Source organism: Cynocephalus volans, chromosome 9 (assembly GCF_027409185.1).
Source record: "Cynocephalus volans isolate mCynVol1 chromosome 9, mCynVol1.pri, whole genome shotgun sequence".
NCBI lineage: Eukaryota > Metazoa > Chordata > Mammalia > Dermoptera > Cynocephalidae > Cynocephalus > Cynocephalus volans.
Genome location: NC_084468.1, coordinates 45,422,997 through 45,487,642, shown reverse-complemented (window position 1 = coordinate 45,487,642; position 64,646 = coordinate 45,422,997). Strand labels below are relative to the sequence as shown.

Genomic DNA, 64,646 nt, shown 5'->3' with positions numbered 1-64,646 from the left:
TGAGTAAGTCATTTAACTTCAGTTTCCCCTGAAGTTTATAGAATGGGAATAATATGCCTCTGTTTGCTTAACCTGTGTGGTGTGAGGGCCAGATGTAATATTGCAAATGAACATGTTTTGTAAAATGTTAAGCACTATGAAAACACTGATATAAATATTATTTCTATTTCCTTCTTTGCCTCATTTTCCCCTTGTTTTTCTGAATAAAGACACTGAATTTCCTTACATGTTCATATCCAAATGTCTTCCAAATGGTGCAGTTAACTACAACAACAAAAGAGATAATAGCAAGATTTCTGATGAAGTTCACTTAGAACTATTTTGTTTCTCTAAGTCTAAGTTATTCTCACAGTAAGTAAGGTGTATTTAATTTTCTGAACTTCCTATTACCTCATAGTTCATTATAGCTTCAAAGGGCACATAAGTATTCTTCAATATATCAAATGCAGATTGATTAGATCTCCAAAGCCTAAAATCATTCATATGCTTAACATCCCTAGGAGCAATGTAATACCTTAGATATTGAAGCCCTAAAGTTAACTGACTTGAGAGAATTCGTTTTCAAAAATTTTAGTTCTACATAACAAATACACAGGTTGTAAGAAGAGGTTGAAACATACAAGCCAATGGAAGTAGAAAAGAAGGAAATTTGAAAAGTATGAATGTGAAAAGTAGACATATTCAGAAAGAAAGTGATATGAGAACATATATGAAAAAAATTAGATATAGGAGAGAAACACCATAGCAAGTTCAGGTGTGTGTCTTGTGGGTAGGGGTAGGCAGTGGGAGAACATAGGAGAAAGTTCTTTCTAAGTTCCCTAGTGAAGCTGGGTAGTGCCTAAACTCAATCAAGTGAGAATGCTTGCATGATTATAACTTAAATCCAACTCTTCCCTGTACCATGTGTGAAGAACTACAGAAAAATCTTAACACTGGTGAGTAGGAAGGCCATTGGCTCCTGGCGAGAACTCCAAAAGGGAAGAGAGTAAATTTTCATTAAAATTGCTCATGGTTCTTAGGCCTTAAGATGAAACCCCAAATCTTAAAAGTTACGTATTGAGTATCTATGTAAGTTAAGTATGGCACTATGGCAATGCTATAGAGGCGTAAAACAAAACAACTTAATTAAAAATATACCTTAAGAAACTTTCACAGACATACACACACACAAAATACCCTAAAACTTTAAAAATTAGAAGGTTGGTCAATCTATTCAGTCTATTTTTCTTTGCTTTTCTACTGTTTCTTGTGATATTAAGGGTCAAGAAGGAAGGGACAGTTCCTTTTTCTTCTGGTCTTGCTGTAATAGTCATCATAACCAATTATCTGAAAATTTAGTGGCTTAAAACAACAATAAACATTTGTTATTTCCAACAGTTTCTGTAGGCTAGGAACTGGCAAGTGGCTTAGCTGGGTGGTTTGTCACAGGGTCTATTGTGAGGTTGCTGACAAGATGTTAGTTGGGGCTGTGGTCATCTGAAGGCTTGACTGGGGCTGAAGGATCTGATTTTAGGATGACTCACACTCACATGCGTAGCAGGAGGCATCAGTTTCTCTTCATGTGAGTCTCTTGATTGGGCTATTTGAATGTCCTCATGACATGGTGGCTGGTTTCCTCCAGTGTGAGTGATTTACGAGAATAAGGTGGAAGCTGTTATGTCTTTTATAACCTAGCCTCAGAAGTCACATATTGTCACTTTCATGAATCCTGCTTGTCACACAGGTCATCTCTACTCAGTAGGGGGGGGACTACAGAAAGGTGTGACTACCAGATGATGGGTCTCATCAGGGACCATCATGGAGGCAGGCTATAACACTACTCAAATCATACGATGTCTGGTTCTGAGCCCCAAATGTTGAGAAGGCCATTGACCAAACAAAGGCTGATAGGAGTCAGAGACAGCTTCCGCAAAGAGGCAGGAACTTGAAACTACCTTCTTAGAAGAAATTTGGTTGAATTAAGTGGGCATGTTTAGCTCAAATAAAGAAATTTATGGGGTGGGGGGCATCTTCACGTATTTGAGGAGCTGTCACATAAAAGAGGTAGACTAGTTTTGTGTCTCCTTAGAGATTGGAATGAGAACTAACAGAAGAAGATGTATTGAACGACTCTTGGATGCCAGATAATTTTCAAGGGCTTGGGATACAAGAATAGCCAAGACATAGTCCTAGACTTTGAAGAATCCAGTCTTTTAAATGGAAGAACATAATAAAGTATTTTTGTATATGCTCAGTGTGCTATAGATATTTAATGTAATTATTGGAGGTGTCCAATTAGAGAAGGAAGAACCACATGACTTAGACTGACACATGGTTTTGAAGGCTAGAATGGACCAGATGACTTCTGGGCTCCATTCTAGTTTTACGAGCCTATGATTTTAGGAGTAGACTCCAGACCTTTGTGAACTTAAAAGATGGCAGTGAGGAAAACCCAGTACAACTCGTATTTTATATTTACAGTGTTGATTTAAATCAGGTATTATTTATATATTATTTAGATATTATTTAAGTTTAGATATTATTCTAGGAGAATCTAAGAGAATCCACATGGATTTTATAGATTTATTATAAAAATATTTTGAGGACAGACTTTGAAATGATCTGGAAAAAAATGAAAGCAAGATGATTTCATATATGTAGCTATCTATTTAATATTTATTAAGCACTGATTATATACCAGGCACTGTTGTAGGTATTGGGAACATAGAGGAAAGTAACCCAAATATTTCTCTACTGGTTTAGACCATGCAGCATAGTGGTAAGATCACGGGGTGAGGAAACATACTGCTTAGGTTCAAGTCCTGGTTCTACCACTTCCTAGTTGTTTGGCCTTTGGCCAAGTTACCTAACTTCCTTGTGCCTCAGTTTGCAGAATGTGTAAGTCAGATGAAAATGGTACCTCTGTTTAAAGGATATTTGTAAGGCTAAGGGTGTTGATATGCATAAAGTGCTTAGAAAAATGCCTGGAATACTGTATGTGCTATATAAGCACTTGGTTTTTTCTCCCCAACCAAATAGGTTCTGCACTCAGGAAGCTCCCAGTCTAGTTAGATCACCTTCCTTCCCGCTCCCTTAGTTGCCACAGCTCTATGGAAGCCGAAGAGGATCTCTGTTGCTCCCCAAAGGCCTTTCCTGTAGTTGTATTGCACACACCTTTTCTTAATCCTAGGGCACTGGAGCAACAGTGCTGTTTTCCATCACTTATACTCCAGGCACCAAAAATTCTAAGGTTGGGACACATCCTACAAGTTTTAGGTTACATGCCCTCTCTTGGAACTGGGGATATGGTCAGCTTAAACCGATCTCATGTACTGAGGATGGGAGAGATATGATTTACCAAAAATCCTGGTGGTGGTGGTACAAAGTGTGTGCTGTTTGCAGAAGAATGGAGGTGGGGGGATAGTGTGCATGCAGGGTAGGCTGGACTACTGGTCTACCATTTGGGGATTTAAAAATGCACATCTGATAGTGTCACAGCCTGGCTTCACATCCTATCTCTTTTACTTTTAGGATGAATTTCAGACTTTTTACAAAGGCCATCAAGTTTCCACCAGCCTTTTTGATCCCATCTGAAATGTGACTCTGCCTTCCTTGCTATGATTCAGCCACACTGGCTTTGATTTGTACCTTGTCTGGGCCATGCTCTTTTCTGCCTCAGGGTCTTTAAACAAGCTATTCCTGCTGTCTGGGATTTTCTTCATTCTTCTTCCCCACCCCTATACCATTAAGCTCATTAGCTTAAATGTCATTTCCCCAGAGAAGAAATCCTGATTTCTGAGTGAATTAGATCTTTTCAGTACTCTCAAGATCCTCTATAGTTCTACACAGGACTGACCACAATTCTAACAGTTATTTATTTTTATAATTATCTGTCAGTCCTCCCCAATAAACTTTGCACTCCGTGAAGGTAGGGATTGTGTTTTATTTACTGCTTTACTGCTAAATCCTTGGTTTCCAGCACAGTGTGAGGCACAGGAGAATCATTCCGTGCTTATTTGTTTAATGAATGAATGAGTGAACAAATGAGTGTTTATAGACTATCTTGGTCAGCTTAGGCTGCTGTAACAATACACCATAGTTTGTGTCTAAGTCTGTTGAAGCTGCTGTGACAAAATATAAACTGGGTGGCCTATAAACAACAAATATTTATTCTTTACTGTTCTGGAGGCTAGTAAGTCTAAGATCAAAGCGCTGGCAGATTTGGTGTCCAGTGAGAGCTTACTTCTTCAGCAAAAGGCCCCATCTCCTCATACCATCACCTTGGGGGTTAGGATTTCAACATACACATTTTGTGGGGACATAAACATTCAGTCCACTGTAGATTGAAAGGCTTAAACAACAGAAATTAATTTCTCAGTTCTGGAGACTAGGACATGCAAGATCAAGGTGCTGGCTGATTTGGTTCCTGGTGAGGGCTCTCTTCCTGGCTTGCAGACTGCTATCTCCTTGCTGTGTCCTCATATGGCAGAGAGAGAGAGAACAAGCTCTCTGTTGTCCCTTCTTAGAAGGGCACTAATTGCATCATGAAGACCCCATCCTCATGATCTCATGTAAACTTAGGAAGACTCCATCACCAAATACATCACATTGAGGGTTAGTGCTTCAATATATGAATTTGGGGGAAGAGGACACAATTCAGTACATAGCACATGCATCATCTTATCTGATCCTTGATAACCCCTTGATAATGCACAAGTTCCATTTTAGGATGAAGAAAAGGAAGGTTAGAAAGTTGAATCTTCCCAAGGCCACTCAGCTAGGTAGTGACAGAACTTGGAGGTTTTCAAATATAGGAATATTTGCCTTACAAGCAAGGGAAGACTTGCTGCCTATAGGCCCCTGAGGCATTACCCTGTTTGGTTTTAATCTGTTTGGTCTGAAAGTAAATGTGAAAGCATGTGACACAGGAATGTAAACGGGAACCCAAATGGAGAGGAGTCTATACACAAGGATGAGTACTTAGTAGGGTGCAGGAGAAAACCCTCCCCAGGAACAAATTGGGGGAAGGAGTTTGACAGGAAAGTGGACCCTGGAAGGTTACAGGTGGAGTTTGGAATTATGATGTCAACTATCATCAGGGAAATGTTTGACATATTTTTCCCTCACTCTCTTGGCCTTGTTCCCATTCCCACACCCTTTTGCTGGTTCTGATAGGTTTTTCATAGCAAGAAAAAGGAGAGAGAGAGAGAGAGAGAGAGAGAGAGAGGCCCCCACCTTATACCTAGATAGTGGGAGTTACAAAGATCTCTCTATTGAATAGATTGTAGAACAAGAATACTTCTCCCACATAGAACCAGTGTTAAGATAAGAGTGAGGTTCTCACAGTCCTCTGAAGCCTAATTAACTCATGGTGTTCCGGAAATAGCACTAGTAACAATTTATCTTAATCCAGATAATATTTATTGAGCTCCTTCTCTGAAGTAGGAACTGAGGAAGGTGCTGGAGATTTAAGGAGCCATGCCTGGTTTCCTCTGCCCTTGGAAAGTTATCAGCAATGTGATGATTTAGATACTTTGGGGCACAAGCCCCTTATCTTGGCCACTGTTTCTACAGAAAGGTGAATTCTGTAGAAAGGTGAATTCTCAGCCACAGCACACACATGCCGGGCCATGCCTGGGCATGCTGACCTTCCTCCCTCTGGTTCCTGTTCTTATTCTCTTGTTTGCAGCCGCTCCTTCACCTGAGTGCTGTCACTGGCCTTCTCATTCCTGCCACGAAGGAAATTCAGGAACTTGGGCTACCCAGTGTGCTGTATTTGAAGTCCTGAGTTAGCCATTAAATAGCCACGTGGCTGTGAGAAAGTCACATAGCATTTCTGAAACTAAAGAATAAATTACACCCTCCTTGCTTACCTCACAGGGTTCTTGGGAGAATATCAATGGCATATTATGTATAGGCTTCATAAATGGTAAAATGTTGCATAATACAAAAAATTCTGGTGATGTTCATAGAGTCAATGACTTGGATGAGGCCTTAAAGATCACCTGTCATCACCCTATATTTACTGTGTGCCAGGCCCTCTTTTATGCACTTCATATATTTAGCAATTTAATCTGCTGAGCAGCCCAGTTGGGTAGGTAGTATAATTATCCTCCTTTTACCCATGAGAAATAGGGAGGTTAAATGTCTTGTTCAGGGTCACATAGTAAGTGGCAGAGCTCAGATTCAAAGCCAGGCAGTCAGGTTCCAGAACCCATTGTTAATCACCAGTCCAAGCTGCCTCATGTGTGCTCCATTAGCACTCAACAGAATTACAAATGCTTGCCTTAATGATAGTTAAGCTACCGGAAGGCAAGGACTGTACCTCATTCACACACACACACACACACACACACACACACACACACACACACACACACACGCACACACACACACATGCACACACGCATAGTGCCTGCCACATAGTTGGAGTTCAGTAAATATTTGTTGAATGAATAAATATTCTTTGGGGAGGTATACAACAAGTCTGATATACCTACTGTATTTTTCCTTCATCTTGGTTAACCATCCTCATTTCCTTCAACCATTTACAATAGGAGACTGTGTGGCATTTTTCACTGTCCTCATTGACCTCCTTTGCAATTTCTGCACTTTACTAATGACCCATCTAAATTCTAAAGTGAACTGCTAGGACATGAACACTGTACTTGGAGAATAGTCTGAGCAGTGCTGGGTCCAGTAGGACTATCTTTTCCTCTCCCTACAGTATATCTTCTTCATCCAGGACTCTCTCCTCAGGAGCCCACTCTTGCTCCTGTGCTGTTTGCATGCCTGGGCAGGTTCTTGACTATGAAACCAAATACATCCAAGGTGACCCCTTAGGCCTTTTACTAGGCAGATAAGCAGAATCCACTCAACCTTTTCCTTCCTCCCTACCTCTCTTCCCTGCCTTTCTCCCTTCCTTCCTCCTTCGCTTCCTTTCTTTTCGTTTTCTGTGGGAGAAACTTGTAAGAAAGGAAAAAGGATTTTCTTTGGTTTTAAGGAAAGAAAACAGCTTATGTTTGGTGAGGGAGTTGGGGCGAGAAACTGCATCCAGAGTATTTATCAATTTTGTTTTATAACTACGGTGAGATTTCTTGTTTGGAATCATGATATCAACCATTATAGTAATCATAGTATCACAGTAAAAAAAAATCATCATTGTTGGCTTCACATATTGGACTATAATTAAGAAGATAAAGGGACAAGATGTTTGAATTTGGAGATGTTTTGGAAAATCCTGCAGTAAAGTGGCCAAAATTGTTTGCAGTTTGTCTGTTGGGCTCCTCAAATTGGGAAGGTACAGGCTCTGGTTCTCATCATAGACTAAAAAAAGGACGAAAAGGGAGATTCGATTATTAGATAAACTGGCAATCACAAGCACGATACATTCTTGATTACAACCAAGGCTTTTATTTTCAGTTTGTTTTGGTTAGCGGTTACTTTGGGGAACTGTATGTCCCACTGGACACTCGGAGCTCCGTTCTCCGAGTTGGGGTCATTGGCTCCAGCCGCAGGGCAACCGCCTTCTCGCTCCGCGACCCAGAAGCTGGAGGGCGGGGCCGTACCAGCGGGAGCGCGCGCCCCCTGCAACGCAGGCGGGTCGAAGTAGAGGAAGGACCATGGTCTGGGAGCGCGGGGGACCGCACGTGCGCGCGCCCGCCAGTGCCTGCCAGCCAGCCTGCCCGCGCGCCCACGCACGCGCCCGCCCGTACTCCCGGGAAGTCTCGCGATGCCGTAGCTGGCTGCTCCCGCTGCGGGTGGCTCGGGCTGTTGCTGTGGTTCCCTGAGTTGCTGCTGCGGCGGCGGCTACCGCGGCGGTGCTAGTGGAGGTGTCGGCCCCTGGGCGGATGTTGACATTGTGTTGTAATTGCTGATGGTAATGGCGGCGGTGGCTGTGGCGGCGGTCCGGACCCCATCTTCTCAGTAATCAGAGCCGCGACAGCCAAGAGAGAACTCCGCGGCCTCGGAGCCGGCGGCAGCGACTCACCTCAGCCTCCGCCGCCTCGCCAGCCCGTACCCCAGCGCCAGCCCCTGGAGTCAGGCCCCTTCGGGCTGGGGGGCTCGGAGGCTCAGGATGGCGGATTTCGACGAGATCTATGAGGAGGAGGAGGACGAGGAGCGGGCCCTGGAGGAGCAGCTGCTCAAGTACTCGCCGGACCCGGTGGTGGTCCGCGGCTCCGGTCACGTCACCGTGTAAGGCCCGGAGGAGGGCGAGGGCGAGGATGGGGGGGTGCAAGGCTGGGCCCCGCTTACTCCTCGGGAGCCCCTTTTCCCTGGTGTCCGTCTGGGGTCGGAGGCCTTCGGGAAGAGTAGGCGACCAGGAAGTGAGAACTTGCTTTATTTTCATTTATTTAGGTCTTCGCAGTGGGGACAGGCACTGCCCTTTCTGCCCCACACACCCCTTTTAGCAGGCCCTGCAGGCCTGGGCGATGTGACGGATCCCAGTGGGGAAGGTCTTCTTTCCTTTAGGGTCTGCCGTTGGGGCCAGCCCTTCAGCTTCTTGGTGGAAATTCATGCATTTGTGAGGTGCCTCCTTGTTTTCTCGCCCAGTTACCTTGTGGTTCTCTGGGCCTTTGAGACTAGTGACATATGGCTCAGAGGCCAGATCTGGCCGTGTAAGACCCCAGTGACAATCGGTAATGAGGTTCACTGTCTTGTGTCTGTATTTCACACATACCCACAGGTACTCCCAGTTCCTTAACAGAGTTAATTTCTGCGGAACTAATGCAAGTTCCTGTAATTGTTTGTGATAAAAACGTATAGATGAACATAAATTTAAGATATGCAGAAAGATAAATGTCTACAAGGAATTAAAAAAACAGAAAAACAAAAAAACTACGTGAGGGACACATTGCTCAGATTGCTGAGAGTTACTTGTAACCTAAGTCCTCCTTGGGACATGAACTCCAGGATGCCTTCTTCATTTGATTAGGGTTCCTGTAAGTACAACTAACAGCATTAAAAGTCCAATATTATTCAAACAATGAGCAATGAAAGCTTTCTGAAAGGTCATGACTAATAAAGGAATGTGAAGACTTGAACCAAATAATGAGCTGTCCGGAAGCAGGAAGTTTTGTAATGTTTCTCTGAGGAGTCCAAAGTTTTGTACAACTTGAGGTATTGATACCCTTTTTCATTTTAGATCTCTTGTTCAAATCATAGATTAAATTTATGTACTTGTCAGATATCTCTCCATATACTTCACCTTTTCAGTAAAATGAAAGAGCCAGCAAGTCTGAGAATATCTGGAATAGTTTTCGTTATATTTTTTATAGAGTGAGTGGGATGTGCTGTGAATAACTTAGTTAAACAGTAAGTCTTCTCATATAAGGTTGTCAGCAAGATCCTTGCATTTCTCAATACATGATATGACCAGCCATATTGTTGTTTGGATATGCTTATGTAATGCTTTGATTTCCTTAGCACCTGTTAGCTTATATTCAGATGACTTAACAGGGTAAAAACACTGCATAATTGCTGTCACAGCACCATGACAAGACAATGGAATTTATCCTCAATAAATTACTAAGTGTTTTATCTGTCATCACCAGCTTAATTAAAGAATATGACCAAATATCATAAATATTACATTTTTAACGTATATTACAAAAGTCTCATTAACCTGCTGTTTATTTTTTACTTTGACTCTTAGGACCTTTTTGCATTGTTTTAAACTTAAGGAGTATACGGATGGTTAAAGAAGGGATTTCCAAACTTTTTCATGCTGTCTACCCTACCACCTACATTCCTCATGTCAAAGAAAAGGCAAAATTTTGTTATGTGTAGCCAGGATTAAAAACCACTATTCCAGGATGTAAGGAGGAACTGTCTGCCACCAGTAAATAGTGTGCCTTTCTACATTGGGAGTTAATATTTCTGTGGTCTTCCTCAACCTCTTCTCTCTCCTCCCATTTAGCTTGGTTCTAGGCTCTGGGTTCAAATCTACCTCTACCACTTCTTGGGTAAATTATTTATCTATGCCTCTTCAGATGGGGACAGTTATAGTCCCTATCTTTTAAGATTATTAAGAATTAAATGAGACAGTACATGCAAAGAATTCATCACAGTGTGTGTTACTGTGCTCAGTAAATACTAGCCTTTATTAATTAATGTCCTCCTTAGATATGGTTTTACACTTTGAGGAACATAGGTACTAAGTAAACATAGTACTAAGAAATCAGAACTTCCCTTTTCAAACCTAACAGTGATTCACTGTTTATTAATCTTATTTTTTCCATTTCTAAGCAATTTGTATGTGTTTAAATTACTGTGTGAAGTATTTTGATGAGAATAAGGATATTTTTGCATTGAAAATTTAAGTCTGCTTTGTGGTGACATAAATAGGTATAATAATACAAAACCTTTTTTCCATGACCCTGTTATGCATAATTCTCAGGCATTGTCTTAGTCCTTTTTGTGTTGCTGTAACAAAATACATGGAACTGGGTAATTTATAAGAAAACAAAATTTATTGCTTACAGTTTCTGAGACTGGGAAGTCCAAAGTTCATCTGGTGGCGGCAGCAGTGACCCAGGGGTCTCACACTGCAAGATGGTGGAAGCAGAGAGAGAAAAAGACAGACTCTACTCTTTTTTTAAAGCCCTCAGAACCATGCTCTTGACCACCATTTTTAATCCATCCACTACTGCATCGTCCTACAATCCAATCTCTTTAAGGCTCCACCTTTCAATTACCATAATAGGATTTTCCACCCTCGTAACTGTCACAGTGGGGTCTAAGTTTCTAATACATAAATCTTGGGGGACACAATTCAAGCTTCAGGGAATTTGGGGGGACATAATTCAATCCACTACAGGCATACTTTGCCAATGGATGGCCCAATTAGCACATATAAAGGTTTTTGAAAATGATTCTTATGTGTTACTATAACTGTTGAGCACGTTCAGTTTTTCTTGCCTTTAAATGTAAGTGGGGGGCCGGCCCATGGCTCACTCGGGAGAGTGTGGTGCTGATAACACCAAGGCCCCGGGTTCGGATCCCATATACGGATGGCTGGTTCGCTCACTGGCTGAGTGTGGTGCTGACAACACCAAGTCAAGGGTTAAGATCCCCTTACCGGTCATCTTTAAAAATAAAAAAAAAATAAAATAAATAAATAAATAAATGTAAGTGGGAAGAGCTATTAAAACAGTTGTAGTAAGATTGCCTAAGCTTATCATTGCCTCTGCCTCCTCCACCACCCATTTCCTCCCCTTTGTTTTTTGTCTTTTTTTTTTTTTTTTTTTTTTTACTGAGGAGCTGATCACAGTAGTCTTCCCATACCAATTTGAAAGTAAATGATGGTGTAAACTGAATTGTCTGTAATCCATATCAGTATGGAAGGTATAGGTCTAACCATATATTTTTCACAGATTTAACTTCTGAGTATGCCTTTGCAGTTGCATATTTCTACTCTTGTCTTTCTACTTTACTATGATTCAATATTACTGTTATTTTATTTTAGAAATCATTGTAGTCTCATATGACATGATTGGCATGTCTATTGTGGCGATGTGAAAAAGTAAGTTACTTTCCATTTTTTTACTTCACAGGGAATTCTAAGTTAGTTTTGGGCACAACTACATTCCTGTGTGGGTCATAGGATGCAAAACGTCTAATTTGCCTAAACAAAGCCTGCTTTAAAGTGGTTTTTAATGTCTTATTGACCCCAAATCAGACTTTACTTTGTATTTCTATCATGATCAGTATTCTTTCTTGACATTCTTCTGGATGAGTATAATATTTTCCTTCATTGTTAGATATATGCAGCAATATGGTAAGTCTTGTGCAGAAGCATATTTTGAGGAAATGTGGTATTGGAATGAAGGGAGAGATGAGAAATTCTGTTATTGCGTAATATTTGTGTACATGTAATTTAAAAGGCTTGAGCTCACAATTCAATTAAAAGTAGATTTTCTTTTTTTTTTTTTTTGTGGTGACTTCTCATATAATGAAGATGAGGAAAAAAGTGATTAATTTATTAGGTAGTGTTGGCCAGATCATTTTTCACAATAGTGATACCTCTAAGGGATGTGTTAATCTAACAGTTAGAATTTAAAAGTAGTTTTAGGCCAATATTTCCTAGTTAATCTATCCTTATAATTGACATTATTTGCTTCCATTTCACCTTATACCCCTCCTAAATCAGAATCTAACTTGGGGCTTTCCTAGAGCCCCACCATTATGTATAATCTTTGACTTCTAATTTAAGCCCTATGGTAGAGCCAAGTTATTTTTTTAACGTTTATTTCTAATGTTATTCTCTTTTAGTTTCACTAAATTACCATGTCTTCATGTACTCTCTTAGGTATAATCTTACTAGCTCCACAAATAATTCCTCATCCTCAGCATCTGTTTTTATCAATGACTGTGAGACATCACTCTTTGCTTGTCTTCATCTAAGGTATACTGTGGAAAATAGAAGATTTAGAAATATGACTTGAAATGAAAAAGTTTAGAAACTACTTTGGGATACAGTATAATCTACATAGGAGACATCCCAAGAATACTTTAGTGTGTATTGACTTTTCAAATGGTAGAGTTAATAAAAAATTGTCTGTCTTAAAATGTATCCATATTTCAAAGACTGCTGTCAGATGCTGTGGTTAACAATAAGAGACCTGAGCATGAGTTGCTCAAATTACAGAATCACTTCAATTAAACAATTTTGTTTAAACTTCATAATTCCTCCCTCTTTCCCCCATCCAGCATAATATTAAGGTATATTTCATTTTTAAAGATTAAACTTTTTGTTTTGAGATTTTTTAAACACCTTATTGAGATTTCTCCACAGGCTGTAAAGTTTTTTGAGGGCAGGGATTGTGCTTATTGGTTTTTATTTCTCCACTATTTAATATAGTGTCTGGAATATCATAGTTCTGAAATATCCTCTAAATGAATGAAGTAATTACATACATCTTTGTACTTTGTCAGAATTGCCAAAGAAATCACTGTTTTCTTCCCTTTCTGTGCCTCCTAATGAAGGCAAACAGTATTTTACTGTAGACTTCTTACCACATGGAAGAGATAAATGGTTCTCTCTTTTTTAAAAATGAAATTTAGTAATTGTGGGGAAATTGTCAAATTAAGGTAGATTTTTTTTCCCCAGAGTTTTTTTTATTCCTTATAATTTGAGAGGAAATTAATTGGTTTAGAATATGGCTTTAAACATATCTTTGGTAATATGAAGGAAAGATGCTAAGTATTTTAATTAGACCAACTACTAAAACTTCTTTATGGGTAGCCTTTCTTGAAGAAATGAGAAATATGGCAGTGAACTGAGGTTTCAAAGTTTTACTATATTTGAATTTGAAAATTTACATGGTGTTTCAGTCCAAAGAGTTCAGTGTCTGATTTCTGCCTACCAAGAGATGTGAAATTGACTAGTACTTAAAATTTTACATGACTAGCTAAGTGGAAGACAGAGACTAAATGGTGAAAAGTAAATTATGTATAATGATTTATGATGGTAAATAATTAAGAACTATTATTCTACATAATAACATTACTTTAAATAATATTACTCTGAAGAGTAATACTTTTAATTTTATAGCTACTCTTGAATTCCAACTAGAGTTTATACTGTTAACAAGTTAAAGGCCCTGGACATTAGACCAACTATATATTCAGAAAGGAATCTTTTAAATCTATAATTTCTGTGTCTGCCTTAGGTTGCTAATGTGTGAAGTTATTTAAGACTTCATTCTCAATAAAATTAAGCTTTCAATGCAACAAATGCTCTTTTGTGTCCTTATTCTAGTATCTTCTGTGTAAGATTTTTTTGGTGATTTTTCCCCCATCTGGGATCTTTAGGGGAAGAGTCTAGGAATTTTTTTTTTTAATAAGAGCTCGAGTGCTTTCATATCAACCACAGTTGGAAATTAATGGATAGTATTGTGGAAAGAGTGTGGTCTTTGATGTCGAGTAGATTGGTTTCAATACTTAAACACTTCTTAATTGTAAACATAGGTAAATTAACCTTTGTGAACATCAGTTTTCTTATCTGCAAAAGAGAATAATATCTACCTTAGAGGTTAGGTGGGAGAGTCAGAAATAATTTATCTAATGACCTGGACTTCATAATAGGCATTCACAAATTATTATGACATATTTTGAAGTTTATCCCTGCATGTGCAGTTTTTGGTTAATTTTTACCATTTGGTTGGAAATCAATTTAAAATGTTACATATGCTTTCCTGCTTTAAAACAAAGTCCTGAGCGTAAATCAGAACTATCTAATTAAATAGAGGAATTATTTATTCAAAAGCAGGATATTATCAGGTTGGTACATAGTGATGTCTTAGAGGCCTGAGGTATGTTGGAGTTTGAGAACCTTCTCTAAATGGCATTTTCTTTTTGAATTTCACATATGTGGACTGTTACTTTTTTTTTTTTTTTCATCTAATTCATCAGCTATACTTGGAAATGAAACAACCAATCATTTTAAAACTATGAAGTAAGAGAAGTTCTGAGTACTGAATGTAGGTGCTTTAATTTTAGTATTTGGATTTTGCAGTATTTATTTTGTTTGCTCAGTATTTATTTACTTTGCTGAATCCTTGATCATCACCTGTCTTTTTTAGGTTTTCTAATAAGTAATTGAACAAGTCTTTATTAATTTTCATTTTATGCCAGATATGTGAGGCTCTGGGTATACAGTTGTGAATGAAACACACATAGTTCCTGCCTTCATGGAGTTTGCAGCTAATAGACAAATTATATCTGAGAAAATTGCTGTGAAGAAGACCCAAGGGTGCTATGATTGAAAGTAATATGTTAGAGAGAACTTCTCTGAGGAAGGTAACATTTAGGAAGGATGAAAGAGTCCTAGAAGGGCGCCCCAAGTCTGGAGGACAGTGGGTGCCAAAATTCTAAGCCAGAAAAGCTTGGCTTGCCTGAGAAACTGAAAGGACACTTCTGTGTTATGGCTAGAATGTAGTGAACAAAGGGGACAGTGCCTTGAAATGAAATTGGAGAGCTCAGCAGGGGCCAGAAAGGATTGATTGTAAAGGGATTAGAATGAGATTTAGGAGGCTATTGCTGCAGTCTAGACGAGACATGATAATGGGTTGGGCTAGGGTGGTGGTCTTTAGATAAAGGAGGTATTACAGTTATGGGTATAACCCGTCAAATTATACAACTTTCCTATGATATGGAAAAACGGCAATGGCTGGCTGCTTTTGCCATCTGATTCCCCAGTTGTGTGTTTGTGTGTATGGTTTGTTTTTTGTTTTGGCTTGCGGAGGGTGAGGTCAGAGAACTATGGCTTGCCTTTACTGTTGACTAGGGACTGTCTTGATGGCATAACTTCACTTCCTGTTCTGCTGCCATGGGGCAGCTAATATGCTAAGAGTGAGTAGCATGTGCCAGAAGTGGAGAGGAGTTTTCTCACAAGATCATAGATTTTGAAATGAAGACCTTCGTAAAGTGATAGCCTTTAGTTACAACATTTGTGGTGTTTGACAACCATCTGTTCATTAGATTTGAGGAAAAGATTGTGCTTTTTACATCTTACACTTGATTTTTTGTTTGCTTTTTGTTTTTGCTGGCTGGCCGGTACAAGATCTGAACCCTTGACCTTGGTGTTAAAACACCACGCTTTAACCAACTGAGTTAACCTGCCAACCCTACATCTTACATTTGAAACTGAATTGGATGCACTAGAGCGAAAATATTCTTACAGTGGCCTTGAAAAATAATTTTGTTTTCTTAACCTCTTTTCCACCCACCGTCTAGTAAATGAAGTTTAGTTAGGGTAGAGTTGGTTGGACTTTGGGATAACCTACCTTTGTTTTTTTGATTGGTAAAAAGTGAGTGTATTTATAATGAGCTCCTTGTTTTATTCTCTTTGATTTTGCATGGTAGTTATAATGGAGTCCTTGGTTAGTTCAGTGACAGAGTTCCTATGAACCTAGCCACTTTTCTCCGTCTTTTCTAAACTATTCAGTTATAAATGTTACTTGAAATTTATATTTTTGGTAATCTTTATTATAAACCAATTTAACCATATTTTTCTTAAATGAACATAATTTAGAATCATTGATTTGCTCATGAGATTTATACAAGTATGAATAATATTCTAAAATATGTATTAATTACATGTAGAAAAATCTTTTTTCCTTAGTCTGGTACAGATAAAGTACAATAGTTGAGTTAGATCAGTTGAATCCCTGTATCATCAGAAGTTAGTTAGTACCATGAATTTTATAGTCAGTATACATGTATGTAACTTTCACTGTATAACAACATATGTAGTCGTCTGTTAATAATTGAAAATATAATCTTAATAATTGAAAATTAGTAAAATGCTAATGTTAGACTATTGTAAGATTGTGCATAGTGATGAGATTTATAATAGAGTGAATTTAATACATGATTCAAATAATTAAGTCTTTGATTTCACTAGTTTATGAATGATATTGTATTTTTACAGAGCTGGATGAACCCAAACATTGTTCACAATGTGGTCACAGAGTTAACATTTTTAGACTTATTCTGAGACCCGCTTATATGTCTCTAGCTTCAGAGGTTCTGTATCCTCTGGGTACACAGAGTAACTTTCAGTTCTATCCCTTCTTCCTTGAGTTACGTTGATATTCAGACATATATTGAGGCACCCAGATAAATTTAAAGCATGATTTATATGCTTCAAAATTTATTAATTTCTTCCATAGTTACAACTTTATCTTCAAAACTAGCTGAAAAATCTGATTCCATTGAGCTCAGAGTTTAGCATTAGGAAATAAGTGCGGTCTTTATTTGATATCTGTATAAATCCATTTTTTCAGTTTCAGTCTGAAATTTCTAGTTGATATTCATAGGTCTTGTCATATCTACAGGAAGATAAAATTCCATGAATTTATAGATTTGTACAGGTTGAGTGTCTCAGAATCCAAACTAACCAAAACTGAATTTATCATCTTTCCCCCACAGCTTCAGCTACAGCCTTCCCATTCTCAGTTGATGGCAAATCCATCATCCTATTGGTTTAGACCAGAAATTTTTGATACATCCTTGATGGCCCTCTTTCTCTTTCACTGCATCCATTATGTCAAGAAATCCATGGGCTCTGTCTTCTAAACCTGACATTTTGCCACCTCTACTGCTGGCAAGAATTGCCATTGTGTCTATTCTGCCTTAGGCTTACTACTTTTCTTTTTCCTCTTTCCACTTGCCTCTCCCCTTTTATAGTCTTGGTAAATCTGCCATAGTGATCATTTTAAAACATAAATCAGACCATGTCTTTTTTCTGTATCAAGCCCTCTCCCCACACCCCCCCCCCAAGGCTCCCCATCTCCTTCAGAGTACTTTTAATGGCCTACAAAGCCCTTCCTGATCTAGCCCATCATTACTTCTCTGACTTCTTTTCTGCTACTCTTCCATTTGTTTACCACACTGTAATCACACTGGCTACTTTTCTGTTCCCTCAATCACTCCAGGCACACTCCTAGCTTAGGGCCTTTGCACCAGCTGGTTTGTCTTTCTGGAATACTCACTACAGATATCCAGATGGCTAGGTCTTTCATTTTCTTCAAATATTTCTCAATTGTCTTCCTTTTTTTAAATTTTATTGGTTATGTATATTCATTGGGTACAAGGCATATTGTCACCACTCATGCCTAAGATGTGGTGGCCAGATCCATACTGGCAGCACTGTTATCTTCTTAATGAGTCTTATCCACCTTCCCCTTAGTCTGTGCTACCTTTTTCTTTTTTCATAGTGCTTCCTCTGTCAGAACTTGAAATGAGCCAGACTTGAGTACAAATTTTGACAACCTTCTCTTGTAAATAGACAAACTATCAATAACCTTTTTTTTTTTAAAAGAATGAAGTTTTAAAACTTTTTCCATTTTATAGCAGCTGTCCAGTCTGTAAAATGAACTCAGAAAACCTTGATTTTTTTTTTTTTTTTTTTTTAAACTTTGGTCCAGCATTTGACCTTAGGGCCATATATTATTCTGAGAGAGGTCAGCTGCCCTACTTGAGGCAGATAAAACCAGAAAAGAGATTTGCTGTCCCAAGATAATATACCTAGTTGATATTTGAACCAGGATTACAATTCAGGCATTCTGTCTCTCCATTGTGTTGCTCTTCCAAATTCACCTCAATTACTTTTTTGTGCTGTCCAATTTTTGATTTACTTGCTGGATTTCTGGACAAATGCTTGCCTATATTAGTTGTAGCCCTTTAGTATTGCCTGGTTTTTTTGAACCCGGTACCTCTCTTGTGTGCCCTGTTGCCTCCATGCCACTCCCTGACTGTGGTTGGCAAAAAGTTGGGAAATCTTTGAAGTTAACGATAGCCAGTTTGATCATTCGCTATTTTATCTACTAAGCTGTTTGATGAAGATATTTATGAAATCACTGAAGTGTGAACATTCTCTAGTTTATCAGGTTATCCATAGTGGATATTAAATGATAATATTGCCCACTTTACTAGAAGGATGATAACCATAATACAAAACAGCAGACATTTACATTGCTTTATAATCATAAAAGCAGCTAAGATTTTTGTAGGATTTATGCCATGCATTGTTGGTGCTTTGTGCATGTGAACTAATTTAATGAGTTAGGCACTATTTTTCTTTCTTTCTTTCTTTTTTTAAAAAAAAATTCTTCACAAGTGTCTCAGAAGAGGTGGATAGGTACTATTATTATCCCTGGAGTGTAAGTAGGAAAACTGAGGCTCAGAAAAGGTAACTAACTTGCTCAAAGTGACACTTTTAGTACATGGCACTGTCAAGATTTCAGTCCAGGGAGTCTGGCTGCATGCAGAGTCTGTTTGTTTAATTACTTCTTTTATTGAACCAAAGCAACAATGTTATGTGTTCTCTGGTATTTATTGACACAAATATAACAAACTCCTATATATTTGGGGATTTTAGGTACAAATGTGAAAAGCTATGAGAACTTTAACATTGGTTATATATCAGTCTTAATTTTAAAATTTCGTTGATAGAAAAAGAAGTCTCCCCACCAATTTTCAAATATTTTCTTAATTTAAAAGAGTCTAGTTCAAGGGATAAACATTTTTTATTCTTATAGAAAAAACTATTAGGTTCAAGAGAGTAAGTCTCTTTCCTAGATTCTACATATTAATTAGCCATGAGACTCTTAAATTATTACCTCTTATGCATCAATTTATCCCTTTAATTTGTATGTTCTTGATAATATACTTAATATATACTTAAAAATACTTTGAAATATCCTTAAAAATGTACTCTAATATATACTTTAAATCTAGTAGAAGTATTTCTAAATCTAAACAAGTCAATTGCACATATATTTCCTTAGTCTGACTTAAAAATTAAAGCAAAATCTCTTTAATCATCTATTTTTTCTTTAGGTTTTAATCCTTTTTCTAATTATTAAGAAAAACCTAAAAATTATTTAAAAATTTGGAAGTTGTATTTCCCAGAGAAGCAGAAAATAAAATATCTCTAATCACTAAGAGGCAAAGGTCATTTAATATTTTGGTGTATTTATTCTAGTCTTTTTATTTTAATTTTTTCTAGAAATCTTTGTTTAGATTTAAATAGTAATATATGTTACTATAGAAATTGTGGAAAACATGAAAGTATGAAAAATGTTACCCATAACCTCCTTACCTAGGATTAACCACTATTAATATTTTGATGCATTAACTTTTTGTGTTTCTCTGTGTGTATGTAAATATTTTTATTAAAAAATTGAGACTATACTAATAAAGTATTGTCTTTTCTGCATTTTTCACCTAACATTATGTTGGGAATATTTGCCAATATCATTATGGATCCTTAAAAAGTATGAATTATTAGGCTCTATTAGATTTCAAAGAACAGAACCACCCACGTGGCCTTAAGCAGTGTAAGTTTATTGTAAAAAGGCACGAAGACTAAAGACATGAAGCTTTGCCATTGTATAGCCAGGCTTCAGCAGACTGGAATATTGTTTCAGGTGTAGTGCTGCTCTGGTGGTAAAGTTATTGTCATTTTTCTCAGCAGCTTGTGTACTCTGCTCCCTAGTCTTGTGCTCTGTCACAGTGATTCACCTACTTTCAGTTCCAGCTTCTGCTGTTGCAATGTGAACTGGCAGACTACTTTTCCCCTTTACCTTATATTTTCTGCTTACTGTTGGCTTCAGTTTATTCTTGACTTCCAGTCTTCATGGCTTTATTGTACCTTGGTTTCAATTTTAGCCTATCTCTGTCTTTCAGCTCTTGGCCATGTTACCAGCTATTTGTCTTATATTCAGATACCTCAAGAGAGAAGACTGGTTGAGTTAGTTAACATTGTCTAACTTGGGCAGGGTCATTGGGCCCTGCCATCCCATGTGCTGCTAGCCAATCTAGGGATTAACTGTTCTTAAAGCAGATGCCCGTTTGTGATCTAATTAGCCAAAGCGTAGCCAGCTTAGGAGCAGAGTTACAGACAATTCTCTGTAGTATACATGGTTTTCAGCTGTTTAGTATCTTTTCAGATTGATGTATTATAATTAATATAATTGTAAGATATTTCTGTTATTTTAAAACTTTCACTGTTACAAATAGCACTGCAATTCAGAAGGAAGGAAAATAAACATTGAACAAATATTTTTGGCCAAGGGTAAAACAAGTTGAAGCAGTCAGATTCTTGCAGTTCTGTATTTAAAAGGCAAAGTTCACCATGAGTTCAAAACATATCTTAACTCTAAATGACAATGCAATAGTGAATTCTATGACATGTTAATATGAGGAGAAACAAGGAACATAGAAGAGTTAAAAGCTGAAGTAAAAAGGACTGATGATTATATGGACTTGAACAATGAAAAAGATTGAAAAGCATTCTAGAAAACTTGATTAGTGAACCTAAACCTCCCTGTTTATGTATGAAAATACCTAGTTAATACCAAATAAAAGTTTCAACTAGAATAAAAAAATTATGGTATCGTATATTATAAAATGCTTTTAAAGTATTTATGTAGGAACCACTATACGTTACTGAAAAATAGCCCCTGTTTTTAAAAAACAACAAATGGAACAAAATGTCTTTAATACCCCTGCCCTAAAATAATACTGCAGAATCCTTGATTATGCATTAACATACTGTGCCACTGTGATACATTTCTAGAAGTAGAATTACTTGATTAAAGGATAGGAATATTTTTAAGATCCTTTTTATATACTATCAGATTATACTCTTGAAGATTCTATCTATTTGTAAGGTTTTTGTTTTGTTCTACAATTGAGATCATGATATAAGTACAGCTTTGAATTTTCTTTTTCACTTAATGTATAATATGTTCTTTCCATTTTATTTGTAAATTTCATTTTTAATGGTGGTCTAATCTATTATATTAAGAATTCTATTATATTGAGATACCATAATTTACTTAACCATTCCTGTAATGTTATGAATATTTATCTTTCTGAATAAAGCTTTAGTGAACTTGCTTACACATGAATTCTTATCTACATTTCAGGTTGTTTTTTAGGTTACGTTTGTAAAAGAGAAATCACTGTGACAAAGGTATAAATATTTTTAATGCCAAATTGATTTCTGGAAAATAGTGTAACAGTTTATCATTCTGCTGACAGTGCATGATATTTTCCATCTTAAGACCTTCTTGCCAACAGAAAATATTTTTTAAATTTTATTTTCTTAGTCTTTGTAGATAACTGAATTAACATGCCCCCCACCTTGAATCATATCTTTTTAAAGTATTAAATGCTACTTCAGCTTTTTGGATTAATAGAATGTTAGGTTATTAGAGTCTGAGGGGAGTTCAGCTTCCTATCCAATGTAGGAATCATTGCTCTTCTTTCAAGCACATCAAAATTACCATTTTATGGGTTGAAATTTGGCCTTTCCAGTATTGTCCTGGGCAAATTGTACTTTATCTTAGAATAAAGTAAATTATTTTTACCATATTTAAAAACTTTAATATAAACTTGTAGGTGCATAACAGATAAATGGAGTAATTTATGATGCTATCAGTTTAAACTGAAACATATTTCCTATTTGCATTCTAACAACCCCTGCCTCCTGCCAAATTGGGGGGTGGGGGGTGGGGGAAGAACTAACGCAGTATCAAAATTAAGCAATTTATGTCAAATGAAAACCATTGAAGGTGATATTTTGCAGTTATATTAACAAACATGAAATGTGGTTTTTCTTATCCATTTAATAAAATAAGATGGTCTTGCTAAAATTTTATCTGATAGTATTGCTTTGGTTGGCCTAGATTAAAAAAAAAAAAAAGAAAGGCCTTAAAAGTTTTTGGCAGGGATGAAACACATAGCAAAGAGGGTATTTGCGGGCCAGCCCATGGCTCACTAGGGAGAGTGTGGTGCTAACACCAAGGCCGCAGCTTCGGTTTAAAAAAAAAAAAAAAAAAAAAAGAGGGTATTTGCTATGACCTATGCCAAATAAGACGTTCTGATGCTCAAGCTGTTTTTTAGGAGGAAGCATACTACATGAAAGAGGACTTGTCCAAGAGTTGTTTTCAACTACTTTGATGAGAGCAGTCTCATTGGTAAAGAAGTGTGGATGAAAGCCTAAGTTGTAGTATTTTGAATAATGAATGGGAAATGAGGTAAAGAGTGAATGTGAAGGACTCTCTCAAGACATTGGTTGAGGAAGGAAAAGATGGTGCCATCTATACTGAGGGAGACAAAAATAGTGGTTCAGGTTCTCAGGCTGGGTGGACTCATGCAGATTTGTGAGTAAGGAGACAGAAGGGAAGAAAAAAAACAGTGGATTGCAGAAGAGGCTGGAGGAGGTGCAACCAGGATCAAAGGGTTAGCTTTGGGAACCTTTTCTCATTTGAGAAGGATGGTAAAGATAGTGAAGACAAACAGGTAAATCTAAAAATTAGAGGGAAGGTAAAGCAGTTTATGGTCAATGATTTTTTTTTTTTCTCCTTGGAGTTAATGACTATGGTTATTTGCAAAATGTGTGAGTTGTGAGGAAAAAGTTGAGCACATAAATAGGGGAGCAACAACTATGGAACATGGAAAAGTGGACTGATTAGGAATGAGTAAATATTGCTATAATCGCTTAAGTTAGAAATAATATATTTTTAATAGTTATGTGGTTTTTCTCTAGTAGCTTCAGGCAATGGGAATTGAAGAAAGTAAACAGTTTAATTGAATCTGGGCTGTCAAGGGACACTCTAGTGATGATAAAGGATATTGGTTGGAGTATGGCCAAAATGACTGACCATGTAGTTCTGGCAGAGAAGGAAGGAAGTGGAGTCAGAGAGAGCTGCTGAGAAGTGGAAGGTATACATTACAACCATATACCAAAAGCCAAATTTGGTAAGGATGGGAGAAATGAAATGATTGATGATAGTGGTAAGAGGAGAATTTTACAGTTCAGAATTTCAGAAGTAATACAGTCCCAAGTGATGACAGTATCCAGAGTTTATCACAGTGAGTGGGCTGCTGAATTAGATGGAGGTGAATTTCCTCAGAAGAGATAAGACTAACATCATCCCAGCCCTTTGGTCTCTCTTCTCTCACTCTTCCTTCCACCCTAGCTTAGTTCTCCACACCCTGCCTGTCTTGCCACTCCCAGGACTGGTTTGGTCTGTTGTCTTTTCATCTGTTCAAGAGGAGATTGAAACTGAAAACAAAACAAAATATTTTGTAAGGCAGTTTTTACTTTTTATCACTTGTTTTTAACTTCACAAATTAAGGGTAACAAAACCTCAAAAAACAAAAATAGGTAAGGTTAGGAATGAGCTATAGTTGAAGTAGGAAAAGTGACATTTCGGCAGGGTCTTTGGTTAAAGTGAATATATATAGTTAATTTTTTTTTTTTTTTTTTTAAAGAGAAGGTACAAAGAGGTATCCTGGTAGCAGCAGATCAGCAGATTAGTGGTTCCAAAGGAAATTGTTAAAAGGAGTTTGGAAGGGGAAAGATCTATAAGGAAAGGGAAAGTCTGACTAGGATGAAGATTAGAAAGCAGGGTAACAGACAGGAGTGATTTACACCTGTAGTTATGGCTATGAATTGTGAGAATGAGGAAGCAGTGAAATGGAAGTATGTGGAGTATGAGTAAAACAAACATATTTCAAGATCCCATTTAGGTTTAAATGTAAAGTTGCAGTCCCTCTTCAAAGCTTTAACAGGTATATTATATGAACTTTCAAAATTATCTCAAATTATTTAAAAGTAAAATTGGCCATGTATATGATATCTTAAGAAAAAAGAAGTAACTATGAAAGCCTCCTATTTTAGAACTACCCAAAGTGTTTGACATAGAAAGTGTTCAATATTTGTGATTTGAATGAATTCTTTTTTCCAAGTACTAGTAGACTTCTTATAGTAAAAGCAAAATAGGGTAAATTTATTATGTCTTTTATGTTCTTGTCATATTTGCCATTTTTGAGAATAGTTTTAGTCTTTTATCAATTCTTAAGCCATAGAGTTTTTTAACCATGATTTAAAGGGTCTTTTAGGGAATAGGAATAGATGTAGCAGATGTGTACATTTTTTCATACTATCTAATGCACTGACAAATAAGTATTGAATGAAACCTAAGATAGTTCTTGGTAGCACTTTGTCAATCCCCACTTTGCTTATTTTTTCTACTTCCCCTTCCCCACTCTTTCTCCTTTGGGAGGGGGGCTGGAACAGGGATTCAAACCCATGACCTTGGTATTAAGAGGCTGTGATCTAACCAAGTGAGCTAACTGGCTGGCCCCTTCTTCCCCACTCTTTCCCTACATTTTTCCTTCTCCTTGTCTTATTGTATATATATGAAGGACATCTGCTAAAATTCATAGCCATTGCTTATCTCCACCAGTAACATTCAAAGCTACAAAAAATTGCTAACCCGTATTATTAAAATAATACACTGTGAACTTGGTTTTTAAGGTAAAGGTGGTAGCTTAAATTAAATGAACCATTCTTTTATTTATATACTACTAATTAGTTAACATTTAGCCTCTTAGTATTATACAAAAGTTTTGATTCAACTGCTAAAATAATTGCTTGTTGCATTTTGTAAATGGCTTATTACAATGATTTTGTCTTGAACTTTCATCATATGTCTCAAATTTCCCTCTGTATGTGCACCTGCATTCTATTTACTTTACCTTTTGATTTAGTTAAATGTTCTAAATCTTTTGCCACAACGACATATAATAACATATTCTTTTTTTTAAAAAAATAGATTTGGACTGAGCAACAAATTTGAATCAGAATTCCCTTCTTCATTAACTGGAAAAGTGAGTGTCTCCATTATTTATGTACTGTTTTTATGCCTCAAAACTGAAGTGTTTTCCTAGCAAATTAGAAAAAGATGTATGCTAATGAGACATGTTTATTGATATTAATATTGCAATTTTATTATTTCTTAAAACTTTTCTTTAGGTTGCTCCTGAAGAATTTAAAGCCAGCATCAACAGAGTTAACAGCTGTCTTAAGAAGAACCTTCCTGTTAATGTACGTTGGCTACTTTGTGGCTGCCTTTGTTGCTGCTGCACATTAGGTTGCAGTATGTGGCCAGTTATTTGCCTCAGTAAAAGAGTAAGTTTCCTAACCTTTTTAAACCTGGTTGACACAACTGTAAAATATTCACCTACTACTTGAATAGGATTGTTGTTAAGTGTAAAACGAAATAGTGTTTGTAACGCTCTTTGCTGAATATAGCTGAAAGGAAGTGGTTTGTAAGTATTGATTAATAGTGTTATTACTGATAAATAATATGGTACCCATAGAAGAAATAAGATGGTTACAATGATTATTTCTAATTATTTCTAATTAATGAGATTATGGGGAATTCTTTTTTCTTTCTTCTTTTTGTATTTTAGAAGTTTTTTAAAGACTACTCATAATTTTGACTGCTTATAATAAAAAATTCCTAAGATCTTGGTAGAGATATGTCAAATTAGTATAGATTGAATGCATTACATTTTTTGTTAGAGTTTTTAAAAAATGTTATTCATACATATAAAAATGATATACTATTAAGTTGAAATTGAATGAATGATTTAGTATGGCTACATTTTATTTTGTCACCAAATAATGGTAGGAAATACAGAAAAGCAATTTCTATTTGTTCCTTGATTTCTGTTATAAAAAAAGAGGTAAATTCCTACTAAAAATTTTTTTAACTAGTACATTTTATTGATAGGAAGGAGGTGTAATGCCTTTGTAATAGAATTACTTTTGTAATATTTACTCTAATATTTGTAATATTTACTTTTCTCTAAGAATATTTCTTCTTTTTCATAGTTTTCACCAGATCATCTTTATACCACAGAAAAATTTTTTTTATCTCTGGTGATCTCTGGACCCACAGTTGAATTTGCTGCTTTTGTAGTTTAGATCCATTCACTACTTTCTACTACAGTTATGTGTTGCTTAATGATGGGGACCTGTTCTGAGAACTGCGGGTCCTTCGATGATTTCCTTGTTGTGCACACATCATAGAGTGTACTTACACAAATCTAGATGGTATAGCCTACTACATACCTAGGCTATATGGGATTGCCATTATAATCTTAAGGGACCACTGTTGTGTATGCGGTTCTTTGTTGACCGAAATGTCCTTGTGTGATACATAACTCTATTTAGGTGTTTCCATTGTTTCAATGACTGCTATATTTCAGCTGGTTGGTAATTGCTATCATTTAACCCAAGGAATTTTAACCCAAGGAATTATAGTTTTATTACTGTAGAAACCTTTGAGATCTAGCTTTTTTGTTTTTGTTTTTGAGATCCTCGGTTCGTTTAGGTAACGTAAGATGTTGCAGTGTGTGTACAGTGTATATTTAGAAAACACAGGTAAACATTTTATACTTCTTTATTCATTCGTATCAACTTAAAATCCTTTTTTAATGCCTTCATTAAGTTTCTTTTTATTTGAGACATAAAATAGATTGATTTTTTTTTTTAAGGCTAGTTCCATCTGTAGTTTCAGAAAGTACATTTCATTTAACACTGTAGTATCCATTGTAAGGTCCCTCTTTGTATGGATATGACTATGGGACATTTATTTGGTACATTAATTTTATATGGATTCTATTATTTAGTTAGCATAAACAAATATAACTATTGCTTAAAAAAAAGCTGTGCATTTCTCTGTCTTGGGTGTAAACTTATATAACCATGGGGAGAGTGATACTCCATGCTTGTATGAAGGGTATTAGAGGCCCTGGAGAAAAAGGTGCTTTTAAGATGAGTGCAGAATTATCTAGAGCAGGGATTTTTAACTTTTTGTCATGATCCCACTGGTAGTCTAGAAAAGCCTATGAACACTTTATTAGAATAATGTTTTATGTGTATTTTAAAACATTTAATGTATTTTAAATATGTAAAATACATAGGATTATGAAGAAAACCAATTATGTAAAATACAGTTATCAAAATACTAAAAACTTCAAATATATGATTTGTTGATATGTTTATTAATGTATATAAAGTAAAATAGCAGTGGTACTATGATATGAAAGGAAGAATCTGTGATTTTTATAAGTTTTAAAGGCATAAGTCCTGTTTAGTCTATTGCAGTTAGTTGCATATGTTCATAACCTGAGTAAATATAATACATTTCAGTTAGAGATTAAAAATGAAGATGAATTTTTGTTCTACTGACTTTCATGGACTCCTGGAGTTTTATCTAGGTATTCCATACTAAGAACCTTTCATTTAGAGTTACTAGTATAGAAAAAGGCTAAAACTCTGCCTGATTGCTAGCTTGTAAACCTCTCTTTTCTCCACATTTTTATATGGGATCCTCTTATATGATTAGAACTTTGTGTCAGACTCTAAGACAAATCAGGATCAAAAGCATACTTTATATGCAGCTCAGCGTTTTTGCCTTCCTGATATTATTCACTGATTTGGATAACTAGATTTCTGGCTTGCCTTTAAAACATCCCCAACTTAGTGCCCCCTTTTATGACCTGACCTTGTTCCAGATGTCTTGTTTTTAATCTATTCTGTTGTTATTATTTTTAGATCTTCCAAATTGCTTTTTTCTTTTTTAAAAACTGCCTTTGCCTATTTTTGAAAATTATTTTTTAATATGCAGTAAAATTTAATTTTGGTGTACAGTTCTGTGATTTTTGGTAAATGCACAGAGTTGTGTAACCACCACCATAATCAAGACACATGAAAGTTCTTTCCAAAAAACTTCCTTGTGCTATCTCTTTGTAGTCAACCTGTCTTCACTTAAACCCTGGCAACCACTGATCTGTTGTCTATCTCTACAGTTTTGTGTTTTCTAGAATATTATATAAATGGCATTATACAGTGTATGTAGCCTTTTGAGTCTGACTTCTTTTATTTAGCATAGTGCATTTTATTTAGCATAGAGAGTCATATATTTTGTTCATGTGTTAATAGATTATTCCTTTTTATTGCTGATTAGTATTCCATTGTGTGTGTATCACAGTTTGTTTATCCATTCACCAGCTGAAGAACATTGGGTTGTTTCCAGTTTTTGGTTATTTTGAATGAAACTTGCTGTAACATTCACGTACATGTTTTTGTACGAACGTTAAGTTTTCATTCTTAGGAGTGTGATTGCTGTGTTATATGATAAGTATATGCTTAATTTATAAGATACTTCCAAACTGTTTTCCAAAGTGGGTGAATTTTGCCTTCCAACCAGCAATATATGAGAGTTCCAGTTGATCAGCATCCTTGCCAGTATTTTGTATTGTTAGTTTTAGAAATCTTAGTCATTCTAATAAGTATGTAGTGACGTCTCACTGTGGTTTTAATTTGCACTACCCTCATGACTAATGATATTGCACACCTTTTTGTGTGCTTATTTGCCATTTGTACATCTTCTTTGTTAAAGTGTTTGAAATATTTTGCCCTTTTAAAAATTATTTCTTGTTGAGTTTTGAGAGTTTTTAATATAATTTTGAATATAAGTCCATTGTCGAATAATATACAGATATACTTTTCCAGTCTGTAGCTTGTCTTTTCATTCTCCTAACAGTGTCTTTGGCAGAGCAAACAATTTTGATTTTGATGAAGTTCAATTTATCACTTTTGTAAAAATGGGTTGTATATCTAAGAATATGCCTAAATCAAGGTCGTGAAGATTTTCTTCTGTGACCTCTTCTGTGTTTTACATTTAGGTCTATGATCCATTTTAGTCAGTTTTTGTGTAGGTGTAAGGTCAACATTCATTTTTTTGGCACCTGACACTCCAAGTTTTCTAGCACCATTTATTGAAAAGACTGTCCTTTCTCCATTGAATTTCCATTGTAGATTGCCAAAAACTAATTGACCATATTTGTGTGGGTCTATTTCTGGACTCTGCTCTACTAATTTATATGTCTTTTTTGATCTTTTTTCTTGGCTGTTGGCCAGTATGGGAATCTGAACCCTTGACCTTGGTGTTATCAGACCGTGCTCTAAGCAGTTGAGCTAACTGGCCAGTAATGGGCTATTTAGTTTACTATAGTTTTATAGTAAAAGCTATGTCAGGTGGGATGAGTCTTCCAAATTTGTTCTTTTTCAAAGTTGTTTTAGCTATTCTAATTTCTTTGCTTTCCATATAAATTTTAGAATCAGCTTATCAGCATCTACAGAAAAAAGAAAAGCTGGGATTTTGATTGGTATTGCATTCAATTTATAGGACAATTTGAGAAGAATGGACATCTTAACAATTTCAAGTCTTTCAAACCATGAACATGACACACCTCTCCATTTATTTAGGTCTTTTTTTCATTTGTGTTTTGTAGTTTTTCATAGCATATAGATCATGTGCATATTTTGTTAGCTTTATATGTAAGGACTTCTTTGTGGTCATGCTGTTATAAATGATATTTTTAAAAATTTTGATTTCCAATTGTTTATTGCTAATACATAAAAATATGGTTGATTTTTGTATTTTGACACTGAGTCCTTCAACCTTGCCAAACTTATTAAATTCCAGGAGCTTTTTTGTAGATTCCATGGGATTTTCTACATAGATAACTATGTTGTGTGAGAATAATGAATTTTATTTCTGGGTTTCCAATCTGCATGCTTTTAATTTCTTTTTCTTCTCTTTTTTCACTGGGTAGGTAAAATGTTGAATAGGAGTGATGAGAATGGACTCCTTTATTTTTATTTTCTCTGTTGTTACTCTTTTTTCACTTTCATTGATTTTTGCTCTTTTATTATTTCTTCTCCTTGCTTCGGATTTAATTTACTCTTCTTTTTTTAGTTTCTTAAGGTAGAAGTCATTGACTTGACCTCTTTTTCTTTTGATACAAGTATTTAATACTAACCATTTTCCTCTAGAGCTTTGCTTTGACTGCATCCTACAAATTTTTGTATATTGTGTTTTTATTTTTATTCAGTGCAAAAGATTTATAATTTTCCATGATACTTCATCTTTGACTTATGGGTTATTAAGAAGTGTTTGTTTAATCTCCAGATATTTGGATATTTCCCAGAAATCTTTCTGTTATTGATTTCTAGTTTAATTCTATTATTGTCATAGAACATTGTGTGATTCCAGTTCTTTTAAATGTGTTAAGTTTTATTTTGTGGCCTTGAATATAGTGTAACTTGGTAGTAACATTTAAAAATTTGTTATTTGTATTTCAGCAACTTTATTGAGGTGTAAGTGACGTACAATAAACAGCACATATTTAAGGTGTGTCATTTGATGAGTTATGTCACATGCATACACCCATATACACATGCATACATCAAGATAGTAAACATATTCATCACCCCCCCAGTTTCCTTTTGCCTCTTTATAATGCCCTCACCCCTTCTAGGCAAACTGCTCATCTGCTTTCTAGCACTGTAGATTAGTTTGTATTTTTCAGGGTTTTATGTAAATAGAATCATGTAATATGCATTGTTTTTTATCTTCTTTTACTCATTATTATTTTGAGATTCAACCATGTTATTAGTTCATTCCCTTTTATTGCCAAGTAATTGTATTAGTCTGTTTTGTGTTGCTTATAACAAAGTACACTGAACTGGGTGATAAAGAAAAATGACATTATTGCTTACAGTTTCTGAGGCTGGGAAGTCCAAAGTCCGTCTGGTGGTGGTGACGGTGACCCACGGGTCTCACATTGCAAGATGGTGGAAGCAGAGAGAGCAGAGAGAGAGAGACAGATTTTCCTTTTAAAGCCCTCAGAACCATACCCCTTACCACCGTTTTTAATCCATTCACTGCTGCATGGTCCTACAATCCAATCACTTCTTCAAGGCTCCACCTTTTGATTACCATAATAGGATTTCCCACTCCCTTAACAGTCACAATGGGGGCTAAGTTTCTAATACACAAAACGTGGAGGATGCAATTCAAGCTTCAGTGAATTTTGGGGGGACATAATTCAGTCCACTACAGTAATGTTCTGTTGTATGGATATATCACATTTATTTATCCATTTGCTGGTTGATGGATATTTGTGTTCTTTCTAGTTTTGGTCTTTATAAATAAAGGTGCGATGAATATTCTTGTTCATGTCTTTTTATGGACATATACTTTTTTTCTCTTGAGTAAAAATTTTTAAGAGTGCAATGGTTTGGTCATGTGATATATTTATATTTAACTTTTTAAGGAACTGAGAAATTATTTGCCAAAGTAGAAGTACTATTATTTTACAGTTCCATAAGCTGTGTATGATAGGCTGTTCAACTACATCCTTGTCAGCACCACCCTTGTGGTGGCAGTGGTTGTGCTTGTGGCTTTGGTGGGCTGCCCACATGTCAGCAGTGGCTCCAGCAATGATGGGCTGCTTACACAACAGTGGTGGCTGCATGGCGGTGCTGGTGGTGGCAGCAACTGCAGAAGTGGCAGTTTTATTAACCACCCGCTTGGCTGTGGTGTCCACAGCGGCAGCTCGCACAGCTACAGTGTCTACAATAGTGGTGGGGTTAATTCCCCATAGCGGCAGCAGCCTCGGTGGCTGCAAGTGCCTCCCTGATGTCTGTGGTGTTCTTGGTGGCAGTGGGGTTACCTCGTAGGTGTGGCAGCAGTGCTGGTGGCTAAAACTACCTCCCTCGCACTTGTGGTGTCTACAGGGGCAGTGAAGTTAGCTTGTGAGTGTGGCATCAGTACCAACAGCTGCAACTGCCTCCCTTGCATCTGTGGTGTCATGTAGTTGTGACTGTGATCCTGGGTGCAGGGCGCAGCACTAGCTCAACTCTGGGGGAGAAGGAGTGCTCTGAAAGTTTGAACCTGGTATGCAAAGTACAGCTGCAATTTAGGTAGTAGAGCTAATGGGGCTTAGTTGTCATGTAGTTTCCAGGGAAGCGAGGCATTATATAGTGGTAACTGTAGCCCCTGAGTTGGTAAAACTGGACAATATTTCAGTCTCTGTAAGGTCAGGTGCAGTGACAGGAAGGACCCAGAATGACAGAGCATAGCTCTTGTTTGGGCCTTGGGGGCAGGGAGCAGCACAGCACTGACTCTACTTCCCAGGGAAAGGGTTATTTCAGCAGCTCAGTTTCTAGGGAAATAGTCCAGGCTCAGGGAAGCAGGGTACTAGAGTTGTTTGGCCAGCAGGGTAGGGTGTCTCACTCAGTCACTGCTCTGTTTCCCTGTGACAGAGTACTGTGTCAGCTCAGCCCTGGGATGCACAGCTGCTCAGCTTGACCAAGCAGCTTCTTGGCCAAGATATCACATCTCCAGGGTGTGAGGCACCCCTTTAGCTCAGTTTCAGAAGGGTGGGTCATAGCCACAGCTGGCAAGGTAGGTAAAGCTTCCTTCAGAGGGAGTGTGCAGCTTCATCTCCGACCTGATGGGGATATGGGACACAGCTGCAACTGGGAGGAATGGGTGGAGCAGCTGGCTTTAACACAGCTTAGCCCCACAGGGTAGGGTGTAACAGCTGGTGGCAGCTCAGCTTGGTGAAGTGGGATCACAGAATGGGGGCAGCTCAGTGGCAGCTTAGCATCTAGGATTAAAGGGTGTCACCCTGGTGTAAGACACCCTCCAGCAGCAATTCCAATTCCAGGAGGTATAGGGTAGTACCCAGCAGCAATAGCCATTGAAAGGTGGGGCACAGTATGAGCTTCTCTGGCAGGAGCACAAGTGTGTGTTCTCTAGGCAACTCCCTCAGCTGGGCTTAGTGCCTGTGAAGACTGCCAGGGTCCTCGGTGGTGAGGACTCTAGGTATCCAGGGTATTGATGGACACTGCTGGGGTCCTCTAGCTTACCTTTTTTTCCCCAGGGAAAAGTTCTTCCTGGTTCCCAGTTGATCCTGGGTGATGGAGGCTGGGTGTTTCTTTACATTCTCTGTGTGGCTTTTCTGAGTTTCTGTGCTCGCTAGTTAGCCATCTTCTTTTTTGGTTGAGCTTTATAGTTTCTTTTTCAAGGAATTTGTCCACTTTATCCACGATGTGTCGGCATAAAGTTTATAATATTTATTAATTATGCTTTTACTATCTGTAAATGTCTTACGTTACCTCTCTTATTCCTGAAATTGTTAATTTATTCCTTGTTTCTTTTATTCCTCTGACCAGTCTGTCTAGAAGTTTATCAATTTTATTTATCTTCTCAAAGACTAGCTTTTGGTGTCATTGGCTGTTTCTGTTTCTGTTTTTATATTTCATTGAGTCTGACCTTTGTTATTTCTTTTCTTCTTACTTTGGGTTTAATATGCTCTTCTTTTTTCGGTTTCTTAATGTGGAAACAAAGATCATTGATTTGAGATGTTTCTTCTTTTCTAGTATAGTTTTTTAGTGCTATAAGTTTCCTTCTTGAGTACTGGTTTAGCAGTGTCACACAAAATTTGATTTTCATTCAATTCATTCTACATTTTAATTTCCTTTTAGATTTCTTCTTTAACTAATAAGTTATTTAAAAGTATTTTATTTCACTTCCAAATATTTGGGGGATTTTCTAGAGATATTTCTCTTATTGATTTTAATTGTTTCATTGTGGTCAGATAACCTACTTTGTGTGTTTTGAATCTTTTAAATTTATTGAGACTTATTACTCAGAATATGAACTGTCTTGATAAATGATTTGTATGAACTTGAAAAGAATGTGTATTCATCTATTATTGGTTAGAGTGTTTTATAAATGTCAATTAGGTCAAGTTGTTTGACATTTTTACTGGTTTTCTGTCTACTAATTCTATCAGTTATCAGAAGAGAACTGTTAAACTTTCTGACTACAATTGTGGGTTTGTCTATTTATTCTTGGAATTTATGCTTCTTGTATTTTGACACTGTAATTAGGTACGTAAACTTTCAGGGTTTTTGTGTTTGCTTCATGGATTGACCTTTTCATCATTATGAAACTGATCTTCTCTTCTCTGAAATCTACTTTGTCTAATAGTAATACAGTCAGTCTTGTGATTAATGTTAGTATGGTGAATCTTTTTCCATCCCTTTACTTTTAGCTTATTTGTAACTTTTGTTTAAGTTTCATTTCTTATAGGCAGTGTTGAGTCCTCCTTTTCTGTTCAATTTGACAGTCTCTGCCTTTTAATTAGGGATTTTGGGCCATTTACATTTCTTGTGATTGTTGATATAGTTAGGTTTAAGTCTTTCATTTTGCTATTTTCCTCCTCTCCCATGAGTTCATTATTTTCATTTTCCTAATTTTCTGCCTTATTTTTAAAAATAATTATTTATTGTGGTGAAATTTATATAGTGTAACCGTTTAAATGTGAACAATTTAGTGACATTTAGAACATTTATAGTATTGTGCAACTACCACCTCTATCTACTTCCAGAACATTTTCATTGTTCCAGAGTAAAATCCTTACTCATTTTAAGTAGTTTCTCCCCATTGCCCTCTCCCTGCAGTCCCTGGCAGCCACCAATCTGTGTTCTTTCTCTATGGGTTTATTTATTCTGGATAATTTATATAAATGGGGTTATGTAATATATGACCTTTTGTGTCTGGCATCTTTCAAACTTAGCATAATGCATTGGAGGTTCATCTACATTGTAGCGTGTATCAGTACTTCTTTTTTGTTGTTGTTGGTGGTGTATTTCTGGCCAGTATGGGGATCTGCATCCTTGACTTTGGTGTTATAACATCATGCTCTAACCAACTGAACCAAATGGCCAGCCCTATTTCATTTTTATGGCTGAATAATTTTCCATTGTATGTATATGCCACAATCTGTTTATCCATTCTGTGCATATATTTGTTTGAGTACCTGTTTTCAATTTTTTTGTGTATGTACCTAGGAGTGTGGTGTTATGTGGTAATTTTATGTTTCACCTCTTGAGGAATCAGAGCAGTGTTGTTTTGTCTAGAGCTAGTTATTCTCTCTTTTAGTGAGGCAAGACCCTCCTGGGTAGTCTACCCAATGGCCTGTGAATTGTGATGTTTTCTAGTCTGGTTGGTGGAAAGAGGCCTTATGCTGGATCTTTATGAGCCCTGGACACTATTACTTCTGATCCTTTCTAGTTAGTTTTTTGCCTCACCTCTGGTAGTTTCCTTACTTGGATGCACTGCTAAGTACTCACCTTGATATTCAGTAGAGATTATTGCAAATCTCTGGAGTTTCTTCTCTGTGTAGCACTCTCCTCTGATACTCTGTTCTGTGACTGCAAGCTGCCTTGGTCTCCCCAGACTTTTCAGTTCTGCTATCTCTAATTCAGAGAGTCCCAGCCTTTGCCTGATCTCTCCATTCACTGTGACCTGGAAGCTCTCTTAAGTCAGTAAGCTTGGGAAATTGCCTGTCTCATTTGTTTCTGGTTTCTCAGGGATCACTTTCTTTCATTGTCTGTTGTCAATTGTCTTGAGAACTTTTGCATATGTTTTATCTTTTTTTTTTTTTTTTTTTTTTTTTTTTTTTTTGATTGTTTCGGGCTAGGGCATAAATCTTGTGTCTATTGCTGCATGTTGGATGAAAATTGAAGTCTTAACATCCTTTTTTTATAGAATCATTCTTGGCGTGTAAGTACCACGCTAGATGCTGAGGATAGAAAGATTTATACTAATGCTCTCCTCAAAGAGTATATAATCTATTTGGCAAATTGCCTAGGTGAGTGCAGAGATAGTATAAATTTGTAAGTACTTTTCCTATTTTTCATGAAGCAATTCTAAAAACAAAAGACAATAAATATGAGGGATCTTCAAAAATTTTATGGAAAGATTCATATTATCTTTTTTCTTCTTTTTTTTTTCTTTCGGTGGCTGGCTGGTACGAGGATCTGAGATTCATATTATCTTTTAATTCCATTTTTCTATGAACTATTTGAAGTACTCTTATATGTGTCTTTAGGGTCTAGAAATATGAAGTGGCCACCTTCAATCACAAAATGTATTTGAAGTCTTGTGTTATATCTCAAGAATTGTTGTAAATAGTGTATATTTCTATTCCCTTTGCACTTTTACTTGTATTTAGTCCTATTTCAGGGAATCATTCATCAAGGAAAAGGGAAGTAGCCTGTAATATGTGGTGGTAGGACTGGCACTTTGGTGCTAGAACTAACTGGTTTGGAATGTGACACTTATCAAGCCCTTTCTCTAAACTTCAGTTTTTACCTCTCTAAAATGGTGTAATGTCCCTTCCTTTCAGTGTTGTTTTAGGAATTATAGCAACTGCATGTAGAGTACTTAGTATAGTATTTTGCCTATAGTAGGTACTTAGTTAATGGCAGTTGCTCTTATAACTTTATTATTATTATTATTCCCAGTGTCTGTCTTGTTAACTACTGTATTCCCAGTGCCTCTCACAATGTCTGGCATCTACTTGGTGTTCAACAAATATTAGTTGAATGAATCTACTCTTCTGACCTTTAAAGTCCTTGAGTTAGTAAGATCATAACATTTCAGAAGATATGGTCCTTACTAGTCAAAACAAGGCTCCTAGGGGCTGGCTGGTTAGCTCAGTTGGTTGAAGTGTGGTGCTGATAATACCAAGGTCCAGGGTTCAATCCCGGTACTGGCCAGCTGCCAAAACCAAAACCAAACCAAGATTCCTTGGTAAATAAAAGCATCTTGCCTTTTAGAATAAATAACACTTTTCTGTAGGCAGTTTGATAAAAGTATAAAGGATAGTTAACCAGTGTCTGAAGCTGGATGATCTTCAGAGATTTCACTCAAAACCTCTGAGCCTGATGGGTTTTTCCCTCTTCTCATTTTCTTTTAATCTGAGAAAAGGACAGACTATCTGATCTCTCAGGTACTTTTCACCTCTAAAAATCTATAATCCTTTGAAAATTGAGCTATGTGGGTCTATAAACCGTTTCTATTTCCAAGCTTAAAAAATAAGTTCTCAATGTTGATTTTATTTTCAAATTTAAAGAATTAACATTTTACTAAATACTTTTATACAGATTTCTTAGGTTTGTTTTCTTTGAATTTTTTTTAGGCAATTGTTATTTAGCTTTTGAAACTTTGGCTAAAGGACCTATATTTTTCCTCTTTTAAAGTGTTTTGTATGCATGCAAATAAATAGTAATTCATTTTAACTATATTTCTTTTTCTTGAAGTTCTAATTAGATTTACTTATGAATATCTTTCCTCTCAAGTTTAGTTACCCAATAATTGTGAGTTACTCTGGTTAGGATGTAGTAGGGGTTGAGAGTCTAAATGGGAGAGGTGAGGAGTAGGGTTTTCTTTTCTTCTTTTCTTTAGTGAGACACGTAGCCTTGAAAGACTTAAAGAAACGCAAGAGAAGGTGAACCTGGGGGAATCATAAGCAGAAAACTAAGAGTGTCTCTATTTGGGGGAAATATACTTACTCAGTTATACTGATGGTACTAAAAATTACCCAGAATTTTCAAAACTGATTTACTTTGTTTGGGATTTGAGCATTTATAGTCAGTAATTCTGAATAATTAAATGATAAAGGCATTGAACATTTGGGTAAAGAATTAAAGAAAAATGCTTCTAACATATTGTAGATAATGAATCAAAGCAAAACAAATTTGAAAGCATATTATTGAAATTTTAGTGAAGGGGAAATCCTAAAAACTTTCTAGTCAACAAGGGATGATGAATGAAATATATTCTTATAACTGCTATTGATTGAAGATGTAGAAAATCAATGCTAACTTTTTTTTAGAATACTATTCCATTTGCTTTATTTTGGTAAACAGAAAAATATTTATAAGGACTTTCATATGTTCAGTAATGATCTTAATCTTTATTACCCTCTTTTTCTTGATTTTCATGTGCTCTTACAGATGTTTTTCAGGATCCTGATCTTTGTTATGTGGTGAAGGTTTACACTGTTTTAATGTATACTGATAGACTTAGCAATATAAAATGCAATTTACAGAAATTTCTATCAAGTAAACCATAGAGAAACTTGAATTATATGTTTGTGCACTTAAATTAGAAACATCTTCATTTTCTATTTAAGAAAACTTTTCACATTATATCAGATGTTTGACCTTAATACCTACTTTAATGTAATTTAAGACAATAGTTGGTTTATACCAGTTACTCCAACTTGCTAAATTCCTGATTTTTACATAACTTAAAATATTTTGCTATAAAATGTAAAATCTGTATTTATATGCAGTGGAATTAATAGACTCCTAGAAGCAAATGAAGAGAATAATAATTATTGTATATCTGCTAATAACAAGGCATATTATTTACATTCTCTTTTAATTTAATCTTCACAACAATCCTATGTGATAAATACCATGGTAATAGCTAATAATTATTGAGCGCTTACTATATACCAGGGATTGAGTTAACTAATTTGCTTATACTGAGTACTTCCCAAAATTCCAAGATGAGTAGACATTCATCTTATTCCTATTTTAAGGATGAGAATACTGAGGCCCAGAAGTCAAGTACCCTGTTTGAGCTCTCTCAGTTTACAAAGCTAAGCCATGACTAAAATTCCAGCCTTACAGCTCCAAATCTCGTGCTTATTTCACTATTCTATAGAGATACAAAATTGAACTTTTTAAAAAAATATATATTATGATTTGATTTTATACCTAGAATATACCTAGAAGCAGGGGGATTTTAGAGCTTTGGAAAGAACTTAAAAGATTTCCCAAGTTAGGAAATTCAGACCCAAAGGTGGTATAATTTACCTAAGTTTATCCAGTTGATTGATAAATAGTAACAACATCTAAGCATTATTGTATCAACTTTTGCAAGCTTTATTTAGATTTTCAGCAGATTTATCTTTATAAGTTTTTTTCTTTCTAGTATTTAAATTTGTATTTCCTGGGGACACAAACTCGCAGTAAAGGGAAGAGGCCGTAAAGAAGGTAAAGTGGGTACAGGAAAAAAGTACATTTTAATTAGATTTTACACAAAATTATAGTTGGACAACTAAGAGTTGTTATATTGCTTTTGCTTCTGTTTTACTTTTATAAAAACAAATGAGACTCAACATACCTGTCTGAAAAATTATTAAGTTCCCACTCGCTAGCAAATAAGTGCACATGATTTCTAGTAAAGTTTTTTTTTTTCTAATACTACATCCTTCCTTGAAACTTGTGTATTTACTCATTGAGAGATTGAGAATGCCATGTAATGAGTTAGTGCAGTGTAGGAGGGACAGGAACTCTAACTGAAAGAAGAGTTGGTTTTTCAGTACCTAACCCTAGGTGTTCAGTTTTTGCCCCTTCCTCACTATTTTTCCTATTCTAAAATGCAGGTTAGGGCTGGCCCCGTGGCTCACTTGGGAGAGTGCGGCGCTGGTAGCACCGAGGCCATGGGTTCAGATCCTGCGTAGGGATGGCTGGTGGACAGCACCATGCCGAGGGTTGCAATCCCTTTACCAGTCAAAAAAAAAAAAAAAAAGAAAAGAAATGCAGGTTAAAGAAATAGGTTTAATCATTTTGAAATCTTATTTTGATCACTTTGCAATAGTGATCTATAAAACATTTCTCATAATTAGAGGAATACATTTACTGGTTTCATTTTAAGGAATGCTTTGTCCTTGGAACATAGAAAACTGATTCTTTATATAAATTACGGCCATTAATGTGAACAGCACTAATTAGAATAAAAACATGTTACTAAATTCTCATTATAAGAGAAAATTCTCATAAAAGTGTAAACTTTGAGCCTTCAGCATGCAGAGGTGGCACTGGAAATTTAAAGATGTGTTAGAATTCTTAGGAAGTGTGTTTTGCCAAGAGCTGGCTGACAGTCAGTTCTTTCAATGTTTAGAACCTAATATTATTGATGTGGTAGTTTGTAGAAGGATTTACTTATCTTTTTCTGTGACAAGTCTGCTGTTAACCCATCTAGTGAGTTTTTAATATCAGATATTATATTTTTCAGTTCTAGATGTCCATTTGATGTTTTTATAGTTCCAGTTCTCTTTTGAAATTCTCTATCTTTTCATCTTTTCCCCTCTATTTTTTTTGAACGTATTAATCATAGTTTCAGAGTAAGTTGGTTGTGAGTGGCTTAGATAACTTGAATGGCACATATACATTATTTGTCTCAGGATAATATATGTAAAGATGTTACAAATTTTTCTTTACAAATTTGTAGCTCTGTACTATGAGGGAAAGAGCATCAGGTTGAAGACCATATAATTCTGATTTCAAATTTTAGCTCCACCACTTCCCAGTGTAGCTTTAAGTTTCTTGACCTCTGTAAGCCTTAGTTTTCATATGTAAAATGAAAGTAATGCAAACTGCCTTATAGTTTTGTGCAGATTAAATAAGGTAACAAAAAGAGGACAACTACGTAGCATGGGGTCAGACTCAAAATGAGGATCAACAAATGTTGGTTCCTTATCCCTTCTTGTTTCTCTAATTGTCTATTATAATCAGTTAAGGTGATTTGTTAACCCCTTTCTACCTGTCGGTCCTAAGCACTGATTCTTCCTTTTGTAATTTTATAGTTTTTAAAAAATCCCTGATAGTACTTTTTATTAGCTTAGTGAAATTCATTTGTCTTATGAACAGTTTTTCTAAATTTCTGCTCTCAACTAAAATTCAATTTTTGTTTTTTGAAATGTTAACAGTATTTTCTGAAATGTTATGCCAGGTTAGTGGATAACTCCTTTAAAATTGTGTGCAACATTTCAGATGTTTGTGCATTTGTGCCCCTTTTTTTGGAGAGAGAGAGTCAACAGCTTTCATCATTCACAAGGTAACCTAAAAAAGTTAAGAACCATTCTTTAGCTTAGGTCATAAACTCTTGATCAATTCTCTTTAAGCATGAGTTGTTGAAGATTAGCACCTGCAAGTCACTGCTCAGTACTAAATTAAGAGGATATTGTTGATACATAGAATATTAGTAGTTGTTTAGCTTATCTCCATCTAAAAATATTGCTTTTAACAAACAGTACTAAAAGGTTGTTCTAGTGATACTTCATGGGTGTTTTAATATATAGATTATTTAAAAGTTAAAATTTATATAAAAATTTTAAAAGGAGCATTTACATGCAGGAAGGGAATTTGTTTAAAAATCCTTTTAAGAATTCTAGTTTATCTTTTTGGTTAATCCAGGTTTTACATGTATCATACTATTGAGATATGCCATTTATTTTTTTGTACATCTCTGGAGGGTAAGATTTAATATTAATCCAGAATAAACAGAAGTGAATCAAGTAATTTTCTCTTAAGTTTCTCCTAAATTAAAATAATTCATTTAAAATTATATATAGTTTTCTTCTAATAACATAACTAAAGACATCATTGTTTCACTTATTTTAACCATTTCAAATGGCACAGATGTCTAAAAACACATACCATTCTTATTTGAAAAATATTTTAAAATAAGATTATGAATACATTCTAAGCATTATTCCAGTTAAAGCTTAATTAATGCATTATAAATTTAGGAGTTTAAAATTAAAATTTGTCTTAAATAAGAAATTGAGCGTTTGAAATTTTACTTTGATATTCTGTGATGTTATGTATAAATCCAATTCAAAAACATTTTAATTGTAGGTTTAAATAATTGAACTTTTATAAATAGTTATTGGTGAAATATTTGTATATTTTGTTAGCACATCTTAGCATTTTTGTGTTCTAAAGACTGATAATACTATTTCTTTGGGAAAAATTCGGAGAAATTTTGTTACAGTTTTCACATTTAATATTTTTTTCTTTGGCTATAAGTACTCTAAATTCATGAGATTTCCATTGGTTTTATTAGTAATGTCTAGAAAACCACTTCTTTGAAAAACCACTTTTTTGAACAATTGTGAATAAAGGAATCAATGGTAATAAGTATAAGTGATAGTGGTAACAAAGAAGAGTAATACATTCAGGGTTCTCTGAATGGTTCATTACTGCCCTGAAAGACTTATTTATGTCTAATGGCACATAGTTTGTTTATAGGGAATAATAACTTCTTCCTTAGAAAGTCATGTTATTTTAGGAAAAATTACAAAAATACTTCAAAGTAAGTCAAATTTGAGTTCAGAAAATCCTAATTTTCTATTGTAGTAACTTAGTTTTTTCAGGTGTTTCATGTGTTTTACTATCGTAAGCTTACTTTAGATCCTTCTTTGGAAGTTATAGAGGTATGTCATTTAATATTGTCAATTAATCATTATCTAGCCATCTTATAAATTATTCAGACCCTTTTACATCTCTTGCAGTTTTCATGTTTTGGCTTATTTATACAATTCTACCAAAAATTTAACAGGGACCAAAGGCAATAAAAATAGAAGCCAACATTTCTATCATGTTACTACTACTTCATTAAAATGATGTTTTGAATCTCTGTTGTTATTTTTTACTTTAACATAGCTGTAACAGCTAAATGGCCATGTTAGAACTAGTTCACCAGTGAGAAAAATATAACTACCAAAGTATTGAAATTAATAAATATATTTTTTTAAAAAGTCATTTAAAGTGAACTCTTTGATAAGGGAGATGGATGGGAGTTCGGATGCTTGAAGCTGTCCATTTCCAGACCAGGTTAGTGACATGACGTCATTCTCTCAAAAATTGTTTTGTTTGCATGGTGTGAGTTGGTGGTCTTAGTCTTTTTAATTAAAGATAAGAATCCATGATAAAATTAGATTTTGTGTAGATCATCTTACACAGAATGACTGAGGAATTATTGGTAAAGAGCCACTAACCTGTCCTCTCACCCCTACGGTGTGAGCACTGAAAAGGATTAAGGCCCACTGTAGAGAAGCTTGCACTGAAGCCTGCACTGCCCTTTCCCCTGTTCTTTCAGCTAAATAGAAGATTTTTAGTTCCCATGACTATCAGTCTGGTGCTTTTCACAAGCACTAAATTCTTTTAAGGAAATTAAGATGACTTATTTTTAGAAACTGGCCTAGAATACCGAAAGATAATGTTTTGTTAGTATTTCATGTTGACCAATCTTATACATATTTTTTCTTGATGTTTATTAATTTACTTATTTTGAATGTGGGGGTTGATATAAATGTTTTAAAAAATCAAGGACAGGTTTTTTTATGATTCAATTTGCATCCCCAGTTAGTGACTATACAGTTTGGCAGTGTTGAATCTTACATTTCATTAGAAATAGCTATCTGGCAGTCCTGTGGACATAAACTCTTAACTTTTATTTCTAGGTGACTGCAGCATTATAAGGTACTTTTTTTTCATGTTTAAAAGCTTTTAAATAGCTTTTATAAATGCTGATATGTCGTATTTTTTCAGTATCTGCCAAATTGGTATTGTGTTTAATCTCGAAAATATATTTTGATTTTGTTAACCAAAAATAATTGCAGAGTATTAAACATTCTCAGTAGTTAAAGCTTTTTTTCTTTCCATTTAATTTGAGCTTTTGTTGTTACTAACAAATAATTTGTGATAGTTTCTTTTCTTTTCTTTTTTTTTTTTTAAATGACTGCTAGAATCTATATACTTGTCACCTTAGTGTGCTAGAAATGTTCCACTCAAATCGAGGGTTCCTTTCTGGTTTTGTGTGTTCTCACCTGCTCCTCACTGTAAATCATTGAGATGTCAAGTGCAATGATTAATTAAGCTGCACGTGCAAGTGCTTTTTTTTTTTCACCTGTCAAACAGGAAAGAAGTCTTATAGCAAGATTAGATGGTACTAATTCACAGCTTTTACTTCAGACTGTCAAGTGTGTAGAATATTTTATGTTTATATGCTTATTCAGAATATGGCAGACCAGGGTTTGTTTGGTTTAGAATTCTAAACATTGTAATATGCAATTATTATACCAAACCCTATCATTAAACTTCTAATTAGAGACAAAGAGTGAATTCAGAATTCTTACATAAATATGAATTCCTACGTAAATATTTTGGAATTTAAGGTTCATACTTTGTAATTATTTTTGTTTTTAAATTGATTGTATGTGTGTGTGTCATGGTGGTAACTACATTTTTTTCTTTGAGTGATAAATATTTGCCAAATATAGTCTTAAGCTTTTGGGTACTTTTTTCTACATTAATATAAAACAACAAATTTGGAAAGCTTGTTCTCCCTACCCGAGTTCTTTCATTCCCCCCCCCCCACCATTTTAAACCTTCAGTAAAACCTCAAATTGTATAGAAATCTTAATCTATTATTAAAAGGTCCTAGAAAGGAAGATTACAAGGTAGATTCAGGTTTTGAATCAGTTTTGCCATTGGTTTAGCAGCGGGTGGGCAGGCAGATGCCTGCTCAGAGTAGAACCTATTGCCATTTTTCACCATTGATAGAGTAGCCTTTCAGAGTCAATGAGCTCTGTCAATGTGAGCTTGTCAAGGCTACAACTTCATAGACCTGAGAGGCGGTTTGAGAGGTCAGCCCTTTTCAGGTTCGCTGTGATGCAAATGAACTTTAATGCTTAAACAACTATTGGAATTTTTATGTCTGCTCCTTGTTCTTTTTTCTTCACAAAGTCATTGACGAGACATTCAGTGCTTTTTAAATTGGAAGTTGCATTGTGCTAAAGACCTAGTACAGATTTACGGAGGGCTGAAAGCAGTTAGATCATGTTCTTTTCATGGTGCGATTAGAATCAAATCGATTTCCCTACAGCCTTCAGCATTCAGATGGCAATTTTAACAAAGCTTGGGGGCTAGACAAGGGACAAAACGACTGAACTGAATGTTAATTACACTCTGCAGCCTTATTTTCTTTTGATTTGGGGCTGACTGGCAACTAAATTAACAAAAAGTGTGACCATAACTGCTGCCCTATTTTCATTTAAAAGGAGAGCTGCCTCTAAAAGGCTATCTTTACAAAGAAACAACTGAGGTCTGCTGATCATTGTTAACAAGGGCACTTTTTTTTCTTTAAAATTCTTGCCAAAAAGAAGCACTTGTTCAAAAAAAGTAGTGTAATAAATTAGTCATTGGCATATTATTACCCAGAAAGGTAGTTGATTTTCTGATTTTTATGACATAAGCTTGGAAAATGTAAGGCAATAGTGGTTGGTAGTTATGAATTATAATTGGCTCCTAAGTGACTTTGGTGTGTCTTTAGCAGGTAATATGGTAACTAGATTACAGTACATAATTCAAACAAATATTAATGTTTATTTTATAACATTACATTGTTCAAAACCAGCTTGACTCTAACAGTTTTTCACCTAGCTTATCCTTGCTTGACATGCACATTTTCATATTTGATTAGCACGCACTTACAGTTGTGCCACATTAATAGTAGTAGATGCTTTTTTTCCCCTTCTCTTGCAAAAAAGGTGCAGCTGCACCAAGTTGCAGTTGGTCCTTGTACAACACTGTCATTTTTGCACCTGCAGCTGTGTCAGTCTCATCCTAACACCTGGCACCATGAATTATCCTCTCCTTTATTCATACTCCCAAGCAAGAAACATTTCATGCTTCGTAGTGAATGTTTCAAGTCAAGTGAAATACATTTCTCAGTTGATTCCTGAAACAGTAGTATTGAATTAAACGTTTGATTTTACTATCAGACAGCATTTTTATGTTGGTTTAAATAAAATATTTTTTCTGAAAAATCTGTGCAATAATCAATAACCTGGCTTTTTAAGTATGGACATTATTTTTAAGTATGATGTGAAAATTAGTTTGATTTTATAATTCGTTAGTTTTTTTTTTTTTTTTTCATTTATTAACTTTAAAGTATTTCATTTTGGAATTTACTCCAAAGGCCATTTGCTTTTTGTTAATTAATATTTAAATTACTTTTGTTTTAAAATATATATCAAGGAACTTTCATTACTATTTAAGTGTTGCAAAAATATTTTTGAAAGAAGTGGGGATCTAAATTTATATCATTTGGTAGATGACATTAGCTTTTTAGACTTTGGTTGTTTTAAATCAAAGGCTAATAAGTTTGTAGCAGTTAAAAAAAAGATACCTATGCTAAAAAACAAAGCCATATCTTTATTAAAAAAGAGTACTGTTTCTGTTCAGGGTACTAGTTAGTGTTTAGAACATTGATAGTGATACAGACCACCCTATACTCAGTCACTATCCTATACCTCTCCCCTTTTAATACAAAAAGCAGCTGCAAAAAAAAGTTTTTCTAAAACCAGTCAAGACTAAACTTTTTTCTCATTTGTCTTCCAGACACGAAGATCGATTGAGAAGTTATTAGAATGGGAAAACAATAGATTATACCACAAGGTGAGTACCACAGGGAGCAGCTTCGTACTGTTGGGGTCTGAATTGCACAGTATGGAAACAGATGCTTTTGTTGAACTAAAAATATGAAAGGTGGACAAATGGGTTAGTCTGTGTGCTGCAATAAAATAGAGCTCATTTTTCTTCTTTTACTCTCCTTCTTGTCTAGCTGTGCTTGCACTGGAGACTGAGCAAAAGGAAATGTGAAACGAATAACATGATGGAATATGTAAGTTAAAGGGCTGTTTTGTGAGTTTCTCTATTAAATGATCATTTATTTTACTTCTGATCTTATTCTTTTCATGATTATTAATCAGCAAAAGTGTCAGGAGCTTAATCTCCTGAGTGCAAGGATTTTCTACGGTTCACAGATGCATGGTTTCACGTGCAATACTGATTTATAAAGTTATGAATGACTTGAAAACAAGTCTTCACTGTGTTCTGAAAAATAATAAATTAATTGCCAAGATAAAATAGCCTGAACATGTGTTGATGGAGTGTGAAATTTTAGATGCTGTATAAAGAATAACCACAACTTTGGTTACGCAGCAAGTCAGATATGGCTTTTTTATATAATGCTAATCAAGTATCCAAGTATGGAAGAAAACCTTTCAGCCAAGCCATTGGAGCTTAAGAAATCTTTAGCCTTTATAAATTTTAACTGTCCATACCTCAGTGGCCTTTAAAGAATCTTTCAAAGTGTTATTAAAATATTGCTTTGTAAAAATTATCTTAAATTTAAGCAGGAGATGTTGATCATCCTGTGTTTATTCTTTAAAAAATACCTAATTTAACACGTATATACAATGAATTTTAGAACTTATTCAATATGAGATTTAATTTACTGACTCCCTGATTTACTTGAACAATTTTTGTCTTTTTGAAAAGTTCAAAATACTATAGAAAATTATGAATTTTTATTTATTTTTGAGCTTGGGTGTTTTATTTTAAATATGGAATGGTTATTACATTGAAAGAAAAATATCTAAGGAAGACTTAATTGTTGAAAATTAAAGTCAGAGCCTTTGTGAAGTACCTGATACAACATTTCTGATGAATTTTGTCTATTCTTTGAAACAATATAGCCTTCATAGATATTTTGTGTGTGTGTGTGTATGTGTGTGTGTGTATAAAGGATTGATTAAAACAGTGTTTAAATAGTTGGAAATTATCATAAAATCATTTTTCCCTTTTAGCATTTTCTCGTTCTTTCATTACCATTCAGTCAAATCCCATTTCTAGCCTTGAAGATAAAAGATGTCTCTTTTTTATGGACTAGCTCTTTCAGTGAACTGAATAATGTAGATTTTATCTTTATTATATAAAACATGTTAATTTATGATGATGAGAAAGACACTAGATACTTCTTTATAATCATAAAAGAAGCACATTCAAGCACCTTGTTTTGAGGTTGACCTATGAAAATGCTAGTCTTGTATTTTCATCATACGTACTAAGTGGATTTATGTATGTGGGGAAGGATGGATACTTAGGAGATTTATAGCATTTTGTGAACAAATATTTTCTATATTTATAAACCTAAACCCTAAGCTTAAAACTGAAGTTTTAATTTTTGCGTGTACCTTTATTTCTAAATTTACTTTGGAAAGGAAAATATAAAAGTTATTCCCAATGCTATAATTTCTACATAGAGCTATATGAATGTCATTCATTCATAAACTATACTTGTTATATTCATTTTTATGACATTCTTTTATTAACTAAAAATAAAATAATTTAGTAACTGTCCAGAGCATTCTGAACTATATGCTTTCTTTGTAAAATTGTTTCCTTTAATTTACCATGAAGTTTTAGATCATTAAGCACTTCTACTAAAGCCATTATATTATTTTTCACACCATTGTAGAAAATATCCAGAAGAATAATAAAAATAAAAAATATTTTTAAATTGCTTTAAAAGAATGTATATTTTTTGGTTTTTTATTTGTTTCTTTGGCAGCGGGACTGTACGGGGTTCTGAGTCCGAGAATGGGTATTTGTAATAGTTGAAAGTGGTAATAACATAGCTTCAAAAACTCCCTAGAAATAATTTTTAAAAGTTTAAATAGCAATAGTAAGAAGATAATGCCTTCTTAGCTAATGAATTTGGACTTTTTCACTTTGTATACCTCTTTGCCTTCAACTTTTCTATAACTTGCAGAAATTTCATTAGTTAGTTAGAAGAAAATAATTCTACTTGATTATATTTTGAATATTGGAAATAATCTAGAAAAAAATACCAACTTGACACTTGACACTAACTTTTTTTTTTCAAGTATGGTACAGAGGTATGATTTAGAAGAAATGAGACAAGGCCAATTTTTATGTGTGGCTTCCGAAGGAAAAGAGTTTGTAGAGTATGATCTTTAAAAACTAATAATAATTCAAATATAGTCAATGATAGCCTTTATTTTCTGCTATGTAGTATATACTGTGAAATTGTTATCCACACCTAGGGACCGAAATTGTAAAGACTGCTTGATTGAAGACATGTTTGAAATATGGAGGTATTTATTGAATGTTAACTCATAAATAGTTTATACATTTAATCATCAAATTTTAGAGCTATAAAAAATCATATCATCTAGTCCAATCCCTTTATTTTATAGATGAGGAACCAGAAAAACAGAGAAATCTAGCTTAAATGAAGAAGCTAGATGGGAGAAAGTATTTTAATATGGAGCAAGTGAATATTTTAAGGGCAAATAACAAGTCAGGAAGGTGGCAAAGGTGTCACCTAAGACGTACTGCAGAATTAACTGGAGTGGGACAGGAATGTTTTTGATCCAGATATAGAAGTACCTTATTTATTGAGGCAGATCTAAAGCCAGGAGAACTGAAGAGTGAAAATGAAGCTTCCTGGCCCAGATGGCTAACTTGTCGAAGTCCTCAAATCTGGAGGTCATATCAAGATGCAGTTTCTGGAAAAGAATGAGGAGTCGGTCAAACTTGGAAACTGTACAAATCAAATAATTTTTTGATCATCATCTATTCTGTACAGAGTTGTAGCAAGGGGAGGAGTTGATTATAATTTAAAACAGTTCAAGTTTGGAATAAAAATTAGCTCTGGTCAACCTGTGTATTTCTGTGTTTACTGTATTATGTTTTTGTAGGTTTTCCTAAAGTTTCTGTGTTTACTGTATTATGTTTTTGTAGGTTTTCCTAAAGTTTCCTATTAAAAGTTTCTTTGGAACAAATTTTAACTTTTAATTTTGCTAACCTTAGAAGAAAATGGCTTTTAAAGAAATTGAGATAAAGGACCAAATACCCTTTATCTAGAGATTACATATTCTGGTACAGTAAAATGAGAGCAACCCTAGAATTTAGAGAAGATTCATGGAATTGGGTTGATAAAAGGGAGGAATCCTGATGAAAAATACTGGGTCAGCTGCAATCACATAGTACAGTAGAAAGGACAAGGATTTGGAGTTAAGACAATCTTTTGTTCAAATACTGATTCCACAACTCGTGGTATTACAACTTCTTTGATCATCAGTTTCCTCATCTATAAAGTAGTAATGATAATACTCACCTCATAGAAAAGCTGATGGGATTAAATAGATCTATATAGTGTGAAACAACTAGTATGCAGTCAGTTTTCAGGAAATGCTAGCCCCTTTTTTTCATCATGCATGCATGCATGTGTACGTGTGTGTTCGCTCCTCCAACATGTCAGGGGCACTGTCTCTTTCACCTACCTTCACTTACCTTCTCAGACTTTGATTATTTTACTTACTTATTGTCTTCCTCTTTATTAAGCTGAGGTATTTTGCACAGCTGGTAAAGGTCCAGAAATAAAAATTCTTAATGGTGGAACTTTGGGTTATTAGATAAGTGTCTGGTTTAATAATGCAAAATTGCAGTTTTGAAATGTGAATGGATTTTCGAAAAATTTTTAAGTGATAAACTATACCTGAAGTTTTAAGTTAAAAATCTGTTTAAATTTTAAAACTTTTTCTTCTCCTTTCACAGGTCATCCTCATAGAATTTTTACCAAAGACACCGATTTTTCGACCAGATTAGCATTTACTTTATTTAATAGAGACTTTCCAAGTATGTTGTCTTTCCAATGGTGCCTTGCTTGGTGCTCTCCTGGTGGTGACATAACATTGGTTCTACAAAGTCGTGTGGTGTTTTTTTTTTGTTGTTGTTGTTTTTAAGTAACCGCATGTTATAAGTATGCATTTTTGTCAAACTTTGCAACAGTTATTTCATACAGATGTTTAATACTTAAGTTATTGTGCTCTTTTCTGTTATGTATTCTGATTTTCAAGGATTACTTTTTTGTATTATCAAAAAAATACATTTGAACTTAGCATAAAAAGTGGCCAGCCTTTTTTATTTTATCACCAAGGTATACACAGTCCTTTATTTATAAATTCCTTAACATAAAAAAACACCTTTGTAAGGCTCTACTTATCTATTTTAGCAAGCACACTCTTGGTGTTATATTTTTTTTCCTTTATAAATTTAACAGTCATTATTTTAAAGTGGTAAGTTTTCTTTAATAGCCTTTTGGAACCTAACATACCCTTTCTCATACAATTTCTAATGCTCTGTTTACAGCAGATATATCTGTAACATTATGAAGACCTATCAAAAACTTATGAAAGTATTTCTGTCTTCACAGGTAGTAAGGCAGGATTAAATTATTTTTATTAGAATAGATAAATCAATGAATGGTATGCATGCGTCTTATGGTTACTAGAGCTCAGGATCACAAAATATAGTAGCATCACAATCTGTGTATATTTTTGATTGAGATATTAATAATGGCCTTACTTGGGTTATTTTTATTGTTTATCAAATCTTATATACAAAAGTATGGAAGTATTCCTTTTAAAAATTTCTAAGGAAAATATTTCTCCCAATCTAATCTAATTATAGAATGGTTTTTTTTTTTTTTGAAAAGTTTTTGAAAGAAAGCAAAGTTCTAGAATTAAAAGTAAGCTGGTGTTTAATCCCCTGTTGATATTTAGAACAGATTGTTACTAAGAAATGGAGGACATGTTTAATACTGTTTTAATCCAGTAGTTTGCTTTCAGTCCAGTTATGTATATATTTTGCTTGAGAGTATAAGTTTGAATCAGATCAGCTTGTTTCTTTTAAATATACACACAATCCTATTTTTTTCTCCTTTTCGTTGAACATATATATCTCCATGCATTTTTTATCTTTTTAGATTTCTGAATGGCCTATGTGTAAATTTTTGTTTTTAATAAGCCTAAAATGATATAAGTTTTAATGTGTGTCAAGAACTTCTTCCATACAACTGTGGTATCGAGCAATAATGTGAATAACTTTTGAAATTATATAAACTATGCTTAATAATTTGTATTACAAATTGGTACCACTATACAGTACTTTTTTTCCTTGCATTAAATCTTTTAAATACCAGTTTCATTAATTATATACCTGTATTTTTAAAGAGTATTTCTTTGTACTTCTCCAGAGTACTGCAATTCTATATACATTTGAATAGTTAAATGCCAGTATCTTATATCATATGTGCTGTATTGGACATTAGAAACTATCTTAAAAACTAGGATTTATAAGTTTTTTTTTTTTTTTGTCTGAGAATTATTTGTTTTCATTGCCCCCCAACTTAACAACACTGAATTTATTCAACACTTTTCCAATGAAGAAGTCAAAGTACAAAGAATTCAAATATTTCTCTATTTAACTGTGTCTAGGGTGTGTCCCACCATCTTAAAATAGTGCAATTAAAAGTAATACTGTTCAAAAACTTCATTATTTTTCTGTGGTTTCAGTGTGAAAAATTTTGTATCTCCATGCAATGTTAAGTCTGCCTCAAGATTCAGAAGGAACAGAAAAATGACTGTGTAGACTATGCAGCACAGTGCTTCCTATATAAAACTGTATAAATCCAAAGAGCACCATTTTTGTTAGCTTAATAAGAACTTACCTATTTAGACATAATTTTTCTCCTATTATTAGTCTTTTGTCAATTATAATTTTAAAATTATTATATTCCTGTAAGAATATTTTAGTGGTAAGATAATTTTCGTAGTTGGTGATATTAAGTATAGGATTTTAAAAAGCTTTTCTAATTTTATGAGAGGTGTGTCAGTTACTTAAAGATTCCCTAGAAATGTGTACTCTTATACTTGCAATGTCTATATAGAAAAGAACTGTGAATATTTAATATGTGGAATTACTGTAAGCCAATTATGTTTTGAGCACTTAGATTTCCATACTTGGGTTTTCATTGGTAGCCTCCAGTATAACTCTGGCTTATCCTTTCTTGAATCCTGAATTTAAGTGTCCATGTTACTGGAAATTAGACGTTTGCGAAGCCCATGTTATGTGAATGTCAATCTAAGGAAATATTTTAAATGATGATTGTTCTTTAGCTCCTGTTTTCTGACTTAAAGTTTGTGGGACATGAAACATAGATGCTTTTTAAACTGGCCAAGAAAAGAAATTATTGGCAGAAAATCCAATGTATAGATTTTACATAGGTCAAGTGAATAATTTATGATCTTTTTTGTATATTACTGGCATTTTCCAATCAGTTACCATTTCTGTATAGAAACATTCTTTTCTCAAATAATGTACTTTGCAAACTCTATTATATTTTAATACATGACTTTGGATATCTGAGTTAAAGTAAATACTGCAAAGCCGAATGACTTTAGTAGAAACTGATATGGCACATTTAGCTTCTAAGATAGTATTGCCCCTCCCTCACAAGGGGGTCACCTCATCTAAAATGATCACCATATGTTTTATGAAGACTTTTAAATGACTAGGTTTCATTCGTTTAAAATATAAACATGTAATTTTGGCCTAAAATCAACAATAATAAATTCAACGAAATCTTGAATAATAGTAAACAATGATTTTATTTTCTTACTAGAAAAACTAGTTTTGTAATTGAATAATTTTAAATCAGGAAGAACCACAACTTTCCCCATGGTTATGTTTTCAGTGTTTGAGAGCTTCTGATTGTTTCTTTGTATTAGTAGACACAGGCCAACCATATAAAACTTTGACAACATTCCTTCTCAATCTTTGGTTGTAAAAGAATGATATTAAATAGCAATATGTGCAGTTGAACCCACAGTTGCATGAATCCAAATTACACTAGTTTCATATAACATTATGTACATAGACAGTTTCAACTTTTATGATATGTGGCATCACAATTATAACCGTTAGTTGCATACCTGATGTTTCACTGTAAATATTTGCCTTGGCTTGCTGTTGGTCAGTAGTACTAAATCAAAAGTACAGTGTGTTTACAACTATCTTTGACCAAACTCCTGCTTCTAGTCCTAGATCCTTTTTCCTTGTGTCTGCTGAAGTACCATGGATCCTTTTGCTGTCCTCTTGATGTCCAGTGTCTTCACCCAGGCCTGCACATAGTTCAGAATTGCCTTTTTATCTTCCTTCCTCCGAGCTCCCAGTGAGAATGTCAGTTCATTTGCATTCTTAGCTAGGTGTTTAGAAGACCTATTAAAGTGAGTCACATTAAGTGATGAATGGCTGACACCCTCAGTTCTGCTAAGGTGGTACTTAACATTTTAAAAAGGGAGTTTCTCAATTGGTATAGTGGTGCAGTTGGTGTTTTACATCTCAACAGACCCTATGGGTCCAGACTCTCCAGGGAGGGAGTAATAGGATGGTTGCATACTGGCTACTTCTCAAACCACCATTTTGTTTTGTTTTGGTTTGGGTTTTTTTTATTTTAATTTATCAATATACAATGTAGTTGATTTTTGTGTCCATTTACCAATTCCTCTATCCCCCCTTCCCCTCCCCCCCATTAACATCATATCTGTTCTCTTGTCTTAACAAGTTCAAGGAATTGTTGTGATTGTTGTGTCTTCTTCCCTGCCACCCACTGTTTGTTTGTGTATTTATTTATTTATTTTTAGCTCCCACAAATAAGTGAGAACATGTGGTATTTCTCTTTCTGTGCCTGACGTATTTCACTTTATATAATTTTCTGTGAGTCCATCCATGTTGCTGCAAATGGTAGTATTTCATTCTTTTTTATAGCAGAGTAGTATTCCATTGTGTAGCTATACCACAGTTTCCTTATCTACTCATCTGATGATGGACATTTGGAATGGTTCCAACTTTTGGCTATTGTAAATAGTGCTGCAATAAACATGGGAGTACAGGTATCCCTACAACATGATGATTTTCATTCCTCTGGGTATATACCCTGCAGTAGAATAGCTGGGTCATATGGTAGATCTGTCTGTAATTGTTTGAGGAACTTCCATTACATTTTCCATAAAGGCTGCACCATTTTGCAGTCCCGCCAAGTGTAGAAAGGTTCCTTTTTCTCAGCAACCTCATCGGCATTTATCATTCTCAGTCTTTTGGATATTAGCCATCCTAACTGGAGTGAGATGGTATCTCAGTGTGGTTTTGATTTGCATTTCCTGAATGCTGAGTGCTGTTGAGCATTTTTTCATGTGTCTGTTGTCCATTCATATATTTTCCTTTGAGAAATGCCTATTCAGCTCCTTTGCCCACTTTTTAATTCCAATCACCATTTTGAAGGAAGCTGATTTATGTCTAGTTTGGGGGAGGAAAGAATAGGCTCAAGGCCAACCCTAAAACAAACTATTAATTATTCCACAGAAGTTTGTGTTTAAATATTTAACCATTTTTTAATGAAATAAAGTAATTCTTCATTTTGTATTGATATAATAGCCAACTTTATGTTATTTTTAGGAATATAACTTTCATATAAGTTGAGATTTGAAGGATGTCTTTAAATGTTGTTTTCTTGTTCCATACTTTTACAAAGATTTTTAGATGATAATTTAAGAGAAGCCTAAATATTGTTTATATTATTAATCATAATTCTGTATACTTGTTTCTGTAATAGGGATCAGTATGCATGCCTCCACCCCGCCCTCTGGCCCATGGCAAATTGAACCAACAGAGGTTGTTTATAAAAGATGATACTGAAAACAGAAATTCAGGATACAGATCCTGATTTTGAATTCATTTCTGATGTTCTACGAGATCATCAAATTTCTTGGCCTCTTTGCTTTTATTTTCATTTTCAAAACTGAAGGAAGATACTCATGGTGTTATCTTGTGAAGCAGTATTTTTCAATCACTTATTTTCCTGTTTATTGTTTTATATAAAACTAAGTAGGTAGGTGTTCAATAACAATGATTGAGTAGCTTTTCTGACTTATTTACAGTGTTGCACAAGGTTGAGTTATCTTGGCATTTTGCATTTAAAATTAGAGATTAGGCATTCCTTTTATGTACTTATAATAAAGCTTTTTGTGTTAAAGATCAGGGAATCATTAAATATAATACTTGAGAAAAATTCCTTTCTAATAAGACCTTTTAAAATATAGTTATGTCTGAAATATTTAAACAAAATCATGGGTTTGTTTGTTTTTTTTAACATTCCCTCTACTTCATAAACATGGTGCTCTGAATTTGAGAGTTGGCTGTTTTTTCCTCTTTATGAAATAGATAGGATATTGCTTTCCTAGTTCATCTTAGAAATATTTCAATGAACTATCCACATCAGTCATTCTTAATTTTGGCAAATAATCTATTTGTTGCTTTGTTGTTATTTTAAAGAAACTTTGTGTCAGCCAGCCTTCAAGAGCAGATAAGTGTTGATTCAGTGTTTTGTCTACTCTCCTAGATTTATTGAGTCATAACATACCCTCAAACTGCAGAGTTTCTTTTCTGTTATATCTTCTACTGGTTCTTAATTTAGTAAAAATGGTTCCAGTTCTTTCTTTTGACATAGATGCTGTATAGATTTAAAATGTTCTAGAAGGAAGGTGTTTTCTATTCCCTCATGGAAACTTTTGCACTAAATGATAGACCCCCTCTTCCTCTAATAGCAGCTTATTTAATTAGATAATTACAACAACCTCATTATGTTGCCATGAAGTCTTCATAAACAGGATTTTATTTTAACTCGTTATCAAAGTCCTTTTAAATTCTCTGTTTCTTTTTATGTTTCTTGAAGCTATTAGCATTATACCCTCTCAGAAGAGTTAAGTATTGTGAACCTCACAGTAGAAGGAAGGTAGACATGACTGGAAGGTGAGATACTGAAATCTGCTAATAAATGCATTGTTATCCTACACTTTGGTTTACAAGGGTGAAAGTTATTCAGTGGTTAGAAATTGCACACAGCTAGCTTTATGCTTTTATACATTATTTATATATTACAATGGACATTATTTTTTAAAAAAGAAAAAGATGATGATCAGGATCACTTAAGGAAAAAGAAAAAATTTCCTTTATCATGTCCTTTGAGAAGATAATGAAGGCAACTTTGAAAAAAATATACTTCAATTTATCTTTTATAATTTAAATGTGATAATATTTTAAAACTAACCCAGTAAAGGATTCTAGGGATTTTTTCCTATGTCCTTAAATGAGCATGGAATAGCTTTAAATAAAATAATCAGAAATCCTGATGGGTGAGCAATTACAACTATGCTTTCAGATAATTCTAGTAACATTCAGGTAAGTCTGGTAACACTAAAAAAAAGATTAAATATAAAGTTGGTAAAATATAAAGTTGAATTTCAGAGGTGTGTATTATATGTTTGCTTTCATTATTAAGAAATTAAAGCCATTGCCAAACAGTGTCTGTTTTTCCTACAAGGAGATTTTTGGTTGTAGATAAAAATGTGTTGGCTGTCATAATTGTGGAGAAATATGTAGATAGGCTGTAGTTTAAGGGAGCTTTGGTATTGGTCCCATGTTGGCTGCAATATTTGTATTTAGTCTTGTAAAATTAAGTCTTCATTGACTGGACTTTTCTAGTGAACAAATGAAGATCTAATTTGGGCTAGGAGATATATATATATATTTTTTATTTGCTTGCTTGCTTTGGCTAGTGGAATTTTGTTGTTTTTAAGTGAGTCTTTTGCAAAATGTGATTGCATTACATAATTCCATGCTCAAAACTAAAGTATGGGCTAATTCACAGCATTTGGTTTTTAAAGAATATAATATATTAAATAAAATCTTCAGTCAATTTAGGTGGAATTGAGAAAGGGAGTCTGGAGCTTAGAGATCAAATCACTTTAAACGAAATTGACCAAACTAATAATGTGTACTGAAATGACCATATAAATGAATGAGTACTCTCCCTCTTTCTCTCTCTCTTCTTCCATACACATAAATTTGCACATATGTTTGGCAATAGAATAAGTTGACATTTATGAATATGAGTTTAGGCACTGTATACAATGAATTTAAAGGAAATTGTATATTGTGTGTTCATAAACTTGCATCATAACGGGAAAAAAGAATAGGGAACAATAATCAGCCACAATGTATATCGACAAAATAAAATTAAAAAAAAAAAATAGGGAAAAAATGGAACTTAAGTATTGCCTTTTTTCTCCAATATTTTAGTTGCCCCTAAATTTTAAAATTTGGCTTTTAAATAGAATTCTTAATTATCTAGGTTTTTAAGCTTTCAGGAGAAGGCAGAAATAATTCTAATCAGCACTACTGTAAATACACATATTTAGCAGTGTTTAAAGCTTATCTGTTGCATTGTATCAAATATCACATAAACTTCTGTTTTTTTTTTTTGGTTTGTTTGGTTGGTTTTACTTGGTTGATCCAGATTCCAATAAACCTTTAAAAAATAGTTTCAGTGCTCGCTTCGGCAGCACATATACTAAAAAATAGTTTCATATGTTTGGGAAAAATATGTACACACGTGTATATACATATATACATATGTATACATGTACATACATAGAGATATAATTCTAAAATAAAGTAACTGTGATTCAGCTCACTAAGATATTTCTTTGCAATAGGCAGTAAAAATGCTTTTACCTCAATCACCTGGATTGTTTCAGTTAAAATATAAAATGACAATGGATTCTATGTGAAACATTTAAAAGCTAAGAGGGAAATTTTATTTGTGGATTATTTTTATATTTTCTTGAATTATCTCAATATTTGTTTATAAATAATTGATTTATTTTCTGAATTTCTGTTCTTTTATTCACTTTTTTTCATACTGACAACAAAAATGTGCATATTCTCATTAATGTATTAAGTTCCTTTATTCACAAATGGAGACCCAAGCAAAAATGCCACTACTGCTTGCTGTAGTTACTATCTTAGAATCTATCAGAGAAAGCCTAAAAGATAGCACAACCGTTTGTACCTATAGTCTTAGGTATTGTTATATAACCATTCAATTTTCTTTACATTGTGTGTGAGATGAATATTTCTTGAGACTTTTTTGTTTGCTTTACTAAAGAAATCATCTAAGGGGGAAAAGAAAAAGAAAAACAAAAAACCAACAAACAAAAAACACCCTGTAACTCATGTGAATCATGCAGGGTGTTGTAATTTTAGTTTGCAAAGCAGTGTGATACAATGTTGCTGAGCCAAAAGCACACGATAGATTTAATGTAGCCAATTGTGTACTTTTGAAAAAAAGAGTAACTGTTCCCTGTGAGTTAATTTTGGATTTTTTCAAAATCTCTCTTTTAGGCTTTGTGCTGGATTCTTCCAGACAAATGCGTATTCCATGTGGGCCACTGTTCTGCTAAATGCTCTCAGTTCTCCTTTTGCAATCAAGATTATGTTGCTAAGGAGATTTTGCTTTTATTGGTGCCATTGATTTGTGTTAATACGTTTTGAATACCTCTCGGTATTCTTCCCTAGACAAGGCCAAAAGAAAAACTTCCCTGAGTCTCTCAATTTACATTACAAATGGAGCGGTGGTGTAATGAAGCCGATATAAAGTGGACAGTTGAAAGGGAACTAAAGAAGGGCACTCAAGTGAGAAATGAAGAAATGTGCCGAGTGCAGTCCGTGGGTTGCCGTCCGTCCAGCTGCAGGAACTGGTTCCGGCCAGAGGTAGAGTGAGTGAGCACCTCCCTCTGCAAAGACCACCCACTTTTGGAGCCTGGGCTGGCACACCATACATTACTTCATTGACTAAAATGGGGCCATTAAAAAAGTGAGAAACTCTTCTGGGGTGGCAAGAGATGGTTCTCCCTCACACTTAAATCTCTTTTTGAGTCCTCCCTGCAGCATGACTGGGGCCAGACTTCCTATGCCTTGAAGACCTTGAGTTGTCTTGTAGTGGAAGTCCTATGGTTGAACCAGTTTTTTGGTTCCGAGGACTCGCATATTGAAATATTGCTGGTATGTATTCCTGGGTGAGAAGGATGTTAACTAGATTTAATTGGTTTTAGTTATAGGCTCCTTTGTATCATATTCTAGACTTGAAAGACTCTCTTCTTACTGTAAAACTCATGTTCTGTCTGTGAGTGGAAAGAGACCAACTGGATATGTCTTTAACCGGTGAATTGCTTTGCTTACATTGCAGTATAGGAAGGTGCCAGAGATTACTGTTGTGACATAAATATCCCTTTAGTGACTTACAGTGCTCAAACAACATAGTGTTAACATGCTTTTTAAGTCAAAGTGCAAATAGTGCACCTATAACTTGAAGAATTGTTAGATATTTTAAATTAGGGATGTCAAAAATAATATGGAAACCATGAAGAAAAATTGCTACAGAAATCTGAGGAAATTAAAAATTGATCACAAGGGAAGCATCTCAAGTATTTACTGCATTATTTGGAGATGAAAAATGACTGTTTCTATTGAAACAATTTATTCAACAAAATAGAAATCTAAACTATCAGTTCTTTAATATTTAATGATCTGGGCAAGACACATAAATTGTAGAGACATTTTCCTATCACTGGAGAATATGAAATCTATAAAAACATATGAAAAAGGAAATACTTAATTCCTTTATTTACAATGTCTTTTCAGTAGATTTTTTCTCCAGAAGCTTCTTGTCAACCACTGTGCTTCAGATGGATACAATCTCAATTTTTAGGCCAAATGTTGTAACGATTTTTTTCATATCACAAAATCTTGTACTTGTGGGTTCCCCCACCCTGCCCCATAGTATGTTTAAAGCTTTTAAATTAACTCCAGCTTAAAGACTAAAGTTGCAAAATATAGTGATGAATTATTTGTATTTTCAACCTGGTAGCTTGGGCTGTATTTGTCAATGGTTTCTATATTAACGGTGCCGGTCTTTCATTGCATAATCCTAAAATTAAGAATTCTGAGAATGAGAAAAACAGCTAAGAATTAATTATAGGTGAAAGGTAGTGAGAAAAATACATTTTAATCCTATATATGGATAGTTTTTTTTTTTTTTTTTTTTTGTTTTCCCCCAAGTTGGAATTAATGTTTTGAATCTGACTTTTAAATTACTTTAAGCTTTAAAATTCTTCCCCTGGGAAAGCCTGACTTGCAGAGGTAGGCAAAACTGTTCATGTACAAAACATGAACAGTGGTTTTACTCTGAGCATCAAACATGAACTCTTATTAAATTATTTCCTGAAGATACCTAAAATTTACCATAGATATTTTAAGATTCATGAGCTCTGCAAAGCCAGCTCTTTATAGTCTTCTGTTTGTAACATACTGCTGCTAGATGGTAATTTTGTAAAAGAATATAAGAGTAAGAAGTCACCTCTGCCCTGATAGTCTGACCAGTGTTTCTTCCACATACAGGATCTTCAAAAAGTTCATGGAAAGATTCATATTGTCTTTTAATTCTACTTTTCCATGAACTTTTTGAAGTACCCTCATACTGCTTAAAGTAAAGATAAATTAGGTCTTCTATAAATAAATGCACTACATGTTTTTAAATCTGTCCAAATCAACAATTAGGCTGCACCAGGAAAGAGAGTTTTGAAGAAAGTATGTGTGTGGGAAAACATTATCTCCTTTTGCACTTCTGTCAGCATTAGTTCTTGCTCTTTAGCTGTGGTTCATATCCATTTTAAAAGGGTGGAAACTCAGAGCTGGAAGAAACCCCAGAGGTGTCTGGGGATGTGCATTAGAAACAACTGATAAGTTTTTTGTTTTTTCAAATATAGCTGTACCCTCCCCCCATTAGAATTGGGAGGAGAGTGTATGAAAACATGTATATTTTGAATATTTTTCTGCATTATGAAAAGATCTTCTCTTCTCATTCAAACCTAATTTTATGACATTAAGACCTAGGAAGTTTGTCACTTGTCTAAGGTCATAAGTTGTTAGTCTCAGTGCCAGGACTAAAACCCCAGGCATATGACCTCTAGTTCACAAATGTGGGGTCCTCCCTTCAGTAAATACTATGAATAGAATCTTTCTTTTTGCAAACTTAGTGAATACCAAAAAATCCTAAAAGCGATCATTTGAAATCCACATTAAGAATACATTATCAAGAATTGTTAAGAATTGATTATCTGTAATTGAAAGAGCATTGCCAATACCTAGAGCACCTAAAGGCAAATTGGTTTGCCCCTCCTTCCCCCTCCCCCAGGCCCCAAATTGCTTATCTGTCTCCATAAGTGGTAAGATTTTAGTTCTATCTACTGCTAATCTGAGAACTGTGACTTAGACATTTAATTATTTATTGCTCCTCCATGTGAAAACATTTAGAATGGCTGGCAGCCTACCAGACCCTGAGTTAAAACATTGTACAGCTCGACTAGACTGCTGGGTAGCCAACTTCACATCAGATTAAACACATTCTCTTCATAATGAATAGCTTGCAACCCAAAAAACTTGATTTTGTTACAAAAAATGCAAGGGGTGTGTTGTTTTCTAAATTAAAATTATTTTATGTTTTACTGCCACCCTTCCAATTGTAATTGTCAAATGTATTTTCTTTGGTGGTGGTGAGATGGAAGGGAAAGGGACAATGAGGGACTTTGGGGACTAATAAAAGACTCCTACAAGGTTGGACACAATGCAGAGTAGGGATGAACATTCATGAATTTTGTACTGAAAAAATTTACATTTCATTAACATTTTAAATTACGAAGGCAGGTCTACAAATACTGATTTGTGTGTGTGGGGGGGTGTGTGTGAGCATGCACTCATTGCATTTTTCAAGGAAATTAATAATGTAATCTAACTGTATCCGTGTTTCTTTACCATTGGTTTCCCTTTTTATTTGAAAGTGTATAAGCTAATTAGTGTGTAGTAACATTAATTTTAGTGAATCCAAATTAACATTATCTATAGATCTATGCACATAAACTCCATGCAGTGTTCCCTTATGTAATAAATGCTTTGGGGTGATGAAGGGTACTCCGAGTATCATTGATCTGCTGTGTAGTAACCAGCTCTCTACAGAGTTGCCATTCCAGTTTTGCATCTACATGGATAGAAATTAACTGTCTCAAAAATGAGTGGGAATATAAAAAGGTAATATGTGATGATTAAAGTGCGGTGGAGGGAAATAGTGGTTGACAAGTAATATAATGAACTGAAATACTGGAACTAAGGACTCGGCTCAAGAGAGCTGACTATTCAGAAGGCTGACATTTGAGGGTAATTGGCAAGCAGGTGCCTGAGAAATGACAGGAAAGGCCCTACATTTAGTTATTGGCATCAGTAATAATGACATTATGTCTTTAGGCCATGATTAAGGAAGATATTTTCTGAGAACAAAATTGTGTTTCATATATTTGAAATGTGTTAACTATTCAATGGCAGAAGGTTACAGTGTCTAACAATGAATGCCCTTTGACCAGAATCCCTCATTTAAGAATTTGTTCTTGTGCGGTTTGAAAATTTAGCAGCTTTAAAAAAATTAGCTTTAGATACGTTTCGATAAAGGAAAAGTATAAAATATACTTGAAAAATCACAGAGTTTTGAATATTTTTACTTTATGGGTGTGCTTTTTCTTTTCTTGAATGCCTGAGGCACTCTCAGAAACTTAACATAGTTTTGGAGTTCTCTTCCTGAAGAAGCAGCCGTAAGTAAAGAATATAGCCTTTTGATGTTGCAGGATTACTGGACTCTGACATTTATCTTTCTTACACTGTCTTCTCCCAGCATTATGGTATCTCTATAATTATGCTTTATGTGTGCTATAATTCTTGAATGCCAAATTTTCAAATATGGGTAAACATGAACAATTTCTTGGTTATTTCCTTTGTTTCCCTGTTGAACTACTTTTTAGTAAATCCATATTAAAACTCTAATTTACACACCAAAATTGCATTCTTGGAATGAATTTGTATCAGTATCACAAAAGACATTTTTAAATCATTCAAAATCATCTAGAGAATGATTTTTATTAAATAGGAAGATGAAATGAAGTAAAGGAGCTGGCAATGTTGAAACATAGATACTTGAATAGTATGTTAAAATTTTTTTAAAGTATGCTTTTGGGAGATGTATAAAATCAATTGGTGTAATATTTAAATAGCCTAAAGCAGAAGGAATAAAAGAAAAAAAGGTGATTTTTTGTTTTTAAATAGTTAAAGTGTTGGCCAGAGATACAATGTCAGTAGTAGTCCTGCCTTGAAATAACATTTAGATTTCAGAATTTGAGTTTTATTTTTATATTTTTTTAACAAAATGGTTATTTTGTTTTCTCTCTTCAGCAAGAAAGGGTTTAGGGCCGAGCCCGTGGCGCACTCGGGAGAGTGCGGCGCTGGGAGCACGGCGACGCTCCCGCCGCGGGTTCAGATCCTATGTAGGAATGGCCGGTGCACTCACTGGCTGAGTGCCGGTCACGAAAAAGACAAAAAAAAAAAAAAAAAAAAAGGGTTTAAAGCTTTGAACTTTTTGAAACTGTTCAATATAATTGTTAAAGTTTTAAAAACAAATCCTATAGAAATTAGAGAATGTCAAATATAATGCAAACAAGATAAAATTTACTATTATAGCAAACTTATTTACTCACAAAATCGCCTTTCAAAGATCTCTTTCTCAAAAACAAAAATGGAAACAAATTTTTAAAATTTAGTATTGACATTTTAATGCCACTTTAAGCATGTATTTTCTTTGTCCCCAATTTTATTCCTAACAGTTTAAAAATAGATGATTAGAATCCTTTTTCCTGAAACAAAAAAGGAATCCAGCTCAATTTTTAAAATTTACTTTTAAAAGCTGCTCTTTTAATATATTTTTGTTCATAGTATTGTCCATTACATTTAAATAGATAAGTTGCCTCTTATCTCACACTAGCTATATGAGTTTATTTCTGTTACACTCAACGACTACATTTTTAGCTTTAAAGGATATTTTTATTGCTTTTTTTTCATCTTTCCAAATTCAGAAGGTACAAAAGAGAGCAGTAGCTAGTTTTCATTTTCTTCATTTTGCTTCCTCAAAGTAATCATTCTATTGTCAGGTGTTTTAGTTATTAGCATTTTCCTACTAGTTATCAAGAACATTTACTATTACACTGTGCCCTCAAATCACATATAACCAGTTGACCAGAGACAGCAGATTAAAACTTCCTTAAAAATTATATCATAGTTTATTTCTAAGAGATGA

At 34.6% G+C, this 64,646-nt stretch overlaps 1 protein-coding gene across 2 annotated transcripts; it reads left to right on the top strand.

The window, feature by feature from the left end:
• The first annotated feature begins 7,703 nt into the window (after nucleotides 1–7,703).
• Nucleotides 7,704–50,589, top strand: CHIC2 (cysteine rich hydrophobic domain 2). Of its 2 annotated transcripts, none has more exons than XM_063108363.1 (6): nucleotides 7,704–8,175; nucleotides 25,119–25,173; nucleotides 25,319–25,390; nucleotides 46,268–46,324; nucleotides 46,491–46,550; nucleotides 50,294–50,589. In XM_063108363.1, exons 1-6 carry the CDS (start codon nucleotides 8,057–8,059, stop codon nucleotides 50,342–50,344), a joined length of 414 nt encoding a protein of 137 aa, XP_062964433.1. In that variant the 5' UTR covers nucleotides 7,704–8,056; the 3' UTR covers nucleotides 50,345–50,589. The 2 variants fall into 2 exon arrangements, with proteins under 2 accessions (XP_062964433.1, XP_062964432.1); XM_063108362.1 differs by having other exon boundaries at nucleotides 25,319–25,474.
• Nucleotides 50,590–64,646: the final 14,057 nt, after the last annotated feature.

Excerpts from the sequence above, each read along its gene's own strand:
- CHIC2 (XM_063108362.1), top strand. The coding sequence starts at position 8,057 with ATGGCGGATTTCGACGAGATCTATGAGGAGGAGGAGGACGAGGAGCGG. Across the intron at positions 8,176-25,118 it reads GGCTCCGGTCACGTCACCGT|ATTTGGACTGAGCAACAAAT; the intron begins GTAAGGCCCGGA and ends TTAAAAAAATAG. Across the intron at positions 46,551-50,293 it reads CGAATAACATGATGGAATAT|GTCATCCTCATAGAATTTTT; the intron begins GTAAGTTAAAGG and ends CTCCTTTCACAG.